This window comes from Leiobunum rupestre, chromosome 5, assembly GCF_980474605.1.
Source record: "Leiobunum rupestre chromosome 5, qqLeiRupe1.1.hap1, whole genome shotgun sequence".
NCBI classification, from domain to species: Eukaryota; Metazoa; Arthropoda; class Arachnida; order Opiliones; family Sclerosomatidae; genus Leiobunum; species Leiobunum rupestre.
In genome coordinates, this window is record NC_143388.1 from 24,049,697 (window position 1) to 24,120,867 (window position 71,171).

Genomic DNA, 71,171 nt, shown 5'->3' on the forward strand with positions numbered 1-71,171 from the left:
CGTCGTTATAAACTCCCTTCCTGATTCTGTACGTGACTGCTTTGTAGCCCTGTTGGCTGATGATCTTACTGCTGTTGTTGCGTGGGCTACATCAAAGGGCCTTACTTTCAATGCTGACAAATGTTCAGTCTTACACTTAGGAAACAAAAACCCCAACTCTGTTTATATCTGGTTGCCCTATCAAAACAACTCTCTCTGAGAGAGATTTAAGCGTCATGGTCGAGTAAAGTTGTCCAGTCACGCTAACAAAGTCACTAAGAAAATACGATCCACTGCTGGTATAATCCGTCGTAATCTCCTCTTTCGCTCTCCTAAATTAATCCAAACGCTCTATAATTCCCTTATTCTCCCCCCACATAGATTACTGTTCTCCGGTCTGGAAACCTCATTTACAAACTGACATTTTAGCCCTTCAACAGGCGCAGAATTCCTTCTCCAAACTTCCATATAAACTATCTAAACTCCCAGCCCCTACTCGTCTGCAAAAGCTTCATAATCGATCCTGGTAATATTCGTCATCGCCTCAATAACCTTTGTTTACTTCATGACTTCTTTTATAATGATTTACCTCTCAACTTTGCTGATTTTTTACTGTTAACTCCTCCCATACCAGTGGCCATTCCCTTAAATCAAAGTTAATATAACTACGTACCCTAGATTTGAAATCACGTCGTTTCTCGATAGCGCGTTTTCTCGTGAGGCTTTTACTGAATCAAGTTCGCGCCGGAAGCAGTGTTGCTATTATTTGAGGAGCGAAAATCCCAGAGTCCGGTTACCAAATTTTCAGGCAAACCCCCAAAACGTTTTTAGCCACGCCTCCTCCCAAATCTCAGCGGAAAATATACCAAATATTTTCGACTTTCCTAGGCTAGCGCGAAATAAAAGTTATATTAAAAAAAAATTATAAAATACAAAAATCTGAAGGCAATATAAAATACACAAATAGGTAAAATTGAGTTAGAAGAAACCACCTATGGACTGTGCAAAGGATGATAAAATCATAGACATAATAAAGAAATAGACACCTTACGCGGAGTTTGATTTGCCAAAAATATACGGGAGCGATAACTAGCAGACAACCGGTATTTGTTCCGTATTCCTGTGGTACCACGTTTAAGCGACGCCTGTCGATTAGGCGAGAAAATACAAAATCATCACGTGATACGTCACACATGTTCGTGTTTGTAATCTTTTAGGTACTCTGACGTGATTCGCGAATATTTTGGCTGTGAGAATTTAAAATAAGGTAAATTTTTATTATAATTTTTAAATAAGTCAATTAATTCTTTCAAAACCCAAATAAAAAGCAGCAGATGATCTTATAATTAAAAACAAAAAATTCTATTTGCGAAATGATATTTTGTCAAAGGCTTAAGTAACTATCCGGTTTGTTGTGGAACTTGTGGTTATGGCTTGTTATGGGAATATTCTGAGATTCTAAATTGTAAACAAAAGTAAATGGAATTTTGATGAAAAGGATGATTCTACCTTGGATTAAGAATGATTCTACTAAAGGTATGTAGCTATTGTTCTTGAAATAAAATTAGCTTTGACAATTTAAGTCTGATGGCTTGACCCTTCATTTCTAGATTTTTGTCCTTCTCTAATTTGTGGAGTCTGAGCTTGCAATATAAATTAATAACTTTCTTAATGATGATGTTCGATTCCAACTTCAGGATCAAACATGTTCATGGTGATCTATCTGGTAAGATGTCCATGCCAACAATATTTCATAATACAGCAAGTTCTAGTTCTTAGACTACATTTCTTTTATAGAGAGAGGAATATCTCTTCATAACAACTAAACAAAATTGGCTAAAAACCAAGGAGATCTTACTCAAATTATAATAACATAATAAAACCTACACGAAATGATCCTTGGTCAAAATTTAAAGGTGAGAAGTTAGCATCACCAGTTTTTTCTATTTCACTTTCAACTGGATGTAATTTCTTTAAATTAAATAAAAAAATTATTTTTACTATTTTTACTTGTTTTAATTCTATGGAAACCAAACCAGAGTTGGAATGGCTTTTGGTGTGACCCACCTTTTGTCATTTACAATTTGTATATCCCGTTTTAAAAAGTGATCATTACAAATTAAATCATGATTTGAATGTGTCGCGATTTACAGCAATTGTCCATTGAGAAAGTATTGTAGGTTTCGTTATAAAAAGATTTTAAATAAGAAAGAATATTCATCGAAATAATATGATAATTTAATCCTACTTATGGAATGAAACCTTTACTTGTTATTGCAATGCGTAAAAACACTAAAATTAACCTTTTTTTACCAAATAAAAACCAGATTTTTAGTAGAAAACACTTTTTCTATAACTTTTTAATATGTTAGCTAACATAAAAGTACTACCCGTTTATCAAATTCACCCCTAAAGTTTTTGCGTCTGATTTTAAACCGGATAAATATTCCTAAGCGTTAGGTACTACATGGCCTAGGCCAAGCGCTCACTACTCCTCATAACGTCTCTGTCATGGCTTCCACGAGCCTTTGCTTCGTAACGGAGACAATTCCTTGTGGAAGGCAGGACGGATACGAAACAGAGAGCCAGTGGGCGCCTAGTCCAAAGCGCCACTTAAGTTTAGGGGCGCTTTATAAGTAGGAATAAACTATCATATTATTTCAATGAATATTCATTCTTATTTAAAAATCTTTTTATAACTATAGGCAGGATCGAACATCATCATTCAGAAAATTATTAATTTATATTGCAAGCTCAGACTCCACAAATTAGCGAAGGACAAAAATCTAGAAATGAAGGGTCAAGCCATCAGACTTAAATTGTCAAAGCTAATTTTTTTTTCAAGGACAATAGCTACATACCTTTAGTAGAATCATCCTTTTCATCGAAATTCCATTTACTTTTGTTTACAATTTAGAATCTCAGAATATTCCCATAACAAGCCATAACCACAAGTTCCACAACAAACCGGATAGTTATTTAAGCCTTTGACAAAATATCATTTCGCAAATATAATTTTTTGTTTTTAATTATAAGATCATCTGCTGCTTTTTATTTGGGTTTTGAAAGAATTAATTGACTTATTTAAAAATTATAAAAAAATTTTACCATATTTTAAATTATCACAGCCAAAATATTCGCGAATCACGTCAGAGTACCTAAAAGATTACAAACACGAACATGTGTGACGTGTCACGTGATGATTTTGTATTTTCTCGCCTAATCGACAGGCGTCGCTTAAACGTGGTACCACAGGAATACGGAACAAATACCGGTTGTCTGCTCGTTATCGCTCCCGTATTTAACCCCCGTAGAATCTTGGGTCTATTTCTTTATTATGTCTATGGATAAAATACGCGAATAAGTAGATTAGTCCATAATTAAAAGGGATAAAATAGCTAAACCCTAAACAAACTTGAAGAAATTAAAATTGATATTTGTTTCGGAAATAGTGCTTTTTCTCTAAAAATTTAAAACAAAATATTTAAGGTCAAAAATCCCACAAAATCAATGATTTTCAGTTAAAAACCCCTTTATCCCACAAAGCCATTAAATCGCCAAAAATCCCACAATGTGGGATTTATCCCACACATTGGCAACACTGGCCGGAAGTCGGAAAAATCGGGCTCCATAGCAGGGTGAGAACTGAGAAATAAGGAATTTCAATAGATAATATTATATTACTCACCTTTAGTTTTCTTTCGTTTAGAAACATTTTTAGAGCTACAGGAATGGCTACAGGCATGATTCATTATTGTTTTAAAACAATATAATGCAAAAATATCTGGTATCTTGAAAACCGCAAGTCAAAAACCACGGCGCAATTTTCACTAAGACTTTGCGTTTTCCCAATAGACTTTTAAAAAACTGTTCTAACTCACTTTATCTACCGCTTAGCTACCTATTTACAGTCTCTCTTCGAACTGGTAGCCCTGCCAGCTCCATGGAGGCAGTTTTTTCCGACTTCCGCCGGGAACTCAGTAAGAGCATGGAGGAACGAGGAAGAGCAGAGACCTTCTATGGTAAGAGCCTGCGCTTCCGTGCAAGGAGCTTGATTTCGAATATAGGGTACGTAGTTAGCCGTGGCGCCGTCTATCTCTCAATGGTTCGTTCAAATAAGACGCGGTTTCCGGCAAAAATAATGGATGGCGCCACGGGTCATATGATAGCGTTTCTCGTCATTTTAGAGGAGATGGCACATTCGTAATTTTCAAAAACTTGTTTCGCGGGGAGCAGATTTATTGGATCTCTAGATTAATATTCCCAACTCGATGATATAAACAGTAACATATACGTCCTGGCTGTCGGAAACATTACTTCTCGGCAATTTCCTTGTAGTGGTTTTATTGAAGCGTCTCTTTTGCTGAGGCGCCCCCACAAATTATGATATCACTGAACCAATACTACAACTAATCAAAATTCTTATATTAAAAGGGGTGAAAAACAAGAAATCAGTTTTTGAAAGTCTTAGACCTATTTTCCCTGATGTTTATCCAAAGAAAATATAGATGGCTTGTTATGTAGGAAAGATTTATTAGATTATGTTAGAAATTAGCATAATGTACATTAATAATAGTTTTTTCAATGTATATTTAAAAAAATAATCTATTTTACTGGAAAAGATTGGACGTTATAAACTAGTTCTCACTAGAAATTCTATAGTACACACATTAATCTATTTCTTAAGTACAAACAAAAGTAAATGGACAAACTCTTTACTTTTGGTACAGATTCATCTATCTGAACCCACCAGGCCATTTGCGGCATTTACTAGAATCAAAAAACCACTCATTTAAATTATTCCAAACTTTAACCGGCCCTGGGTTATGAAGTTTTTCACAAAGCTGACAGCTATAGGGCTTTAGGTAATACTCATAATCATCCCTCCATTCAAAATAGCTATTAAAACGTTTTTCATCAGTTGACAGTTTTAGCAAAAATTCACCCAGTTCTTTCGGGGATTTGAAATCCAGAGCGCTGATGTAAGAATTTGGAGCTGCAATTTGTTTCATGTCAGCACCAGTAAATACTATGGGTATAACGTTGTATTTCAGAATGTTAAAAAACTTCTCAGTGAGGTAATCTTTGCAAACGGAATTTTCAAATGATAAATAATACTTATGGGTTTCAGCATATAATTTATAACACGAATCTGACATTTTAGGGGAGCACTCTATGGCTCCGCAGCGGCCAATAATATCGACTTTAATGGTCTTTTTCAATTCTTCCACATAGCCTTCGCGATTTGAAGGAGTTTTGCAATTGCTTACAAACCAAAATACTTCGCTGGTTTTATTACGGAGATAATTAATTTTGGGCGATTTTTGGGGTGTTTTTCGCGGGATTGCCATAGGTGTCAAGAACATATCTGAATCCAGACGATAAGTTATAGTCCAATTAATTAATCCATCTAAGTCTTTAAGAATATTTGTAGTGTGCGGAGGAGCCTCGTGATGCAGTAATACCCAATGCTGATTCAAATACCTGAGAAATTATTAAGACAATTACAACTATAAATATTAAAATGAATATGGAAACGAAAAATGTATACCTTGTTTTTGGAAGATCATGAATGTTCGTGTCACGTAAATGAAACACTACAGCATCACTTTGGCTTAGTTTTGATCTATCAGAAGTAATAACGCATTTTTTTTGGCAATCACCAATGGGTGGAAAGTAATTCTCTACTCCGAAGAATTTTGTCCACAACAGTATAGTTTTTGTTACTTGTTTAGTATACATAGACTGCGGCTGGACTAATTCTTCTGGTTTTTCAATAAATAATTTCCATATTAAAAAGATCCAAGTCATGGCAAAGAATCCAATTAACACTTTTCTTCTTGTCATATTCATTTTGAATCCTGAAATACTGTTTCAAAACGAAAAGAATCAGAAAATTTTAATTTCAGAATCAAAAATGCCAAACGCCCCCGGGTGGGCTCGAACCACCAACCTTTCGGTTAACAGCCGAACGCGCTAACCATTTGCGCCACGGAGGCTCGGTGCTTTCTCTCTTACTATCCTTCAAACGTTCAACTACTGACGCTAAGGCTTAAATAATTTGTTTTCATTATAAGTACTGGAAGTCGCGACTCGCGACGCGTCTCTTACCAGATTTTGTCGAATACTGATAATAAGAAGGGGTCTCAAAGCGTAGATTGATAAGAAGAAACATCGAGGTACTTCATCCTCGGTTCGGGGAAATAGACATGAAATCGTAAATTACGGTTCAAGAAAACCATATCGCTCAATTCCATGTCTTACCGCTATCTCTCTATGGCTAGCAGTCTCATAAGGGGCACCTACTAAGAGGCATACTTGGCATATTTGGCATACCAGTTAGCCAAGGTAAGAGCGAACTTAACCAACTTACAAAGATAGTTTTTAGATTGCTTTATATTTGTCAATTTTAAGATTAGTTAAGAATAATCTGAAATAAATTTCAATTTAATAAAATCCGAGTCAATTTTAATTATATCTGATTGTTTTAACGCCGTTCCCCGCTAATTTTAAAAAGCATACCTGCGAGATGAAAAGGTATACCAAACAAGAAGTGGCGTTAGATTAATAATCAGCTAGACTATTTTTGATCAGTGGCGTAGCGAGGGGGGCGGAGGGGCGGACTTTACAAGGATGATTTTGTCGCGTTCATCCCTTCTACTTCACCTCTCTTCCTATGCTCCTTGGAATTATGATTCTGCCCCGGGCGACACTGGCCTACGCTACGCCACTGTTTTTGATAATACCCAAGGCACCTCCTTAGGCCCAAGTCATCGATCAACTTTTAATGCCGATAAACAGGAGGCCGGGTTACAATGCGTAGGAGGGTGATGGCAAGCCCTTCAAGCTACGCGAACCAACGTGACAGTTCCCTACACTAACTATTATCATATTTAACACAATTACCCATAAGTATGCCACTAGCTCTATTTCTTCACTAACGGTTTGTTTCATAGATATTGCGTCATCCGTACCCTACGTAAAATTTGACGTCATCGAATCTCAAATGCCGATTATGCCGTCGCTCAATTAGCTCTACTCCTGATAAACCGACGGCCATTATGTTAGTAAGCAAAGTAGCAAACCCGTTTGAACAACCAAGGCTTAGGAGCTAAAATGAACTACAATAATATGCTGTCAAGTGCTGTTAATGCAATTAATTTTCAAATTAATGAAGTTCTCGTAGACTCAGGTTTTAAAATAAATATGCATTGTCAAATAAAATAAGCAGGTTTATTGGAAAAAAAATAGTTGAAATTCAGGTTGAGCTTTTCTGGGGCATCAACAAGTTTGCAGATTCTTTGGAGCCTAGGTCTAACTCTTCTAACTAACGCTGGTGGTATATCCCACTTCAACGACTTGTTCCATTTTCGGAAAGCGATAACTTATTGGTCATTTTCCCCTAACCTTTTCTTTTTCTAAGTTAGAAGAAACCACCTATGGACTGTGCAAAGGATAATAAAATACGCGAATAAGTAGATTAGTCTAATCTACTTATTCGCGTATTTTATCATTTTTCTTTTTCTAAACTACTCATTATTTCACTTCATCCGCACAAACTGAGCGAGTTTATGAATTTTAATAAAGCTACATTGGGCTGACTAAAATTCCTTCTCAATTTAGAGGTTTTCCATTGGCTTAAATACATTTGTTAGTAGCCAATAGTGTGACCATTGAGTTGGGAATATTAATCTAGAGGTCCAATCAAAACGTCGGATTTCAGTATTTCGCGAAACAAGTTTTTAAAAATAAGAATACTGTCGTCTGCTCCCATCGGCGTCCCAAATGACGAGAAAACGTTATCATTCTACCCGTGGCGCCGTCTATCTCTCAATGGTTCGTTCAAATAAGACGCGTTTTCAAGCAAAAATATTTTTTTCTTCAAAATAATGGATGGCGCCACGGGTCATATGATAACGTTTGCTCGTCATTTTAGAGCAGACGGCACATTCGTATTTTTCAAAAACTTGTTTCGCGGGGAGCAGATTTGATTGGATCTCTAGATTAATATTCCCAACTCAATGAGTGTGACTCCCAAAATTACTAGGATTAATAAAAAGGTTAAAAACTAACGTAGTCCACCTTTTTACTGGTTCGTGTTGAAACAAATCGTTAGTGAAGATTTTTGAATGGAATAAAGGTACAGTGGCATACTTATTTGTATATGTTACATATGCTATTACCGTTAACCTCTACAAGTTTTTATGGTAAGGGGAAATCGAATAACTCGGGGAAAACCCCTTTAAGTTTTAACCAGTAGGATTAGATTAGATTTAGATGGGTCCCACACAATTGTATTACTTTACATCGCTTTAATTTGATTTTTAATGGAATTTTTCAATGTTCATCCATTCTAAGATTATTTTAATAGAGTTATTTTCAATTTTAAATGATCCCAGTCAATTTAAAGTTTAATTCTAAATATTTTAACGCCGTTGGGGCAGGGCCGTAGCCAGGACATCGATATAGAGCGGGCGAACCATATTTTAGGAGGGGCGAATTGTCCCAAAAGGGGGCGTCGGAGTTGAGTTGCAGAAAAGGCGTTGGGGCTAGTCTAGGAGAGGAAAAGGCATACCTAATTTCATAGTGAACTTTACATCGTTTTAAGTTGATTTTAAGCATTTCAGAATAACTTTAATTAAATTATTTTAACTTTAAAACAATTGCAATCAATTTTAAGGGTAATTGTAAACGTTTCAACGTCGGTTGGAACTTGGAGCTATTCTGGATAAAAAAGCATACCTGAGAGATGAAAAGGCATACCAAATACGAAGTGGCGTATGGCTCCCGCCAGGAGTGAATAGGAGAATAGGCATTGGTAGCTTTGGCCAGTGCAAGCCGGCATGTGATCCTTTTCCCACCAGGGGGGGGGGGGGAATTGAACTTAGCCAATCATTGAACACTTTGGAAAAGATCGCCGGGTGCGTTTGACTGACGGAGCAACGCCACCAGTCGGTCACTGAAGTAACTATAAAACACGTCTGCGGAGACTTGGACGATCATGAGGGGAAATCGGCGCCGGATTCGACAACGTACCGAACTTCCTCTTTTAAGTGAATTAAAACCATAATTTAAGTAAAGACCTTTTTTATTCCCTAACAACTTCAGTAAGCTAAGTTATTAGTAGTTCTGAAATATATTTTCTGGCTGGTTATTGTGCGTTCATGGGTGATAAATGTTATATTTATTAAATTTGAATGATAACGGATAAATGTGTAAAACTGGTGATAATGGAGCATTTACGTACTTCATATATCCTCCAAGCATTCCGAATAGGCGCTTAAATAAATCATCCTCCAAGGAAATTGCCAAAAGTAATATTTTCTAGAGCAAGGACCTGCAAGTAACTGTTATTCGTAGCTTTCTCGTGGGTGTGGCTTGTGTTCGTTGCCATAGTAACGCGTATAGGTCGGCCATGTCATTAAGACGCCCACGGTGGTCACGTGATTATTTCGCAGAATCGTATCGTTTCGCCTCGTAATGTGTGACGTGAAATTAATGTCATGGCGGCCGTTTCAAGGCGGGTCTTAGTTATGACGTATGCTTACGAGGCTACGAGCAAGCACACAAAAGTGCTTGTAAAAATAATGGAAACTTTTCACCTATACGGTATGCAACAAGTTATCACTTTTAACCAGGTAGTTATTTTTTTGACATTATAAGGCTTAGCGAAAACACGATATCTGTTTACAGTTGAAAAGTTTCCATTATTTCAACAAGCACTAAATAAACAGTTCTTGCAGGTTCTGGCGATTTCCTTTAAGGGTGTTTTATTTAAGCGCCTATTAAACGTTTTTGCGTTACAAAAAGTGAAAATGTTGCCTAGAATAAGCCCCAGACCGAACGCCAATATATAGCGCTTAGACGCGTTTTACTGGCTCGGAGCATTGAAGTTCCCTCTCTGGCTGTATTCATCCGCGTAAAAACTACAGAAAGGAGAGAGAGAGAGAGAGAGAAGAGGCGGGAAAATTCTTGAAAAGTGCCGTCTCTCAAAAATGTCAATGATGCGCACTCCCCCTATTTACTCCTGGTTCCGCACAATGTTTTCGTGAATTGTAATCGTATTAACGCTCTTTGGAACTAGATTAGAAAAACATACCTGCGAGATGAAAAGGCAACATTTATATTACAATTATAGTACTATACATTTTCAGATAGTTTGTTTTGCATGAAAACGAATTTATGGTGCAAAGGGTAAAGGATATAATTGCTTACACTGTAAACTACTGGTTGGGGTTTTGAAGAATACCTCTATACCCAGCGGCACCATAAAAAGGAAAACATTCTAGTACAGATGGCGCCAGTGTATTATCATGAAACTCTGGTAAAAGATCGTAGTCTATGTTTTCCGCTTGTATTTATGTGTACTTTGTGCGTTATTTTAACCCCGGTATTTTCTTTAATGAAAATTTCAAATTAACTAGTCGTCAAGTTCGTCTCTACTATTCACTATGAATTTAGAATAATAATTATTAGTTTATTAAAATGTATTTATATATTAATTTTATTTTCACTTTCATTAAAGTGACTGCTAGCTAGGAGCAACAAACACAGCACCCCACACAAGGAGAACGCGGCTAGCCTTTAAACACGCTAACGCAGTGTTGGGTACAAATTTCATTCGACGAGCCTTTACGCTGTACGTTTTACGAAAAGTGGGAAGACAATTTTCCCCTTCCGACGGCAGCAGGCGCTAAAGCGTCTAGCCAATGAAAATTGTACACAAGAAAATAGACGACTTTAATTTGACAGGTTGCGTTCTTCTTAAATTATCGCCGACATTCTCGGAAATCTTTACGTTATTTGTACTCTTTATTTTTATTTTTAGGGTTTCAGGCTAATTTGTTTTGAGTTGTGGTCGAAGAAATCCCAATTATCCCATAGGTAACTAGAATGGTGCTGCGTATGGCGGGGCATGGCGCCGGTTCGCTATGGGGGGGGGGGGGGGGGCTGTTCAGCCACGGCCAACTTCGATCAGCCTCAAGTACCCGACGATTTTTGAGGTTAGATACTCGAACTCGAATAAGAAAATTTTAAATACTCGTCGATTATCGAGTATCAGAAATTTGCCTTCATCGGGTACTTGAATACTCGAATAAGCCACCTGTACAGGCTTGGAAATAAGCGGTGGTCACTGGGTCAAAGACCAGTTTATTAGTTGCTCGGACCAGTTTTTTTATTCAAAAGCTAGGGGTTCACTGGTCCAGTGTCCAGTTTATTAATTCAAAATTATCTACCGTATTATTAACCAACTGGTCTACGTGACCACTTAAATAATTCAAGAGTTAGGAGCCACTGGCCAAATAGACCAGTTTAGAACAGAGCCGTACCTAGTCCAAATGGCACCCTGGGCCAAAAACCAAAATGGCGCCCCCAGAACCTTAAGTAGAAATTTTTAAATTTTCAATATCTAATTTAAGTGAAAATCATCAATTTTGCGCCACTAACATTTTGGCGCCCTCGGCCCCTGTCCCTCTCGCCCTACCCAAGGGACGGTTCTGGTTTAGAAATAAACCTTATTTCCAAGCCTGCACCTGTAAACTCGCCGAAAGGTTTTTCCCGCCGACAATATTCAGGTACTCGAAAAACAGGGGAAATAAATCCAAACGAACATCCCTTTCAATGACCTTGAGTGATTGGCTGGCTGGATTCGTATTGAAGTTTTTTAGTTTTGATTGAGCTTGGAATTATCTCTGCCGTGAGAGCCTGAGTTCTTTAGTTTAGCATTTTGTTAATTATTTTTATCTTTTTTAACTTGTTAGTTGTTACCTAACATCCATTTAAAGGGAATATTACCCCCTTGGATTTTTGTCGCCCCCTTAGGGTTCCAATTTTCGCCACCGCCACGCTTTGGCGTTAGATTTATATGGCGCTGCAAGCACGCGAACCTCTTGGATTTTGTAAGAAATTCTAGGGGTTGTCCGTAAAGATCGCCTTGTAGGTAATATTCCCTTTAAGTATTGTAACCTGTAGGCTATTTTAAATTTTTCTCGTCGACTAATCAAGTACCCGAATGATTTTTCTAACTCCTCGAGTACTCGAGTACCTGATCGGGTTTATCTGACTACTACTTTAAGGAAAAATTTTAAATAATCGAATACTCGACAACCCGACTCGATCAAAATATTACCCGATGAAAAATTTATTAATACTCGAAACCCGACTCGATTGCATAAAACCACTACTTCCACAACCCTACTCTCCACTCCTAGATTTGATAAAAATTAAGGATAGAAGAAATCTCAAGTACCCAAGCCAGCCATTTGTTTGTCTTTTCTCAACATTTGCAATTCTGAAGGAATAACTCATAAAATCGAGGCACATATTTGGCCAAAACTTGAGCTTTGTCCCGTATTTGTTTGTTATAACCCAAATAATGCTAAATTAATTGCAGAAATAATCTGTAAGGAATTAATCCCTCCCGTTATTGATAATTTCACTCGTATAATTTCTGCTAAATATGAAAAAGTTAAAGAGCTGGTATACAAACCTGTATCTAGAAAAGTATACAAACTTCAGTAAGTTCACCTTTGTTGTAAATGTTTTCACTTCCGTAACTTTTTATTTATCTTGTTGTAAATATGTTTCCACGGGTTTTAATCCTATTGCAAAATGTTTTCATGTATTATATTAATTATCAACACATAATATCATACTATATGGTTTTGAAACATCTGTTATGATTTCAAGAATTGCGCAATAATACGTGGAACACCCCACATCTACCCGAGGGGCTAACCACTCTTAGAAAGTCTGTACACCGGATTACGCTTAGATTAGCACTGCCAAAGATTACGCGTAATCCCATTAGTACAGTCAAAGGTACGATTACGCGGAGTGATCAGCCCCTCGCATCTACCGGCTGTACACGATTTTTTGTTTTATACTTTTATAATATAAATATCCATATAAAAAATTCAAAGCTAAAAATTATTAATGTATTATTATTAAATATTTATTTACCCTTTCGTTGAAAAAAATTTCAAAAAATATGTTAAAAAAAACACTTGGTTTGTTCATAGGGCTGTGCGAATAGCGTTTTTTTAGGTATTTGGCGAATACCAAATACGTCGGTTTTTGGGACCCATCTGTCGGATCGAATTTCGAAAATGACAAAATAATTTGACCAAATAGCGCGACGTTTAAAAATTTGGACCAAATTCATTTTTTTATCAAATTAGTCTATCAAATACCAAATTTTAGTTAGAAGAAAGTTTTTAGTGTATTAAAGGATTTAAAGGGAGTAGTATTAACGTTGCGTATGATTTAGTATGTTTTACCAAGCTTATAAATAAAATAAGAAACTTCTCGATTTTTTCCCATAAGCAAACACACGCCAGTAGCAGCTTATCTATTACTCTATAATCTACCCACCCACCACCTAGTAGTAGCTGCCGTTTGACCTTTCTCCCCAAAATAGAACATTTCCGTCCATATATCCAGTAAAGAAAGAGGCTCACTCGCCTCACTGGTCTAAATTCTGTCTAATTATTTTAGAGTTCCAACTATTCTAGATATTATGGAATCACCCCTCCCAAAATGATCTATTTAACTCTATAGTGTATACATTTACTTCATAGTTATCTTGTGCCCATACAATTCATTCCTATTTACAAACGTCAAGATAACTTGCAAGGTAAAATTTTGTTTGTTTCGTCACTAGTGACCTTCGGTTTCGTTGCGCAGAAAAGAACGCTAGGTTTTTTTTATTACTAACTTAGTGCCCTCTGGCGGTAGAAATTTGATGCAAATACCAAATAATTTGATAAATTTGGATTTAAATCGACCAAATCAAATTAATTTTTTTTAAATAGAATAGTCGGTTTTTCAAAGTTCACTATTTGGTATTCTAGAATTTTAAAAACTAGAATTTGATTAGTCGGTGCGAATAGTTTAGCCTAAAAATGACCAAATAATTTGGTGAAATCATAGAGGAATAGCCCTGGAGTGGTATTGATAGTTCTGATTGGGCTAAGCACTGACATTCCTCTTCAGAAATCGCGTAAAGGGGGATGTAGAAACGGGGGGTATGTCGAGGTAGACTTTTATCTATTCATACATTCCAACAAAGGCAGCGCGATCATGGTGCGATCTACCGGTTAGGGTTTGAATTCTTTAAAAAGTCTACCTCGACTTTCCCCCCTTTTTTTTCTCCGCCTCGAACTGGCACTACGCTGTCGGATTTAGCGCCTTCTTTCCTTTCCCCTCCTCTACTATTCCTCCATGGTGAAATCGAACAATGACGAATACTTTGCACATGTTTATGGTCAGCAACAGATTTATACATTGAGTTGGGAATATTAATCTAGAGATCCAATCAAATCTGCTCCCCGCGAAACAAGTTTTTTGAAAATTACGAATGTGTCGTCTCCTCTAAAATGACGAGAAAACGTTATCATATGACCCGTGGCGCCATCCATTATTTTTGAAAAAAAATCTTTTTGCCGGAAAACGCGTCTTATTTGAACGAACCATTGAGAGATAGACGGCGCCACAGGTAGAATGATAAAGTTTTCTCGTCATTTGGGAGCAGATGGCAGTATTCTTATTTTTTTTAAACTTGTTTCACGAAATACTGAAATCCGACGTTTTGATTGGACCTCTAGATTAATATTCCCAACTCAATGGATTTATTATGAATCATAGGTAACCAAAAATAAATATTTGTCTCCAAGTGGCGCACCAAACGGTAAAATGCGAGCTCTGTAATCACCCAAAATTCAGGTGATTGTGAAGGCCGCTATAGCTCATGCGATCGAAGTTGGCCGTGGTTCAGCCAATGAGAGTCGATAGAGTGACTACGCTACCGTTCAACGGCGGATAAATATGAAAGATGCAGACGATGCTTTCGATAGCCAAGCTCTAGAAATTCCCATGGGATTATGCTGGGTTTTTCAATTTTATTAATTTTTTAATATGTATAAACAAGAATGTATTTATTTATACTCAGGGAGAATGAATATGTCGAGATTATTTTTAGCGTTTCTCCAATTCCACCCGTTGGAGACCCCGGTATGCTCCTCCGCTTTAATAAAATCAAATAATACTGCAATCTCATTGGTTCTTTAAAATTACGTTTTTCGACGCGATTAACGCTGCTGCGAGGACGCAAAAAATAAGACCGCCTCCTTTTTTCCTTCCCCCCCTTAGCGTGACAGGGTTAGGGGCTCAACGTGTCCGTCGATAGTCTCGACATATTCATTCTCCCTGAGTATAAATAAATACATTCTTGGTATAAATAAAGAACATTGGGAGCCATTTGGAAGAATATATCTCCGTTTTCCTCTGTAGCTAGATCTCAGCCTCTCACAATAGTTGATATTTAGCTGTGTTTTTTTATCTATGGGAAAAACCATGTGTGACATGATTGACATCTCGTGACACCATTAGGTGTTCTTTTGTTAGACTATTGCATAAAGGCAACTATAATCCAGAGTGTACTGTGGCAAAGATACACTCCCACAGTAACAGGGAATTATGCAACAACGTCTGCGCCTCTGTTTTAATTTCCCAGAATAGATTAGACTTATCAGCCTGAAAAAAATCTACCCTAAAATTAGTATTTGGTACCTATTGTATCCTATTTTCAATAAGTATAGGAATAGTACCAGAGACTTATAATATATTCATACTTTGATCAAGGGCAGTTAACAAAATGGTCAAATGAAGTCGGTTTTGTGAAACTTTCTTAGCAAAAAATAAGATTTTTTATTAGTGTCTGGGACAATGTGTAAGACAATTTTGGAATTTAGTTCAAATAAATATATCATTTTTTGGTTTTCGTTTTTAAGTTTTTAATAAATCCATGGAGTAGCAGTACTTTTAACTAGTGTTTTTAAATTTTACATATTTTACCATGGAACATAATTTTTAAATTTATGATCGTTTTGGAAATTTTGCCAGTGGTATCCAGAATTTGAAAATCAAGTTAGATAATTTTTTTGTGTAATAAAATATTCAATAACCACAAAAATTGAATCAATTACCTCAAAATCTGAATGTGGTATTTAACAATACCCGTAGAATTTTGTAAAATTGCAAACAATTCTAATACTGTAATCCAAAATTTTACCAATATTACTCAAATTACCAGATTTTTTAATAACAAAAGGATTGAAATAATAAGAATATTACTCAAAATATTTTAGTCATAATACTTTTAGACGCAAATACTAGTATTAGAGAAGGCAGTGCACACAGTCGGACTATAAGATAAATGAGAAAAGGGGGCTGCTTATTATAGTAACCGTGCTCTGTCCCATAGTCGCTTCGGAGGCCTGGTGACCGGAGGTCCCTTTGTCGCTTCGGAGGCCTGGTGACCGGAGGTCCCTTTGTCGCTTCGGAGGCCTGGTGACCGGAGGTCCCTTAGTCGCTTCGGAGGCCTGGTGACCGGAGGTCCCTTAGTCGCTTCGGAGGCCTGGTGACCGGAGGTCCCTTTGTCGCTTCGGAGGCCTGGTGACCGGAGGTCCCTTTGTCGCTTCGGAGGCCTGGTGACCGGAGGTCCCTTAGTCGCTTCGGAGGCCTGGTGACCGGAGGTCCCTTTGTCGCTTCGGAGGCCTGGTGACCGGAGGTCCCTTAGTCGCTTCGGAGACCTGGATACCGGAGACCAAATCTTCCAGTGGAGGATGGAGGACTGGAGATTGTAAACAAAATCTTCCAGTGGAGACTGAAGACCAAAAGTCTTGCTTGCCTACCTATGACAATATCACAAAAAAAAACAGATGAAGTAATAATTTTGCTTTTAATATAATTTCCCCTTCTATCAAACCAAACAAATTTGCCAAAAATGAATTTAGAAAGTAGAAAAGCCTGTCTAAAAGGGAAAAAACAACGCCCTAATTAAAGGACCTTAATTTCACTTTTAATATTCTTTTAATTTTGGGGCATTGGCGGTTATGTACACTAATATTGAGAAAACGTAGGGAGGGGGGTAGCTTTACAAGAATGTGTTGAGCTTTCTATGATGTATGCTGTTATAATTAGTAGAATACAACGCAACATCACAATAAATCAGGTAAGAAATAATTTGAATAATTTTTGACCTTTGCAATAAATACAATTTTTCTTATATCAAATCCAACAAATTTGCCAAAAATTAATTGAAAGTTCCGAAGAAATTTTTGATAGAATAAACACAAATCTAACCACCAATTTCTTACGGCACAATCACGATCTTTATTATAATCTGCGATATAGTCCTGGTTATGAGCAGCGGAAAATATTTCTGTGGGGGCACGGGCCATTATTTTTTCATCCAAAAATTCATATACTTAAAACTTAAGCAAGAAAATTTACAGCTGTAAATTTTTATTACTATATTTTTTTAAAGTGTTCTTTCTAATATCTCATCCATCAATGAATACATTGATAATAAAAGTTAAGTCGATATCTTTAGAAAAATACCGGTGTACGTGGCTAGAACCAAAGACTATATATACGCTTCGCTTACTAGACAGGCGTGTTCTATGGCTCAACTTGCATACCGATTGTGGCTCCATCTCGACGCTGGTCAAAATTTTCCCCTAGTTTGAGCTGTGTTACTAGTGGCGCCTCTAGCCGCGGGTCAAAATATTACCCCAGCTTTTACAGTGCTACAGAGGTGTTAACAGGTTTTTCCTAGGAACACGCCTGTCTAGAAAGCGAAGCGTATATATAGTCTTAGGCTAGAACGGATAATTAAGCCTTTCTTGGCCACATACTTTACGAAGGTATTTTAGGTAAAATCGGGTACACGACGGGGCGATTTTCTGGTTGGACGAATCTATTGAAACAATTTTATACGGTTACATCATCTTAATGCAGCATAATGCTACTCGCATCTGCAATCTCAAAAAGATTGAAAAGACTGAATTCGGACCCAAATAAAGGTAGTGAGATTATAAATTTTTCCCTGATTGCTATTTTCCCTCAATTTTATTTCTGTGGGGGCTCTGCCCTCGTTTGTTTTTCCCTGTGGGGCTCGAGCCCCAGAGCCCCCACGGGATCGCCGTCACTGGACTTATGAGACAATTTGGGGCTGCGTTGCTTATTATAGCCACACAATGTTTTAAATAGAAGGAAGTTTCTCATAATGTATTTATGGTTTCAAGAATGTATTGAAGTTACTAAGAATATTGGACTACAGGATTCTGATTCCCATCCTCGCAGCCTTTGTAGCTTAAATTCGTCTGCTTTCCCATTTCAAGTTTGCTATATGGTATGACTTTGAATGCCCCTTAAATGCAGACGAACTTTCTCCACAAAAGCTGTGAGGATGGTACCAGGGGTTAATGCTATGCTGAAATATTCTTAGTAACTTCAATACATTCTTGATGGTATAACGATTGCCATCTGCTTTCCAGAGACAGCCACAAATTTAATTACAATCAAATTCCTAAGACATTTATGGAATCCATTCCAGTTGCATTTACTGAATCTTCTCACAAATGAAACTTATCCTTTCATCAAAACCTGTATTGGGCATATGTTCTGTAAGTTCATTTTTAAAATCGTTCCGCGTCACTTAAATTGAACTCCGCTTAACCCTCGAAATAAAGTTATAAACAAACATTTCAAATCGCTCGCCGTTTCCAAACCGAAGCTTAGACAACATATTACCTGTATAAAGAAACGTAATGTATAAAGTAGTTTATTATTAATAAGAATTCAAGCTAGATGACACACCTTACTGGCGGTAGTCACTCTTTGACTAGGAGCAAGTGAGCAACAAACACAAGGAGAACGCAGCTATAGGCTTTAAACACGCTAACACAGTGCTGCGTACAAATTTCATTGGACGAGCCTTTACGCTGAACGTTTTACGGAAAGGGGGAAGACAATTTCCGATTTTTCCCCTTTCTAACAAATGAAAACTTGACGCAAGAAAATGCATGACTTTTGACGGGTTGCGTTCTCCTTGTTGATATTGGCCGATCGTCTGCCACGGCTGTTTGGCTTTTTCCTGGTAACGCGGCAGCATTCTACCCTAAGGGATTTCTATGTCTGTGACTCACCTTAAAAAGGGGCCAAAACTGCACTGAGGCATTAGATTATTTTTCTAGTTTTTTTATTACGTACTATATACTGAAAAAATCATGAATTAAACTTTCATGAGACTAACTAATAAACAAAAACGCACTTTATATTTTGTAAACTGCATTATGTAAAAAGAAAATAACGATATCAACACTTCAAAAACTGTATATAATAAATAATAATAAGCTATAGTCAGTTGCAGGCTAAGAAAGACAAAATATATAGTACAGCCGGCGTAAGGATACCTCAGACCATTTCCGGCCAGTCGACCGCGCGTAATTTAAATTTGACCACTTAACGGTCAATTTCAAATTTCGTGAGTTTCATCGTTTTTTCGCGCCATCTAGGAACCGAAATTGGAATCTTTTTTAATTTCATGTTTTCATGAGTTTAATTTCGGAATGCAGCTAAAGAAGGTTCGATAATTGAAGCTCCAAATTATTTAAATAGCCCAAGACGTTACTATAAAAAGCATGATAAAGGTTTATTGTTAACAAGTAAAGAGAAAAATATAATTTTAAACGTCTATAGCTCATAAAGACAACGTTACCCCAAGAAAGCGTGGTAACTATTTTAAAAGAAACTGCCGATTTAACAGGTAAGACGTAGAAATATATTTACAAAATTAAATAATTGTAATTGTTTTAAATTTAAGAATGATAGGAATGCCTTATCTTTTAAATTTGCTCACCACCACAATTATGAAATTAAAAAATAAAGATTCCAATTTCGGTCTCTAGATGGCGCTAAAAGACGACAAAAAGAGCTAAATTCGAATTTGACCGTAAAATGGCTAGATTCAAATTTCGCGCGGTGGAATAACCGGAAACGATCTGAGGCATCCTTGCGCCGATTGTACTATATATTTTGTCTTTCTTAGCCTGCAACTCACTATAGGCTAATACCCAAGGAACCACCTTAGGCCTAAGTCATCAAGCGACGGGTTACATTGCGTAGGAGGGTGGTGGCAAGCCCTGCATTCCACGTGAGCCAACAGCTCCCTACACTAACTATTACCGTTAAATTTAACAAGTTTTTATGGAAGGTGAAACCGAAGAGCTTGGTGGTAAACCCCTTAAACCAGTGGGGAAAGAACTTGCAAACTCAACGCGGAAGAAGTTATTCCGAGTTTTCACCCAGTGCCACAAGTTGGGATCGAACCCGGTTCCTCTTGCTGCGAGGCGAAAGTGCTAACCACTCCGCCACCCCACCATATATTTCAAAATGCAGTAAATAATTAATAAACATTTTATTTAAAAAAAACTTGTAAGACTTCTACTTATTCTTCTTATAAAATCTAAAAGGAAAAACAAAAATATTACGGATAAAATGTTAAACTAAAGTATCAAACGACAAATTATTAATAGAATAACTACTTTAACTGAAAAGCTAGCACCAAAAAAGCACTTCACAGCCAGGGTTGGACATAAGGCACTATAGTCACGGCATTTGACTACTAAAATAAATTCTCTGACTGCTAAAATTAATCGAAATTTTATTTATCAATTATTTTTAAAAAAATTACAACATTCTTGTGGAGCTTGTAGAAAATCAAGAGTCCAGAGAGTCCACTGCAGCTCTTACAAGTTCAGCAAAATGTTGGCTGTCCTTCTTGTTTGTATATCCCCATTTTTACCCCCACTAGTCAGTGACTACTAAAATAAAATAAGATAGGAGGCTTGACTACTAAAAAAAATATCCTTATGTCCAACCCTGTTCACAGCCGCGAAGAATTGCTCCATTAGGCGCTTAAATAAATCATCCTCCAAGGAAATCGCCTAGTAGTAATATTTCCGAGAGCCAGGACCCGCAATAGTAGATAACTTTATCACCTCGAGCCTTCATCTTATAACCGGTATTCTGCAGGCGAAATGAGATCACATCTAAAATATACCAGAATCGAAGTCAGCCAAAAACTAGTTATTTCAGATATAATCCGCTTCTTCTTGAAACATTGTGTGGGACGCATCTAAATCTAATCTAACGGGACTTCTTGTTTGGTATGCCTTTTCGTCTCTCAAGTATGCTTTTTCCAGAAACATAGACTAAGAAAAGTGTACGCAAGGACATCCCCCATGGCACGCTTCCTGCCTTCCGCCAAAGATAATATAACTACGTACCCTAGATTGGAAATCAAGCTCCTTGCAGGTAACGCAGGCTCTTACTGAGTTCCCGGCGGAAGTCGGAAAAAACTGTCTCCATAGAGCCGCTGCTGGCAGGGCTACCGACATCTAGTTAAAACGTTTTAGTGAAAATTGCGCCGTGGTTTTTGACTCGCGCGTTTTCAAGATACCAGATACTTTTGCGTTATATTGTTTTAAAACAATTGTAACATACTTCCTGGATACCCTTAATCAAACTGACTGGTAGCCAGCCTGGTAAAGTATGCTAGACAAAAACTTACAAATACTAATTAAGCTAAAGCGTTAACGGTAGGAGAATAAACGGGAAGGATCTCTAATGAACAAAATGTTAGGAATATTTAATTGAACACTAATTGAAAGTAATTACACAAAATGACTATGATTGTCTCATTGGTATAAGCCTACTGAATGTCCGCTAATTACTTGTTAAAAGGGGCTATAATTATACAGAAAATAATACTCCTGTGGTTACGTAACCCTAAAATAATCAGTGCACTGCCGCTATGTGGAAAATGTAAAACAACAATAATAATATTTTAGTACCAAACTCGGTTGACTAGCTTAATGAGTCTTAATCGTTCGTTGTAATATTAAATAACTTGGGTATACGAAATACCGATCGCCCACTGCACCTAACTAAAGCCACCTAGTGGAACGAATCCTTGGCTTGTGCAAGTGGGGAATTAATAGTCACAGTACTTATCTCATTGATGTGATGGCGTCGCTCATTGTCTCCTTTGTCAATTAGCAGCAACGGTGATTGACGGTGATCTTACGGCATGGCGATATGCTGGCCTTTGATATTTCTTACGTCGAACTATTCGAGAACTTGAAGTCGTTACGGCACGGAACGCGCTGCAGTCGCGAACTCACATGTTACGGCCGAACAAATATATTCCGGTTAGTATATACCGCGTGGAAATATCACCGCACCATACTGACGATTAGTTAGACAGGACTTAGCTCCACCGAGCTCCGAGCGATTATCTTTTACACAAATCCGATGGTTTCCTCGAAACCTCCACACCTTAAAATTGACTGGAATTGTTCTAAAAATAAAATAATTTCATTATAGTTATTTTAAAATGCTTAAAATCAAATTAAAACGATGTAAAGTCCATCATAAAATTGGGTGAAAACCGTATAAAATGAATCTAACGCGTCTTCTTGTTGGTATGTCTTTTTTGGGGCTGGTATGCCTTTTTACAGTAGCTCCAAACGTTAAAGTTGGTGAAGTTCGCTCTTACCTTAGCTAGCTGGTATGCCAAGTATGCCAGTATGCCTTTTAGTACGTGTCCTAATAACCTTTTATTACGTTTCAAAACATCTTACGTTTGCCCAAGTACTCAAACGGGACATTTGCCGCAGTAAAACAGATAAGATATAAGACCGAATAAATAAAGATATAAAAATCAACTGAGTACTTTAAAATTTTTTCGGTGAAAAACATTCAGTTTGTATAAAGGATTTTATCCAGTGCAAAAATTACAGATTACCTGTAATTGTTTTAGTTTTAAATTCCGCCACAGATGGCGAGCGAATCAATAATATACAGGAAGGTAAAAGCGCGAAAAATAATCGAAGACGGCAAAAATCAAATTTTAAAACCGTAAAAATTTATTTTAAGCAACGGCTCACGTGTTTTTATTAATTTCTAGGCCATCTCTTACAAAATTTACTCAAACTATTTAATATATTGTTTCATAATCGGGCCAAGTTTAAGGGAAAATGAGTCACACGTTTATTTACGCTTCATTGACTCTCTGTGGAAAATCAATTTCGTTAAAAAAAATCCAAAAATCCGGCGAATATGGCCAGACAAAAATTTAAAATTATATGCCTAACGCGAATAACACCTAACAGTTCCACGGAAGTTACAGCCAACGTAACAAACGCTATACCCGAAGTATCAGATCAATAAATTAAAATAAAATGTTTCAATAAGAAAGAAGTTGCAAACTAGACCTATATTTATCTAAACCAAACTTGTCGACGATGCTGTAAAAAAAATGGTCCGGTCATTAAAAATAGAAAAGCTACGGTACAAAAGTGGGTCAGTGTATTATGGAAAGCGGATGTCCCATAGCCACATTGAACTTAACTTCGTAAGAAGAAGTAGTATTATAGCCTAGAATAAACTCGTAGGTTCAAGGTTTCGGGTTCAAAACCTGTCTGTTCGGCTACATCCATAAAAACTAGGCTATTTAAAATTTGGGTGGCGCTGAAAATAGGGAATTTTTACAATTCCTTTACTTGGGAGTACTCGATTGGCAATGTGTCAAGACAGCTCGCGAACGAATCTTCTTATTAGGGAAGATATTTAAAATATTTATTAATTTTAACTGCCAATAAAAACCCGCTAACCAACTTTGGATTTAAAAAACTAGCTTTTAATTAGCAGGAAAAATCAAACTCGAAAAATTAAATTTTATACGTGAGTTTCGTCGTTTCGAAGAATTACGTCAACGGAGAGTCGCTCAAAAGGAATAAACATGATTTGTTTCGCGGTGCTGTGTTCGTGTTTAACTCTAATTGCCATTACCGAGGCTAAAATGTACACCAACTGCCAACTGGCCAGAGAATTGGTTGAACGATTTAAATTTCCCAAAGAAGATTTAAATACATGTAAGTGCTTTTAATTAAGTTTAAATTATTTCACTTTTCTGATTCATTCTTTCTCTTAATTTAAAAAATAAGCGTGATTATTCTCTAATGCAGTTTAAAATTAATCTCCTTAAATTAATTGAATATAAGTTTAATATATCCTAGTAATGTAAATTAAAATTAATTTCGTTAAATTATTTGAAATAATGTTTAATATATCGTACTAATTTAGTTTAAATTAATTTCCTTAAATTAATTCAAATACATTTCTAATATATATCCTACTTATGAGGTTTAAAATTAATTTCGTTAAATTAATTGAAATAAATTTCTAATATATCTTACTAAAGGAGTTTAAAATTAATTTAGTTAAACTATTTGAATATAAGTTTAATATATCGTACTAATGTAGGTCTAAATTAATTTCATTAATTTAATTAAAATACATTTATAATATATCCTACTTATGTGGTTTAAAATTAATTTCGTTTAATGAATTAGTACGATATATTACAAATTAATTTAACGAAATTAATTTTAAACCACATTAGTACGATATATTACAAATTAATTTAACAAAATTAATTTTAAACCACATTAGTACGATATATTACAAATTAATTTAACGAAATTAATTTTAAACCACATTAGTACGATATATTACAAATTAATTTAACGAAATTAATTTTAAACCCTTAAAATCCTTCAGATTCCCATGTTATTTTCAATGGAAATAATTCCAAATCATGTTGTCAAAAACGTTTTCGGTTGCCATGGCAAAACGAAAGCCCGTCGCAACTTTTCCCTCGCAGGTTTTTCAAGTTACATGGAAGTGTACATTATACCCGAGTTTGAACAAAATCGGTGATTATCACCTCGGGTCGTCAGTGCACCTCACGATCTGCCAGTTTCCTCCTCCCCTTAATTTTCAATCAAACAGCCCACGTATCTCATTGGTTCCTTAAAACTGACGTCTTCCGACGCCATCGAAACACGCGCGGGTGACGATTTCCTTCCCACCCTCTCGTGTGCCATGGTGCCCGCGGGTGGCCTCAACACAGTTACTCTCCCTAAGCATAAACAAATATATTCTTGGTCGTAAGAGGCTTAACGGTCGATTTCATCCCCTAGAAGCGAGAGAGAGGAAACGTTACACATTCAGGAAACTAAATGAACATTATAATCATAATATAAACGCGGTTTGAGGAAGTTATGCCTAATTACACGTAGAATATGAATTTAAAGTTTATAATTAGGAAACTCAAATATTTCGACGTATATTTGTTTATGGTAATAAGATCTTGTTTTTCAGGGATGTGTATCGCGTACTGGGAGGGTCAGTACAGAACGACGCCCGTCAACAAAAACCGCTACGACGGCAGTACGGACTACGGACTATTTCAGGTATTAATTACTTCTATTGTTCTATTGTATTATTGTAGCGTATTATCAGAATTATAGAATATATCTCTTGCCATACAAGTATCCATCTGGGCCATCAAAATGAAACGCGTGCCTTCGCTTGCTCGAGGCAGTTTTCTATCGCTACCAGCACATTTGGCGGAAAACGAAAGTTGGAAACGAAATTATCTGAATCTGACAACACTGCTCTCTAGTTTTGTCTGGCTGAGAATTTGTTTTTCCTGGCAGCCCTGTTTCGCTGCACTGAAAATGGACGACGTTTGCCGGAATTCTTTAAATGCTAGGCGGCTTTTATTTACCTTTATTTTTAATTATCCCCTACAAGAATCCATACCTCTACTTGGAATGCTTATCGCGGCAGATTTTCGTCTCGATGTGGCTGACGGTTTTTTTTGACGTAACAATGTTACAAACAACAACGTGAGAGGGGAGCGCACGTAGAGGCGATTTTTTATCTCGTAGGCGGGGCCAAAGCCGTCAGAGTGATCTTACCATACGTGATACGGCAAGATAAGCATTCCAAGTAGAGGTTGTTGATTCCTGCCGCCTAAGAATATGGACGCAAAATCCGCGAATGTCGGCCACCATCAGCAGGGACGGATTTCGGATTAACACTATTGGGTGCCCTGTACAAAGTAGAATTTGGGGCACATAAAAAATATTCAGAACTTACTTTTTGACTTGAAATAATAATATTAAAAAAAATGAAAAAAAAACCATTTATTTCGTAGACGGGGGCCACCTAACCTCGGGGGCCTCTGTGCCATGGCCAGTGGCGGATACATGTGGGGGGCGCCCCCCCCCCTTGCCGTGGGCGGCCCAGCACCAAGCGTGTGGCTTGGTGATTTGTTATTACACCCATAGCCCCCCCCCTTGAGTGTTTTCTGTATCCGCCACTGTCCTGTTTCCCGGGCTTTTGGGGCAACACGGGGTGTCCGGTGCCAACTGTGCCGTGTTACGTGGACCACTGTGTGGCCGTCGTTCACCTTTGGAAGATCTTTCTGAAGGGTGTGGTTCTCTACCTACGTAGGTAGGGTGTGGGCTGGAGTTGCTATAGCATCCGCTCTCTATCCCACAGCTGGTCGCCCCATTGCTGCGCCTTTTGTCGGGATGAATGGCTTGCATCGAAGGTTGAGACCATCAGTAGTAGGGTACTACTACCTATGCTGGATTTGTAACCTTTCCGGGCTTGTGGACGCTGGCGTATAGCATTATGATGAGACCACTGGTGTAGTAGGCTGTTGAAACGCTTGGAGCACCGGTATATAAATTTCTGACCACATGTATCCGCCACTGGTCATGGCACACTTGGCGCGTGCCTAAAATACGGCCCTGACCATTAGGGCTCGGAATTCGCCTCATGTATTACTACGCCTGAGAATGTAAAAATTGCACTGTTTAAGGATTTTTATTTATTTATAACTTATAAGTCATAATTTCCATTTATAATAGTTTTTCAAATCGAAACCTATTTTAAAAAATCAGCGTGAGAACGAGAGTCTACATGTTTCAATAAAATTACTTATCTCGCTAGAGATATATTATATACTTCTGGTTGTTTTGAATCGAACTTTGATTTGCATTTTCATTCTTATTTAGATCAATGATAAGTACTGGTGCATGTCTGAACGTGGGAAAAGTGCCAATATTTGCAACATGAACTGTACCCGTAAGTATTAGCTATCACTACACTCTTAGAAAAAAGGTTCCAAACCAAGTCCAAAATTGCACACAGTGTGCCAACGTAGGACGATATGTACAAATTTGTTCAATTTGGGAACCAGTAATCCAAAGTTTTCTCTCTACACGATTTTGGGTAAAATTGTGTTCAATCGTTTTCAGAAGCGTCCAATATACGCGGCTGAGAGTTAACCCCCGTCATTACCCCTACGCTCGAAATGTATTGTCTGATTTCTCAAGACAACTGTTTTTTAGAGGAGAAAGTATAGGGACCGCATGGAAGGTGTTTTACAGTTTCTCTGTGTCGTAGAAAGGTTGACAATTTAACACCTAGCGCCACGTAGTATTCGCGGCAGGAACTAAAAGAGTTGCACTTCTCTGCCATCTATCTTTGGTTTCTAGAACTTGAAATGGGTTAATATAGCTATAGCTGATATAGTCTTTGAGACCATCCTACCGGCGCGGCGTCGGGAGCGGTTTTTTTAACGAAAAACTCCTTCCGCGACTACTTGATGGCGCTGATGCTTGGGCAACCTTTTCTCCGCAGAACACGCCATTCTTTGAAGCCATAGCTACTATAGTCTTTGGTTTGCTAATATAAACGGGGTTTTGACCCAAATTGTTTAAAATTTACAAAAATAATATAGTTTCTATTTGGTTTAATTCCACGGGTTCAGTTTTATGGAATTCCTCAAAATATAATTAAAATTGAAGCTAATTAAACATACGATAACATGATTTTTAAAAGTTGTAAATATAAAGTATCGTAATTTAAATATAACTTGACAAACATTAACTGAAATTAAATTTTAGGTTTTATGCGCCATCTATTATTTTGAAAATCTCGAAATTACGATTGATAACGTTGGCTATTTTTTAAAAAATTGTCTCCATATCTTAATTAGGTTTCAATATATTTAGTATAATGTTAATTTTTAACACTCTTCAAAACATAATCGTTTAAATATTTCAAAATTAATAGGTCGAAACGTTCATTACCTTTTTCTTGATATCTTTACAGAGCGATTTCGTTATGTAGTTTTTACATTAGACTTAAAATAGAGTGAATATTGGTCCTTTAAATAGCGCCATCTATTATAGAATCGATGTGATTTTCAAACATTTTATCGTATGTTTTTTAAAATTCATTTTAAATTATTACTTTCTAAAAATATAAACTTCCGTATCTATAACTATAAGTCTTGAAGCCTAGAGTAAACCATTCACATAGAGTGGAAGCATCAGCGAAACTTGTTAACACTGTTCGTATGCAACGTCTTGATTCCGAGGCGTGAAAAAAAACAAGTTGGCCTAAAGGTAATGTAGATAAAAAAGTAAGTTTATACTCATCGCTCTTCGGACTATATTTATTCACGCCTCGAAAACAAATTGCCCTTTAGAATGGATGTTTCATGCGCTTCCATAGGGCTTTCCACTCTATGCGAATGGGTTACTCTATGTCTTGAAGCTAGTTTGTCCTTTTATGTATGCGTGTATGTGGGTGTGGGTGTATGCGTGGATATATGTAAATTCATCTTTATAATTAGGCGGTAGCGCCATCTATATTTTGTAAAGTTATATGGCTAAAAATAAACAATTATTAGCTAACTCACCGTAACTTGAGTTAAAAAGGAAAAAAATTATTTTTAAACAACTTCAAAGATTTGTTTGTTACGAGTAATCATACATTTCAATTTCACATCAGATTCGCGAAAACATTCCATTGAAATATAGTTGCCACCACAGATGCAGCCACGGTAGAACGATAAAGTTGATAAAGTCTCCTTATTGAACGAAATTGGTCCTGCGCCAGCCAGATTTAGTTGTACCTCTATTTATTCCCAACTCAATGCCTCTAAATTATCGAACTCAATGGAACACATTGTTAACCAGTTATAATTATAAATAAAATTATTACTTCACTTATTCTTTCAATTATACCTTGAAACATAATTGTAACACTAATTTAAGACCCTGTAGTGAACATTTAATTTAATAGCGTAACATTGAAATCAAAATAAGGAAATAAGGTGCTCTAACTGTTCATTGTCTAAAGTCAACACTAAGTATTGGACGGTACTACCTAAAGAAATAAATCTATTGAACCGCTAATATTAAACGTTTGTTCATTCGTTATTATTTAAATTATTGCTCAATATCGAATAGTTTCAGCTCCAAAATCATACAATTTAGAAATTGATGTTGACGTTGATGGGTTTAGTGTTCACTATCGAACAGGACCAAAAAACTTTCAAAAGTAGACAAAACAATAGGATATATTACACGAATTAAAATCCAATATCAGACAAATCACCTCCCAATTTTGAACATAAAAACTTTCAAAATTCGACAAATAAATAGTTAATATTACACGAATTAAACTCCAATATCGGACGAATCACCTCCCAATTTTCGACAATTTGAGTCCATAAATTAAAATATATTTGATGCTATATTGTACAATAATGGACAAATTAACTACCAATATATCCCGTAATAATGTGCAATATTGGATCCACATAAAGTCCAACGTTGCACATATGGTTTTTGTGCAATTTTGGACAAAAATACGTACCGTATGAGTGACAACAATTTGGATCATGTTTTATACAATAATGGACGAATTTTTCTAAGAGTGTAAAAGCATATGTTACATATGCTAAAAGATTAAAGTAAAAAAACATTAAATCGGAAACAGGTCGGTTAAGACCAACATATATATTATTTCACATGAAAGTATAGGTGCAACGCTAATTTCTAGAGGACGATTAAACGTGTCTATTGGTTTCCCTAGCGTTAGCAAAGTAGAAGGAATCTCGTGAAAAACAACCTTAACGTTAAGTAACCGGGTTCAAGAATGTCTAGGGGTATGATATAGGTAAATATACAACGAGAGTATGGGTGTCCAAACGGTTTTATATATTATAAACCAAAATAATAATAACAATACAAATAACAATAAAATACTTAAACACTTAATAATAATAACAATAAGCATGCAAAAACACGAAATACGCGGAGGGGGATACGCGGGCTCTCTCTCTTTATAACAATAGTTTGAAGCCTGTGGCTTTCGCTCACCGATTGATGAAACGGTCTGGTGCCGTTCAACGTCGCTCGTTTGGGTCTCCTTAACCCTTTGGCTCTGTCCGCTCTTTAACTCGGCCCACTCTCTGGCTCGATCCGAACTCTGGCTCGATCCGAACTCTGGCTCGATCCGAATTCTGGCTCTGTACGAACTCTGGCTCTGTCCGATCTCGGGCTCTGTCCGACCTCTGGCTCGATCCGAACTCTGGCTCTGTCCGACCTCTGGCTCTGTCCGATCTCTGGCTCTGTCCGATCTCTGGCTCTGTCCGATCTCTGGCTCTGTCCGGTCTCTGGCTCTGTCCGGTCTCTGGCTCAGTCCGGTCTCTGGCTCTTCTGTCACTCAGGACCCTGAGGACTTACTCAGGCCTCTGAGGACTCACTCCATCTCTCTGTCTGACATAAAATCTCTCTAACTCCCTGGTTTTGTTCAGCACCATTTCAGTAGGCGTGGTTTAATTACGGAAACTGACATTTGGTGGCATCTTATTGGAGAGGTTAAAAGGTTAAGGGTAGCTTGGAGTAAGCGGCTTGGCTTGAAGATTATTGGCTGTAGAAGGTTCGTGTATAAAAGTAGAAAGATGAAATCATCTGGTGTCTTTCCCAGGAAGAAGGTCGCACGACGGTACCACATGTCGCCACGTGGCTTTCGGGAAGGGTACACGTGGTTGTAGTTTTTATTTTTAAAGGTGGCCGTTTGAAATAACGCTTCTTTCAATAGTTTACTATTGACGTCCGAACGCCGTACAATAGAGAGCGCGCATCTCTAAGTCATTTACGATACTACGCCGAGTATTCAACAATAGAGAGAGAGAGAGGGGTTATAGCGCGCAATGGATGAGTCAAGATGTGCGCGCTTTCCTAGCACCGAACGCTGGTTAGGGGAGAGCCACATGTAGAGGGGAGACGATGCAATACACGGACAACAATAATACATTTTACAAGAAAATACTAATGATACCTTTTTACGACTTGGACACCCGTAAGAAATTGAAAAATATAAAAGGGACTTAAAAACTAAAAGGCTCGGGGAAAACATGATTTCCTCCTACATATGGGAACGCATATGGTAGGACGTAATTAAGGAAGTGAATGTGATAAAAGGTAAAATCTAAATAGGAAATATTTTAAATGCAATAATTTTTAAATAACACTAATCTTCAAATAACACCATTAAAAAATGAGCGTTACATAGGAACAAGTTGGTAGAGTAGTGGCTATAGTGTTCACTAACAGTAGTTTAAAATCAAAACAAAAGTGAAAACCAGGGCTTTAACTCAGTGGCCAAACTTCTGGTTACTTGATATAAAAAATACGTCGTTAGCTCAAATAAATATTAGTTTTATACTTATTTTCTACCTTAATTTGGTTGCAATTATGCTCCTGAATCCCGTTCGACCGGATTACGCCAAATTGTGCGGGTTTTGTTTAGCAAAATTATGTTGCAAATCGACGATAAAAAACTCAACCCAACCCTAGCCTAACCAAACCTAACGCCAACCTAATTAATATATTAATAAGAGCAGGCTTCTCAATGAACCGAAATCCTCCAATTGGGCTACTTACAAAACGCGCTTTAAACGTAACTAGCGCCAATGATCTAAAGCTTCCGTTAAACCTGGTGGTAGAAATGTGAAATTCGTTGGTCTACCATAAATACTCCCGCAAACGAATAAATAACAATGTCCAACCACCTCTCAAAACTTATATGAACTATCTTAAAACACCACTAATTTTAGGCCTAACCCAGTTGCTTCGGTAATTCTACGTTACAGTCTTTGTACACTTTATAAAATAAATTTCCTAGTAACAAGATGGACAATGCATTTATATCGCATTCCACTATGGGGACTCAACACCCATTTATAACAATATTGAGCGTGTCTGGAATATATGTTTACATTTACGTATATATTTAACGCTTACTGATTGAAGTACTCGATGTTTTTTTCACGTGGTCGTAGATTTAAATTGCTAGTTATAAATTTGAACCAAGAAAATGTATGCTCCATTACAGCACAATTCCTCTGTACAGTGGCAGATTAAGCTCCATCGAGGACCTAGGCGCAATTTTCTAATAAGGCCCTCTAAGTTAATTATTTTCTTTGCTGTGCAAGTTATGAGGCCCCTAGAGATGACGAGCCTGACGAGGCCTTAAGCAAGCACATAGTGCCTCTATTGGGTAATCCGCCATTGCTCCGTAGATCTAATTGTCAAAGATTTCATTACTTAGTCACTGTCTCACTACTATGACAAACATTTCGCCACTTGAACAATGATAAATAACATAATAACTCGTATGCCTCTATATTCGTAGAAAAAATGGTAATGCGACCTTGTTTTACATGGAACATACAATAAGTGGACCCAAAAATGGAATATTCTTATATTCCTTGCGCTATTCCTTCTCTTGACCCCTAGGCACTCAGTGGCGGCGCCAGGAATTTTCGCGAGGGTAGGCAAACCAAATAAATGGGACCCTGACCCGGGACCCCCCTTTTCTCAACGAAATGCTTCAATAAAATAAAGTAGTGATGTACATGACGAACAAAAAAGCTCTAACAACAGTAAAACGAGTCCAAATATAACAGAACTGGTTTTATTTACTAGGAGATACCTAAAACATTTCTAAATACATTATCGACAATTGTTTCATTGTTATTTATAAATAATTTTATCTCTTGGGACAATTTTGAGACCCTTTCTAGATCAATTTGGGGCCCCTTATAGGGTGATTTTGGGGCCCCTCAAAATTTTAAGGTAGGCAGTGGCCTACCTGACCTACCCCCTAGCGCCGCCACTGCAGGCACTAGAGCTCTAAACTTTAGATCATCCAAGCCAGAAACCCGAGAAACATTCAGGTCGTTTTAAAAATCCACTTTTCAAACTTCCATTTTTCGTCAAAACTTTGATGACGCGTTTTCGTAACGGACTTGGAAGTGACGTAATTTACGTCATATCAAGGTGACAAGGTTTCGTTAAAGAAAATAGCTTCATGGCGTACTTATGAGTGATTATATTATGTATGGTGATAAGGAAAATTCACTTATAAAATTAACAATAACAATTTTCTCACAGGTTTCATCGATGACGACATAGCGGATGACGTCCACTGCATCAAAGAGATTTTGAGACGACAGGGATTCAGAGCCTGGTACGAACTTCACTCTTAACGCATATTCACACGAACCAACAATTTTGCAAAACATTGTTGGCCACACAATCGCTTTTGTTGGAGAAGTTTTGAGAAACGGCTGGCTTTTCTGACCGAGGCTTAGCTTATTAAATTGAAATCGATTAATTGACGGATTTTGAAATGACGTTTTAGCGCGCGACACTACAGGTACATGTCTTGGGCAAACAGCCTTCTTTGCGTGCTTTTTTTTACCATAACATGTAGAGGTATTTTCACGCGCAAAATGAATTTTAAAAGCCGTCAATTTTGATACGGCTGGCTTTTCTGACCGAGGCTTAGCTTTATAAATTGAAATCCATGTACACATCTTTTTGATTATACAAAACTAAATGATAATATAAAGGTAAAATATCTCGATATCTTTTGGGCGAGTCGCGAACAAAGTTGGGCAAAAATGTTGGCTCGTGTGAAAAGGTATTAACACTGAAAACTGAATTTTAATTTCTTAAATGTCGGAATAACATTCTTTAGGGTTTCATTTCGGCACATCTGCTACGCCGACAAACGCAATTACTTGAACGGCTGCAACGACCCTTCGTTCGCCAAGAGGGCTTTGGCGCTGCCCATCCCGATCCCGGTCCCGGGCTTGTCTCTGCCGCAGATCTCGTTCCCCAAGATAGTCCTTCCCAGCGCCCTGGCCCAAAAGAGGGCCGAGTTTCACGAGTACGTCAAACCGAAACCATTGGGCGTCCACTTCGACCTCAGCCCGGCCGAGACCCAAGTTAATTTCGGAGGACCAGAGGGATTTCACGGACACGTGCGCGTTCAGCCCTTTCTGCAGTTTAGTCAATTTTTAGGAAACATGGGTTTCGATTCTTTTAGTAAATTTAACGATGACGATGACTAAATGCTAGCGTGAATGTATTCATTTCGATCGCGAATATCTGACTGCATTAGGTAGTTTGACCACTGGGTCAGATATGGGCGGTGCTTAGGCGCGGTTCTACGAGGTGGCCCAATGGGCCCATGTCCACCCTAAAATGTATAATGAATATAAACTTTCATTCGATTTCCTCCCCTACCCCCTATTATTTCCTGAAGTATGGGCCCACCTAAGAATACATTTCTAGAACCGTGCCTGGCGGTGCTACGTTGTTTTAACGATGGTAACTGACGCGTACCAAATCGATTTCGTAAGCCAACTTTTTGAAATTTAATAACTTTCATTGCCAAGGCTTAGCGTCAAATTTGTTTCTTTAAAATTTTATACGCTTTTTTCTATTGGACCAAAATAAAGGTACAATATTAAAATTGCACACCTGTGTTAATGATAATTAACAAATTTCGTACTAGTACAGATATTTTTTTATGAATTACGAGCCATTTTCTTTGCCGGTTAACGGGCGAAATCTCGGAAACCTTTGTAAGGGTTTTTCACTCTCACGCCTCATCATTGGCTTAAAACGCGTAGAAAGTTACCGCCCATCTTTGAGAGTTTACAAAAGGTTATATATTCGTGATAATGAAATGAATGCATTCCCAATTACGGTAAATCTACGCAAGATTTACATTTTATGGAGGAAGTAAAGTTGAAGTCAACGAAGGGGTAAAGTCATGCTGCGCGTGCAATCACTTTACTAATAAGCTAAAAACTGTAATAGAAACCGTTAAAGTGTTCCGGAAACACTGACCATAGGTATAGTAAGGGTTAACCATAATTTATATCATAATCAGTACTTCACGTCGTCATGGCAACTTTCTAAACATGTTAATTGTCATATTTTTGTACATTTTAAATTTTTTTTCAAATTTCATAATAAAAATACTTATTTCACCATTCTACTTTTTACTTAGGATGTTAGCCAAGCAAGTAACCACAATGGCGATCCAAAAATATAATCATCTTAATTACTGACAAGGAGAGTACCCGAGGTGTTTATTGCCGATTTTGTTCAAAGTCGGGCGTAATGTAGACCTACATGACATAGGAAATTTCCCAAAAGGAGACGTTGCACGCCATGGCAACCGAAATTTTTATTAACTAAATCCCCCTCAGGCTCGAAAAGTAAGCTATACTGCCCACTAAAATAACCAATAGGGGTTTCTATAAAATACGGGAGGTCATGTGACAATGTTTTATCTACGTCACATTGCTGTAGCTCTTGAAGGTAGAGAGCACGCCCTGCAGTCGCGAGACCCTTCGCAATCTGAAACTCGCGTGCAAGTAAAGCACTTAAATAACTGGCGCTCGTGACGCAGATAAAAACATTTTCTACTTATAATTTTTATTGTTTTATTTCATAGAAACACCTATTAAATCCGGTAGCTCATCGGCAGTGTTTCCCATGGAGGGAAAAAATCCCTTTTTGGGGGAAAACGGACAGCTAGAGATCCAAATGTTTTTAGGGAGGGAAAACGGGAAAAAAGGGGAAATCGATTCAATGGAGATTTTTTTTAGGGGAAATTATAAAATATGTAATGTAGTAAAAATTTCGTTTATCGGCAACTTAATTTATGCCTGGAGAAACTTTAAACTTTCTTCTAGCCCTCTTCAGTGCCTTTTTCGTCTGCTACTAATTCCATTCTATCGTATACATTTTCGAAAGCAAAGTGAGCCTAGTGAGGTAACTGGAATTTTGTTGTGGCAGTTTTTCGTTATGCCAAATTTTTTTCTTAAAGTGCTATTATAATTTTTATGTGATATGGTAATGTGATATTAAACACAAGTTAAAAGTGTTAACTCTGTAAGGTTTAAAAAAATAAGTTGTCTAGTCTCGAAAAATAAATTTAAGAGTTTTAGAAAAATTATAGAATTTTATTATATCGACGAGCACGTTGAGGCCCTAACCCCGTCACGCTAAGGGGGGGGGGGGAGGAAAAAAGGAGGCGGTCTTAATTTTTGCGTCCTCGCAGCAGCGTTAATCGCGTCGAAAAACGTAATTTTTAAGAACCAATGAGATTGCAGTAATATTTGATTTTATGAAAGCGGAGGAGCATACCGGGGGCCCCATCGGGTGGAATTGGAGAAACGCTAAAAATAATCTCGACATATTCATTCTCCCTGAGTATAAATAAATACATTCTTGATATTATTTATCAATTAAATTAAAAGGTAATTAATGCGTTTAAATTTAGTTTCCCGAATTACTCGTGAGTTAAATTGTGGAGAAAACGGCTTTTGGAAAGGGGGAAAATAGCGGGGAAAACGGCTTTTAAAAAAAGGGGAAATCAATTTTTTTGTTATCTAAGAGGGGGAAAATTAAGTCGCCCGAGTGGAAACACTGCTCATCCGGTACCGATCCAACGCCGCCGTCGCCAATATTTTTGATTTTTTCTAAGTAACTCAATTTTGTTCCTTCAAAATAATTTTGGAATATTTTTCTCCAAATTTTCAAAAGATGGGAGAAACTTTTGCCCCTTCTCGCCGCCGCTGCCGAAAAAATTCAACGCCGCCGATAATTTTTTAAAAATCGGAGCGCCGCGCCGAGTTATTTTACGCGAAACGCCGCCGACAACCCAAATCAAATCGTCGCTATGCTCTACGTCTTCAGAGGACCAGACGGATTTCAGGGACACGTGCGCGTTCAACCCTTTCTGCAGTTTAGTCAATTTTTAGGAAACATGGGTTTCGATTCTTTTAGTAAATTTAACGATGACGATGACTAATATCTGACTGCATTAGGTAGTTTGAAAATTAGTTCAGATATGGGCGGTGCTCAGGCGCGGTTCTAGGAGGTGGCCCAATGGGCCCATGTACACCCTAAAATGTATAATTAATATAAACTTTCATTCGATTTCCTTCCCTACCCCCTATTATTTCCTGAAGTATGGGCCCACCTAAGAATAAATTTTTAGAACCGCGCCTGGCGGTGCTTCGTTGTTGTAACGATGGTAACTGACGCGTACCAACTTTTTGAAATTTAGTAATTTTCATTGCCAAGGCTTAACGTCAAATTGTTTCTTTAAATTTTTAAAGAAGGGCACGCTTAAAACGATTTTCTTTCGCCCCGTCCCTCTCGTTGATTATATAAGCGCAGCAGACAATGTAGGGTAAATATAGTGAGAGCGCAATGAACGCATCGTTTCGACCTTGATAATTCTAGTTATTTGCAAAATTCCATTAAAATCTGTTGATATTTACTATATCTACGGTCATAACGAAGATTTCCACATTAATAGTCTGGGACAAGGAAGCTTCGCTTCAATAATTCTGAGACGCTTAGGACTAACAATTGTAAGTCTTGTCACCCGGAAGACGGGGAAGGAGAACAACCGGTTTGCAGATGATGGGTTCAGCCCAGTGGCGTCACCGGGATTTCAAAACTGGGGGCGCTTAAGCCATAAGCACTGGTCAGGGCGTCCTAGTGAGAGATATGGGGGAGGGGGGGAGCTCCTAAAAAGGTTTGTAAAGTTGAAACAATGAGGCCGCCTAGGTAAAATTAAATTTTTTATGCCCATTTTTAAGTTCGAAGAAACTTTTCGACAAGTGAATTGGAAAAATTTAGGAGGCGCTTTTCGGAAATTTTAGGTGGCGCTTCAGAAATTTTACAGGTGGCTCAAGCGCCGCCTAAAACACCCTAGCGACGCCACTGGTTCAGCCTGGTATTCAGCTAAGTGTTTTAGTGCTTTTAGCATATGTAACATGAACCTTCATAAGTATGCCTCTGTATATAATAATAATAATCAGCTAGGCTAATATCCTTAGTCACCTAGCGACTTTTAATGCCTTTAATTCAGGTGGCCGGTTACAACGCGTGAGAGGGTGGTAGCAAGCCCTTCATGCCACACGAGCCAACAGCTCCCTACTGTCCCTACACTCACTATTACCGTCTATTATATAATTTCAGCTAGGAGCAACAAACACACGGAGAACGCAGCTAGCCTTTAAACACGCTAACGCAGTGGTGTGTACAAATTTCATTGAACCAGACTTTACGCTAAACGTTTTACGGTAAGCGTCTAACCAATAAAAAATGTACGCGAGAAAATGCACGACTTTTGACGGGTTGCGTTGTCTATGTGTGGGCAGTGCTGTGTTTGTTGCTCCTAGATTTCAGTAACAAAAATTCTATGAGAACTGGTTTCACAAGTAGCTTACCAAAAGTCGAAAATTCTTATAATCCTTGTGACTTGTGTACAAGGTTACCATGGAAACAAATTATCGTGATCGCGTGGCACGTGCTTAACTATAGATTGTCAAACCCAAAAATTAACGAGGAATAGGGACTTGACAGCATGACGTCACGTCGTACCTTCAGCTATGGCCGCCATCTTGGTAATTTATTTTTCAATTGGAAAAAGAATTAGAGACGTATTATATACGTCATGCTGTCAAGTCCCTATTCTGCGCATTTTCAAAATCCACTTAACTAACTTCCGTTTTCCTTCTATAAAGTTGATGAGGCGTTTTTCGTCACGTAATTTACTTCATATAAAGTAAACAAGGTGGCATGATCTAGGAGCAACAAACACAAGGAGAACGAAGCTACCCTTTAAACACGCTAACGCCGTGTAGTGTACAAATTTCATTGGACGAACCTTTACACTGAACGTTTTACGGAAAGGGGGAAAGACAATTTCCATATTTTCCCCTTCCAAAGGTAGCAGACCCTGAAGCGTCTAACCAATGAAAACCGTACACAAGAAAATGCACGACTTTTGATGGGTTGCGTTCTCCTTGTGTGGGGTAGCAGAAGAGAGACAGAGTGAGAGCTGGTGGAAAGCGGGTTTATTTGGTGGTTGTAAGCTGTCGCGCACCAGAATATATTAGAAACGGAAGGCAGACGTAATTTTATAATGACAAACGTAATTTTATGATGGAAATTTTATAATGACAAACGTAATTTTATGATGGAAATTTTATAATGACAAACGCAATTTTATGATGGAAATTTTATAATGACAAACGTAATTTTATTATGGAAATTTTATAATGGCAAACGGAAATTTTATAATGAAAATATTAAAATATATTGTGCAATTACCATTCGCCCTCCAAATTTAGAACGACTTTTGAAAGTCAATAATAAGACCGGACTAGCTTCCAAAAAAAAAGAACTGGAGAGGCTGAAACTACTATGATATGCATGTCATAAAAATAAAAGTTATTACCTTAATTTCTTTAAATGTGTGTTCAATATTTGAATTATTTATATTGTCGCTAGCTCAGGTTTTTTTCAAAAATACCCGTTGGGGTTTTGTGATGCCCTAGTTTACAGCGAAATACGTAATGTATATTACCTTTCAGGCTCCCCCGGAAATCACAAAAATGAAACCCTGATAATTGCTACAAACGACCATTTTTTACACCATAATAATCCCACTCTTTCCTAATCTTTGGGTTGACAGCCGCGGAAGCCGCCATTCCGAAAATTATTTTTTGACGGTAGTCCGTCCTACAGCACAATAGATAGATGCCGATAGCGTCGCGCCTTAAAAAAACTAATATTAAGCTTATATGGCTCAAGGCAGAGTCGGCCTTCCATATCTTTCTTCAATGTTAAAACTAAACCTCTAGTTTAGTTTACACTGATTAACAATGCAACACTATTTATGTTTAGTATTATGTTTCCTGATATTAGACATTTTAAATCGAAAAAATTAAAAACCCTTAAAAAGTAATTTACGTTACTAATTTTATTTTTCCGATTTGCGGGAAATTTTCTGGAAATAGTTTTTTATGCTCGATAACCTCCTTCCACCTAAAAAATCTGTTTAGTTCCTTAAAAAATGACCTCATCAGTGGGGACCCGAGCTCTATAGATTCCTAATTTAAAACTGCCACAACAGAAAAGCGAAAAGATAAGTTTTTAAAATTATTCACGTATTCCACATTAAAGATTAAAGTCGACAAAACTTTAGAAGAGCGAGTTCAGATTGGTAAAATACCCCACAGCCTATTGGTTAAACATTCGTTTCAGAGCAGATTAAGCATAAATAACTTTGAGAAAACCATCAAACGCGAGAATTCAATAGTTATCCCCCTTTGATATTTTCACCCAAATAAACATTCAGAAAAATACGGTTAATGTTATGTTTATTTAAATAGAAATTCGATAATTCGCGATAACAATCTATACAAAACAAAACTTAAAAACAAAACGAGGTTTAAAATTAAATTAGTTTCGCTGGAAGAAGCGACGAAATGTTTCCGGTTGAGAAGACTTCTTTCCAGACAACAACCCGCGATCGTCTTTAGCGAAGGCCGAATCACCCACAGACTCGGTTGAGGGCCAACGATAAATACCTCCTTCCTCCTAAAAGAAAGGACTCAAATCAAGACCAGCCTAAATAAAGAACTAGTAGGACAACTTACGGTTATTTTGGATTGTTCTTTCTCGCTGGTGTAAACGCCATCCTTGCTCATTGATATCTCTTCGCCAGATTGAGTCTCTTGCGATGCTTGGTCTAAGTCCATCTCGCCTCCACGAGAAAACAACTGATTCTTGAAACTAACAGATATTCCGTCACCAATAGTGCCTCGAATACGTTGTCCGTGCCTTCTCCACAATAAGAACACTCCCACAACGACCAAAGTGACCAAGAGTAGGCCTAATACGACGCCAGCAACCCAGGTCAAATCTGACTGCTGTACGGGAGCGTTTTTCACGATATACTCGCATCGGACACCGTGGTAAGACACGAGGCAACTAGAAAGAATAAGATAAAGATCAGATCGCGAAGGTCAGACAAATTTGGCAGTTAGCTTTACCTGCAATAGGGTCCATCATCCTCAACGCTACAGAGACCTCCGTTCAGGCAGTAGTTTGTCGTGCAGACTTGGTCTGCAGTTACTTTTCCGGTTTCAGTTTTGTTGACTAATTTAGAAACGCAGGTATTAGAGTCATCCAGTGCATATCCGTAACCACATTCGCATTTATAGCCATTGGCTCGTAACAAGCATAGTTGGTCGCATTTCACCTTCGAACACGGATCGTGGGGCTTAGGTTGAAGTACTTTGTGAACCATCTTCAAACCGTAGGCTTTGATATCTTCCCACTTCATCGTAATTTGAGCTCCTCCCGTGAATTTGTTACCACGTACAATTTGTTTGCTTCCCCAGTTGGACCAGTATAAGTTGTCCTCGAATAGGGTCATGCTTTGAGGGTGTTGCAATCCAATGTTGACGATAACTTTGCGGTTGTATCCATCGAAATCTGACACTTCGATGGTACTAAGTCTCAAATCAGTCCAGTAGAGTTTGGACATGACGATGTCTACGGTTAAACCAGATGGCCACGAAACTTTGTTGGATGCAATAACGATTTTCTCTGAACCATCCATATTCGCTCTGGCTACGATGCCAGTTTCAGTCTTGGTTAGCTCGCTCCAAACGGACCAGAACATTAGTCTAAAAAGAAAAAAGGTTAGTAGTTGTAATTTGAGTATGACAGAACTAAAACACTTACCCGTCAATGGGATTTAAGGTGAAACTATGAGCTGCGTGTTCGATGTTAAGTACGTTACCGCAAACCTTTCCGTCTCGCCTGCACACATCTACGTTAGTGCCGGAAGTGAAATAAAAGTTTTTGCCGATCCAGTCGTAGGCCAAGAGAGTTGGTAGATTCAGATTTTTGCTTATTACCGCGAAGGTGGTTTTGTCCGTCAAGCTATTAATGACACCCTTAAAAAAGAAGGGTACGTTACTTAAACTCAAATTCACCAAGACATTGCCACTTACATTCGAAGTTTCCGTCCAAAATATAGCGTTGCTATCCGCATCAAAATCCATCCCTCTGATGTCCGTACCAGTTCCTTGAACCAAGTGTTGACCACCGTATAAGGTTAATTCTCTGATGCTGTCGAATGTTTGAACCATTAAGACTTCACGTTCTCCGGTAGCTTTGCATCGTTGGCCATCAGCGCTCAGGTCGTATCCTTCTACGCACGTACATTTGTAACCACCCTTTTTGTTGGTGCAACGTTGACTACAATGTCCCGGCGTCAAGCACTCATCGAGATCCTTGCACGCCTTGTCATCTTCCATTAATACGAAACCGTCATGACAGGAACAAATTACACCGACTGGAGTATCTCGGCAATTTTGGGCGCAACCACCGTTTCCGTGTAAACAGCTCGCTCCGCATCGTCTTCCTTCGTCGGATAAGTCGTAGCAATCTTCGTTGCCATCACAAACTTGCGACCATAATACGCAGTCACCGTTATCGCATTTAAATTCCGGACATTGATGGACTATGGAGGAATAATTTATTGTACAAAAGATTCGAAAGATTAGGAGAATTAATATACTAACTAGGAATGATAGGCGATTTTGTGGACATCCTCAAACACTTGTGTAACGTCTCGTCTTCGTTATCACCGCAGTCATCGACGCCGTCACAAAGAGCAGTTTTCAAAATACATTTGTCAGTTTTGCATTGAAATTCGAAGCTTTTGCAATCGAGAATGGCTAAGAAAAGAAACCGGTTAATACAGGATTTAACGTCAGTTAGATTATGGAAATATTACTTGTTTCGCAATCCTTTTCATCTTCTCCGTGTCGACAATCCTCATACCCATCGCAGCGACTTCTATTATTGATGCACAGATCTTCGGGGCATTTAAATTCCTCGGGACGACAATCTCCGACAGGCGTCGGGCAGTCGCTTTCGTCCGCTCCATCGGCGCAATCTTGACGACGGTCGCAAACCAGAACTTTATCCAAACAGAAACCGTTTCCGCAAGTAAACTCGTCACTCTTGCACGTTTTAACCACATTGCCACATCGAGATTCGTCTTCGTCACTACCATCTTTGCAATCTTTCTCACCGTCGCAGAACCAATTGGTAGGAGAGCAAGTTCCGTCGCGGCATCTGGTTTCGGTGGGACCGCAAGTTACGTCTTTACAATCTGGCCCTTCGTCCGATTCATCCGTGCAATCCGAATCTCCGTCACATACCCAAATTTTCGGAATACATTTGCCCTCTTTGACGCATAGGAATTCGTCTCCTTTGCACGTTGATGGTTTTGCTATAATCCCAAATAATTAAGGATTTAATAAAAACAAGTTTTACACGTAAACTTACGGCAATCTTTTTCATCGGAATTATCACCGCAATCGTTTTGACCGTCGCACCGCCATTTGGATATGATACACTGACTATTTGCGCATTCGAACTCATCAGCGGGACAACCAGTATGGCAAGTAGTGGTGTTCTCGTCCGATTTGTCGTGACAATCATCGCGACCATCACAGACGAATTCGTTTTGTATACACTCGCCAGATCCGCACAGGAACTCGCCAGATCGACAACCCGGAACAGTCTTATCTAGAAATTAAACAAAATCAAGTTAAATCACCACCTTGTTACTGGCGAAAATCAGAAGCGCCATTACTTTGACAAGTATGTGAATTCTTGCTCAATTCCATCCTGGAACCACAGGCGCAGACGTAACCGAGAGGGTTCGTTAAGCAAAGGTGACTACAACCGCCATTACGAACTGAACAGACGCTTCCGCGTGAATCGGGAGGAGCACTGAAATAAGCAATTTTTATGACTTCGGTTCCGTTGTGCTCGTGAGGAAGGTTGATGAATCCTTGCACGGAGTCATCATCGGTCCGGGCGTAATGGACACCGTGACTATTCGTGTCAGTCCAGAAGATGTAGCTCGCGGAGTAAGAGACCGACATGACCGGACCTTTCCGGCGGAGATTCTTGACGCGATCCATGCCTTTGAGATTGGTCGATTCGATAACTCCGTTTTTAGGATCTGCCCACATCAGACGACTGGCCCAGAGGTTAACAGACAGCGCGGTCGGCGTTCCCAAGTTAAGGTCCACCATCGTTTGGCAATTTTGCCCATCCATATGGCACATAATAATCTTGGATTCGAAACTTGATTCCGCTACGAACAGGACGCCTTTATCGGGACATACAACTACATCCAAGGGCCTTGAGAGTCCGTCTACTATCGTGGTTCTCGTATTGCCATCACGAGTGATGACTTCGATAGTGCCAGTTCCAGCGTCGGTCCAGTAGAGATTGTTGCCTATCCAGTCGTAATCCAGACCTTCAACAGTGTCCAAGCCTTTGCTGACGAAGGCGCTGATTGCGTAAATAGATGTGTTCATCTTAAATATGGCTCTTTTCTCCAAATCACTTATGTACAAAGTTTGGGTACTCCAGTCGAAAGCCATATCTCCGACGGTAATGAGCCTCCTTGTGGGCAATTGAGTGACGATACTCTCGCCAACAGCTTCGGGGTGGACGTGGAATATCAAGTTGTCTTCGGCAGCTAGCAAGAACGAAGTATTCCTCAAAGCTATTTAAAAAAAATAAGAGTTAAAACGGAAGTTTAAAAATTGAACGTTGGCAATTATCAAATACTTACGTATGCAAGTAGATCTGTCTTTGTCTAGTTGATACCCTGTAGGACAAGCGCAAGCGTATCCGTAACTCTTCCGCGAAATCAAACATAAATGACTGCACGATTCGTCCCAGCACGGATTTCGCTCTGAAATACGAGGCCTCAATTAAGCATTACGTGAATGAACAATTCACCTTAAAATAGGTTCCGTCACCATTGGCGTAATCGATAGGATGAAAGACATGAACTCCAGCCACCCTTTTATTTTGGCCTCTGAAAAGCGTTGTTTGGTTTTTGCCAGTTCTCTTGTTGCAAGATTCCAAGGAATACTTATTCCAATCGCTGAAATACAAGGTGTCTTCGAAGACAGCCACGTAGTAAGGATGCAATCTGACTGCTTCCAGAACGATTTTTCTATCCTTCCCATCCAAAGTGATGTACTCGATTCTTTCGAATTTGGCTTCGCACCAATATAAGCGGTCGGTGGGGAAGTCGATGCTCAGACCATTAGGCCAAAATACGCCATCCTTGACGAAAAGGGTGTTATTACGACCATCCATCTCCGAACGGTATATACCAGATTTCATATCACCCCAGTCAGACCAGTACATCAGCCTTGAAAAGTAAAAAAGTTAAATTAAATGGAATTTTAAACCAATCACAGTGTTTTCTAACTCATTTCGATGGTCAATGGCCAAGCCTCTCGGCTTATCTCCGGTCAACAGCGTAGCGCATACGCTCCCGTCCATTTTGCACACAAGTACTTGTTGTAATTTCTGATCGGTTATGTATAAATTCCGGGCAACGTAGTCAACTGCAATGTCTTGAGGATTTTGTAGACCCTTGGTCATGACAACTTGTTTGTTCTTTCCATCGATGTCCGCCACCATGATGGTACCTCCCTTGTTACCAGATTCAACCCAATAAACACGAGATTCTAAACTGTCGTAGGAAAGTCCAATGGCAGTGTTGCGAGTAGAAGCCACGCGAAAGTAGTCTTGAGGACGTGTCCAGACCCCCCGAATTTCGTGGCTGGTAGCGAATAACAAGAGGGGCGAAGGTCCCGATACGGAGCAGACGGTTTTGTGGATCAAATTGTAACCGGCTTTGCAAGTACATGAGAAAGAACCCTTAGTGTTGAAACAGTTTTGACTACAAGGAGATGGGGTCAAGGCGCATTCGTCTATATCTAAATAAAAGATTTGTTAACAGTTCCGAAAAACACGTAAAAAATACAGACAAGGTCAACAAACCATCGCAAGACTTTCCGTCCTTGTCTAGTTTGTAGCCGTCTCGGCAGGCACATTCGGGTCCGGCGGGTGTCAAGAAACATTCGTGAGCGCAAGTCATATTCTTGCAAGCCTTTTCGACTATATAAAAAAACAAACGTTATCGAGATATAAATCAAAATAATGTATTTAATTTACCGCAATGATTTCCTTCGTCATCGCCATTTTTACAGTCGTTCTTGAAATCGCAAGCCTTGGCGAGGGGAATACACGTTGAATCGTTACATCTGAACTCGTGTTCGGTGCAGTCTCGCTTCATTTTGTCTGCAGAATGACAAATAATTAAGAGCGAAATCCGGTTAAAAAAAGATACCGAGATGGTAAACGTACCGCAGTCCTTCTCGTCCAAGCCTTCTTCGCAATCCCACTGTCCGTCGCAACGCCAAGCAGTCGGAATGCATTTGTTCTCGGGGCAGAGGTACCCACCGCCGCAACTAACGTTGTTCTTGCAGTCACTTTCGTCCGACAGATCGGTACAATCCGCGTGTCCATCGCATTTCCAAATACCGGGGATGCAACGATTCGTGTCTTTGCATTTGAACTGGTGGCGCTCGCAAGTCGTATCCTCATGACCCGGACAATCCATCTCGTCTTGGAGATTATCGCAGTCATCGTCACCGTCGCAAACGAAGAAATGAGCCACGCAACGTCCATTACCGCAATCGAACCAACCAGACGGGCAAGAATGATCTGCAACAGACGGAGTACATTGAAAAGATATCCACGGGGAAGCGTGTCTATAATTGCCCTAATCTATTACTTACCTAGGAAGTTTCCGAGTTCCGGCGCCATCAGCAGTATCGAAATCCATATTAAATTACTCGGCCGAATCCGCATAATTAGTGAAAACAAAGGTTAATCTGAACAACTGTCTGTTGACGAGTTCAGCTAATCGAATACCATATGCAGTTGGATACGCGTGTATTTATACTGAAAAAGATGTCAAAAATCGTTTGCCGAAAAATATTTTTTACATGCCTATTGTTTTATTTTATCTTCTTTAAAATATTTTTTAAAATACGGGAATTCAATCAAACATTGTTCAAACATTGTGGGTCTCATTATCCGCTTGTGCTCGTGGGGGGTGTCAGTTCAGAGGTCAATATAATTTTTGTCAAGTATACTATTTTCATAAAAAGAGTATACTTATAGAGGCAGGATAGTTTTTCATTTTACAATTTGGATTTTTTGGATAGGTTTTAACTAGAACGTATTTAGTGTAGTGAGCTTACCTTCCAATTCTGCCAGAACAGTGGCGTAGCTAGCATGGGTGGCACCCTGTGCGGATATAATGGTGTGCTATACTTACTAGTCAAAACGTGTAAAAGTTTTTTCGAATTTCTCTAGCGGGTGTATGTTTTTTTTTTCACGGTTGGGTGTCACCCCCCAAACCTGCCCCAAACGGGTGGCACCCGGTGCGACCCACCCCCGCCGCACCCCCCCCCCCTCTAGCTACGCCACTGTGCCAGAATGATCTTCTTCCCGAGCTCCTTCGTCTAATCAAAACACTCTATTTATCGAATTGTATAGCGACATCTAGTATCTGGCATAGTAATGTGTTCATTTATCTTAACAGGTATAGTTCTTAATTAATCATGGAATTAATTTCCAATTTAGTTCTAATATAAGCAGAATTTGAAATTTTAATTTTTTAATTAATATTAAGTAACAAAACAGTTTGAAGCACAGATGGCGTTACTATTACTCTAGAGGATTTCTCTTCTGAACTATTTTAGACTGTACCAGGAACTTGTACATTGTCCTAGGAATACTTAATTGCTTATCGGGACAAATCGACTATAGTAAGATTTGATAATGACTTGATAATAAAAATCGTCATTTTTAACTCCCACTCCTGAAATTAATAAATATACCAAAATTGGCTTTATTTTGTAGGTTTTTAAATTATGTAGTATTGTCCAAACAAAATATTTGGTTCGTCGTGTGTTGTGCTTCAGCACAAAGTAGTGGGGTGGCGGACTGGTTTGCACTTTCGCCTCGCAGCAAGAGGAGCAGGTTTCGATCCCAATTTGTGGCACTGGGTGAAAACTCGGAACCACTCCATCTGCGTTCAGTTTGCAAGTTCTCTCCCCACTGGTTTAAGGGGTTTCCCCCGAGATCTTTGGTTTCCCATTCCATAAAACCTTGTTGAGGTTAACGGAAATAGTTAGTGTAGGGAGTTGTTGGCTCGCGAGTCGCGTGGTATGTGGTATTAGCCTAGCTGATTATTATTAGTATACGTCAGATTATCAGATATCGAGGCATTTACCAAATTGACGGACGGAGCTTGTAACAAATAATAATTATTATAAATACTAATCATGAAGTCCCCATTAATTTTAAATATTTTCAATTTGGTATCCATTATCAATATTCCTTTTTGTAGGCCTACCGTTTTTATTTTTAAATATTTTTACATTGCAAATGGCTGGTTTTCACCCAAGCGCTGGTTCCCGCTTAAACCTGCTCAAGTCGCTGCGCGTATAGAGATATCAAACTCTCACGAAAACGCGTCAAGAAAAATTCAAGCATACATCAGCGCCGCTGCTCGACCGGGAGAAAACCCATTTTTCGCTTATGGCATCGCAATAGTGTTCTCCCAGACGTCGAGGGGCGCCATCGTCGGCCAAAAATAGAGGGTCGCTGAGAGTATTGGGAGTTTCATATCTCTATAAGCGCAGGATTTCTACTTTGACTGCCATCTTACGTATTTTTCCGAGCAATAAGGTAGAATAAATAGAGATCCAAATCCGCCTTCCAGGACCCACCGTTTCGCGGGACAGTATTTGTTGAGTTGGAGAGTTAGGCCTAGGAAATGAACTTAATCAAATCGTGTTGTCGCCATCTATCGTGTTATTTGAAAACTAAACCTTAATATATTTTGCAAAAGTGTCTGCTTATAGAAACAGATGGCACCAACACAATTCGATAAAACTTAAGCCTAATTCTCCGACTTAAATAAAACGTGTCCCGCGAATCCCAGATTTGTTTGGTTCTCTATCTATTCTACCTCATTGGTTGTAAGTCACGTTGCCGCCTCCCCGCGACCTTGGAGCCGATAATAATGGAGCCGAGCTGTTCCGGCCGGGCTGCCGTCCACTAATCGTCCCGGAGCCGTACCTCAACGTGGACCCACACTGTCTCCATCGACACCAAGACTCGTACGATACCGTAGGACTATTTTTTAATGGTTTAATGGGGAACCAGACAATTTATCGATATCACGTAAGTTAGCTTTTATCCGTATGTTATTAGTTTTAACTCAGTTTCTTAGTTTTGTCAAGTTGATTGTATAAATGTGGTACAACTTTTAGAATTAGTGTGAAATTAAAATAAATGATTGATGATTGCCAGTCGTGTGTATTTGGCTCCTTATTAATGCTGACACTTTTATATTAACCATCCCCTAAAATTCATCCCTTAGAAAACGAATTATATTTCCCCTAATCTTTAATTAAACTTAAATCATATAAATATAAATACTTATATATCTTTAAAAAGTGTCGCAAGCTCTCGATGTAGAATCCGACTTACGTCGTTAGTCAATCACCAGAAGATATATTTATCTACCAAACGTTTTACAGTTTTAGCTTGACTAACGCATAGGTATTTCCAAAATGTTCACAAATTGAAGAGGTTAATCGCCCTTTCATTTTGAGAAAATGTTTTGGTCGATGGCTTGAAAATGAATAAATTCATGATAAAACGCGCTCGAGTTTCATAACTAGGAATCCATGTGCATAGTAATAGTTAATTTTATAAAATAAAATCGTGCCCAAATTGTTAAAATGTTGCTCTTACATTGCAAGACCCAGCTTTATTAATATTCTTCGCACGAGCTATTAACACCTTGGACGAGGGAAGTATTCTGGAGTGGAAAATCCCATAGCGGTAATAAGAACGTCCTTTCCCGCCTATTGCTGTTAGAATTACCCAGACTACCCCAGTTTTGGTCGGACGTCAGCTTTATCTGCCATCATTCTGGCTTGATAACGTCCGACCAAAAAGTGCATGATGGGAATTTTACAAAGTCGCAGGTGGCGCCCGACTTTTCCACTCCAGAATACTTCTCTCCTCCAAGTTAACACTCTTTTTAGAAACGTTTACTGGGCGCCGCCATTATCGTACAGGCAAGCGACGAGCAAGCGCTCTACCCCAGAAATTTCATCCCCCCCAAAACAGTTTTTTTTTCATCACCCTCCCCGTAGACTGTAATGTAATGGCGGTCGATTTGGGAGACGCGTTTAAGAGTGTATATTCCTCGCGACTGTAGTGCGCGCTCATAGGCTTGTAAAAGTAAGAGACTAAGCCTAAACATTAAAAATTTCAAAACGCGTTGCTTAGTTTCTCCTTTCGATTTCACAGTCGCCAGCCAGATTTCCCGCACGGTACTGATGAGTTCCAAATAGAACGAAACCGGTCTACCGTTGGAATTTCTGGCTATTTTATTTAATTTTAATTTAGTTTATTACTCGAAGATCTATTTGATCCGAGTTTCGCGTTTTTTGCTCGAAGACCTATTGGGTACGAGTTAGTAGTAAGTTTTATAATTTCTTCAAATTTGTTTAGGATTTAGCTATATTATCCCTTTTAATTATGGACTAATCTACTTTTTCGCGTATTTTATCATCCTTCTCACAGTCCATAGGTGGATTCTTCTAACTTAACTTATCGTATATTCTATTCTCCACCACACTCCCCCCTTTTCGGCTTTCCGTTGCTATATGCAACGCGTTTTGAAATTTTTAATGTTTAGGCTTAGTTTCTCCTTTCGATTTCACAGTCGCCAGCCAGATTTCCCGGACGGTACTGATGAGTTCCAAATAGAACGAAACCGGTCTACCGTTGGAATTTCTGGCTATTTTATTTAATTTTAATTTAGTTTATTACTCGAAGATCTATTTGATCCGAGTTTCGCGTTTTTTGCTCGAAGACCTATTGGGTACGAGTTAGTAGTAAGTTTTATAATTTCTTCAAATTTGTTTAGGATTTAGCTATATTATCCCTTTTAATTATGGACTAATCTACTTTTTCGCGTATTTTAAAAAAGTTAAGCATAGGGTCAAACTTCAGCTTCTTAACTGTATTAAAAGTTAAAGCCCCGTATATCAAATCCAAAAGGAACTACGAAGAAAATTCGAGTACGCTCAATAAGCCTCGGTGCGTGTTAAAAGGGTTAAGCATAGCTTCTTTATCTGTATTCTAAGTTTGGGTCCCGTATCTCAAATCCAATAGAAACTAATCTATTAATAACCCATTCTCCGGGAGAGTTTTTGGGAACTTTCGTACTCTGCGTAAGGCAAAAACGAACGTCAGCGGTAATGTGGTTTAGCGGCGCCCAAGGGCCCCTAATTTTTTCTAGGGAACCAAAACCTGGCACACCATTAGAGATAAACGTAAATACGTTTTTTTAAAAATAAATTAAATAAGTCACTCACGACGTCAGTTGGCTAATAATTAGAGTGCGTAAATTAACGCCCACAATCGGAAAAGAAGGGATGTTGCGTCCTCCTATTTATCTGACCGAGCTGAAACTTTCACAAAGTGTAGAGGTATAGCAGTAATAAAGATTAGAAAAGAATCGAAGTTTAAAAGTCAAACGGATCCAAAATTATATTGAAAAGTTTTAAGGGGCGTCGGATGAAAGGGGCTGATAAATCGCGGCTAAGTAATTTTAACCCGCGGAACTTGGTTGTGCAGATAGAGAAAACCCTATTCATTATTCCTGGAGGAAACGTCGTTGTTATGTCACTCCATTAAAATGATTTAGAAGGTGTTGTAAATGTGGACGAAAACTACGCCAACAACAACTACACTACACAACTTTCTATCGAAAATAATAGTTCCACTCGAAATATATAACATTCTAGAAGTTGGAGGGAGCAAAGAGAACCGAAAATGGATCTGGAGAATGGTTTTGAATTTTTAATGGAGTGTAGCTTCTCCGAATGCATGTGTGCTTTTAACTACTATGTAAATTGGCGGGAAAAGACTGAAATTTAACACAGTTGAGGTTCTATAAGCTTTATATGCTTTTAAAATGAGAATTTGAGTCTTTTAAAGATTTCACCTGACGTGCTATTTTCTTTTATTTAAAAACTTTCCGAGAAGGAAGTTGTATTTATAAGAAATAAACACAATGTTGCATCACAAAGATTTTAATAAGATATAATTAAGAAATAAATCAGATGAAAGAAATTATTAACAAATCAATTTTTTGTCGCACTTGGCTTCGCAAGGCCTGTCACACCTTTCGGCAGTGGTGCTCCAGTGAAGGTTCTCCGGGCACGTCTTGGAGTGAGCCCTCCAGCCCTCGCAGTGGTAAAATTTGTGGCAATTGCCGGCATCGGGGAAGAAGCCGGTCTCCGTCTTACAAATCGGACCGTCGGGTTTATGGATTTGCGTGTAGGCGCCGGGAAGACCGCATGTCCTGTTGGCGTTCTGAGGCAGATCGCAGTTCTCAATGTCTGGGTTGTAGACCAAACCTTCTCCGCAGCTCTGATGGCTCAACTGGTTGTCCTGGCACAACCAGAACTTGTTGCAATCGCACATGTCCGGAACCAGACAGCAAGGACAGTTACAGATTGTTACGTTATCCACGGGTGTTGGAGTGGGGGTAACTGGGTCGTGGCCTATAAATGCATCAAAGCAATTTTCCATTAATTCTTTGAAACGGCGTTCTTACGTCAAGGATCCTGTACGGTTGAATGATAAGAAGCGAGGGAGAATCTGTCGCTATACAAATGCCTTAAATGTATATCTGTACTAGTATTTGTCCTTATAGGTTCTCCTAATTGCGCTTTATACCCTCCATAAATACAGGTTCCATGATTGGGGCGTGTATTGCAAAAAAAAAAAAAACAGAAATTTACATCCTGCAACTTCGGGCTTGTCGCACACTTTGGTAGCTTTGTTGAAATGTAAATCACCCGGGCATCGTTTCGAGGTCGCCACTCCGTTGGAGCAGAAAATGTACTTCTCGCAGCAGTCTGGATCCGGGAAGAGTCCATTCAGGTTCGGGCAAACAGGGGGCCCTGTTGTAGCTAAGGAAGATTTTTATTTCAAATTAAATGGTATTAAAATACACTTTACTGACGCATTTAAGTTTAAACTTACAGCATGGGTACGTAGGATCGCACTTGGCGATGCACGGCCATTCACAGCGTTTTTTTTCGATACTCCAGTGCAAGGGCTTAGGACAGTCCTTGACGAAGGGACGGTTCCCGTCGCAATGGATGAATTTGGTGCAATCGGTGGGGTGAGGGTTCAGTTCTTCCTTGCAGACGGGTCCAGGGCTGGTTGAATCTGTCAATAATAAATTTGGTGTTCAATGACCAGACAATTTGAAAACGAATCACAAAGATTTGGCAAACCTGTTGTCGTCGAAGAAACCTCGCCGGATGTTGTCGAAGTAGCTAGAGGGATAATATTATTTAATTTAATCAACGGGTATTAAATGTTAAAAGGTATTAATTTTAAGTACTTACGACATGGGGGCACGCTTGGGTCACATTTGGCGATACAGGGCCATTCGCAGCGTTTAATGGCGGTACTCCAGTGCAAGGGCTTAGGACAGTCCTTGACGAAGGGACGGTTCCCGTCGCAATGGATGAATTTGGTGCAATCGGTGGGGTGAGGGTTCAGTTCTTCCTTGCAGACCTCGGATCCATTGCCAGGAGAAGCTGTGGATAATAAATTTGGTGTTCAATGACCAGACAATTTGAAAAATAATCACAAAGATTTGACAAACCTGTTGTAGTCGGAGAAACCGGGCCGGATGTTGTCGACGAAGCTAGAGGGATAATATTATTTAATTTAATCAACGGGTATTAAATATTTAAAGGTATTAATTTTAAGTACTTACGACATGGGGGCACGCTTGGGTCGCATTTGGCGATACAGGGCCATTCGCAGCGTTTAATGGCGGTACTCCAGTGCAAGGGCTTAGGACAGTCCTTGACGAAGGGACGGTTCCCGTCGCAATGGATGAATTTGGTGCAATCGGTGGGGTGAGGGTTCAGTTCTTCCTTGCAGACCTCGGATCCATTGCCAGGAGAAGCTGTGGATAATAAATTTTTTTGTTCAATGACCAGACAATTTGAAAAAGAATCACAAAGATTTGGCAAACCTGTTGTGGCCGGAGAAACCACGCCGGATGTTGTCGACGTAGCTAGAGGGATAATATTATTTAATTTAATCAACGGGTATTAAATATTTAAAGGTATTAATTTTAAGTACTTACGACATGGGGGCACGCTTGGGTCGCATTTGGCGATACAGGGCCATTCGCAGCGTTTAATGGCGGTACTCCAGTGCAAGGGCTTAGGACAGTCCTTGACGAAGGGACGGTTCCCGTCGCAATGGATGAATTTGGTGCAATCGGTGGGGTGAGGGTTCAGTTCTTCCTTGCAGACCTCGGATCCATTGCCAGGAGAAGCTGTGGATAATAAATTTGGTGTTCAATGACCAGACAATTTGAAAAATAATCACAAAGATTTGGCAAACCTGTTGTAGTCGGAGAAACCGGGCCGGATGTTGTCGACGTAGCTAGAGGGATAATATTATTTAATTTAATCAACGGGTATTAAATATTTAAAGGTATTAATTTTAAGTACTTACGACATGGGGGCACGCTTGGGTCGCATTTGGCGATACAGGGCCATTCGCAGCGTTTAATGGCGGTACTCCAGTGCAAGGGCTTAGGGCAGTCCTTGACGAAGGGACGGTCCCCGTCGCAATGGATGAATTTGGTGCAATCGGTGGGGTGAGGGTTCAGTTCTTCCTTGCAGACCTCGGATCCATTGCCGGGAGAAGCTGTGGATAATAAATTTGGTGTTCAATGACCAGACAATTTGAAAAATAATCACAAAGATTTGGCAAACCTGTTGTGGTCGGAGAAACCGGGCCGGATGTTGTCGACGTAGCTAGAGGGATAATATTATTTAATTTAGTCAACGGGTATTAAATATTTAAAGGTATTTATTTTAAGTACTTACGACATGGGGGTACGCTTGGGTCACATTTGGCGATACAGGGCCATTCGCAGCGTTTAATGGTGGTACTCCAGTGCAAGGGCTTAGGGCAGTCCTTGACGAAGGGACGGTCCCCGTCGCAATGGATGAATTTGGTGCAATCGGTGGGGTGAGGGTTCAGTTCTTCCTTGCAGGCCTCGGATCCAGTCCCGGTTGAAACTGTCGATTTAAAATTTGGTGTTCAATGACCAGACAATTTGAAAACGAATCACAAAGATTTGTCAAACCTGTTGTGGTCGAAGAAACCTCGCCGGATGTTGTCGACGTAGCTAGAGGGATAATATTATTTAATTTAATCAACGGGTATTAAATATTTAAAGGTATTTATTTTAAGTACTTACGACATGGGGGTACGCTTGGGTCACATTTTGCGATACAGGGCCATTCGCAGCGTTCAATTTTGATACTCCAGTGCAATGGTTTAGGACAGTCCTTAACGTGTGGTACACCACCAGCATCACAATGGATAAATTTGGTACAATCGGTCGGGTGAGGGTTCAACTCTTTCGTACACTTGATAATGGGAGTTGTGGAAGGCTTGGTGGTTGTGGGCGTGGCGGTTGTGGGTTTGGCGGTTGTGGGTTTGGCGGTCGTGGGTTTGGCGGTTGTGGGTTTGGCGGTCGTGGGTTTGGCGGTCGTGGGTTTGGTGGTCGTGGGTTTGGCGGTTGTGGGTTTGGCGGTTGTGGGTTTGGCGGTTGTGGGTTTGGCGGTTGTGGGCTTGGCGGTTGTGGGCTTGGCGGTTGTAGGCTTGGCCGTCGTGGGATTTGCTGTTTATAAGGAAAGTTAAAGAAACGTTAATAAATCCAACGTCAAAATTTTGGTTTCAGCGACATCTTAGCGTCTCTTACTTTCACAACCAGCCGCGGATTTGTAATCGCAAAGCCCGGTCTTGGCGTTAAAATGCAAACCGGAAGGGCACTTCCTCCAGTAGGGTCGCCCTTTGATGCATTGGTAGTAGTTATCACATTTTCCGGGAGCGGGTATGTTACAGCGACAGACGTCGTTGGGACATTTGACCTCACTGTTGTAATTCGCCTCTGTATCTTCAACCGGGCTGTACTCGGACTCGACTAAATCCGCTTCAGTTATTTCTCCTGTAACGTAACCAAAGATTGATAAAATGCCAATCTGGCCATAAACATTTGCAAACGGAAAACCCGAGATTCTTCAAATCCGTGTTACGACTCTCGAGATAAGAACGTTATCTCAAACCTTCACACTCTCTCCAACCATAATTGACTGATCTCGAAATTTAAAAACAACCAAAGAATTGTGTAACACGGGAATTAAGCAGGATTAGTAGTTATTCCAAGGACAGCTTCGGAAATTGGGTCACGGGGTAAACGAATTATACTCGTTCCGCTAAGTACCTTTAACGCAATCCGTGGACTCGGACCAGTCGCAATTTTCGATATGTCTGTTGTAGCTTAGTCCGGAGTTACAAGACTTCAGCTCGGGTTTACCATCTTCGCACAAATAGAAGGAATCGCAGTCATCCGGGTTTCTGAAGGCGGCGTACGAAAGAGGACACTTGAATTCCTCAGATGTACCATTTCGTACAAGAGCCGATTGACTTTGAACGGCTAAAAAGGAAACAAAGTTACGCGTCTCGAAACCAACTAAGATACATACTCAAACTTACCGAGTGCGGTGACTATGGACAGAAGAAAAGATAATTTACTGGAGGCCAGCATTTTGCCGAAGCTCTAGAACTCCCAAACGTTTCGGAGTCCGGCTCGAAAATGTGGCTAGAAAGTCAATAGCTCCCCAATTATATAGTCTAACTTTATCTATTCTTTTACAACTCCATTTCATACATACGTCAATAAAATGCCGGATTTGCATTTCGGCTAGTTTACAGCTCGCTTGACAGTCTGACTGTCACATAAACGGTAAAGATACCTTAAGTTACAAGACACGACACAACAATGAAAGAAAGTGGGTTTAATTAGCTGATAAGCGTCAGTTTGACGACGCAGTATCGCGATGTAGGAAGAAACCGATTTCCAATTGGGTAGACACAAAGGTGTTAAGATTATTTTGTCGGGTTTTTTTTCACGTTTGAAGTGGTTGGGTGAAATCAAATTTTACAACTCCTTCCAAGAGGTGTTAATGGCAATCAAGTTCCATAAAAATAGCCTCATTTCTTATCAATGACGTTTTTTTGTCGCTTTCATATACCTCGGCTTAGATTTTAATAGTTACGCGCATTCTTAATAGGATCCAGATTTCTTGGAGATAAAAACAGTAGAACGTGTTTTATTAATAAAATATTCATAAAATCGCAACTCGAGGCATACCAAACGTTTGCCCCAAAGAGCTCAGTACGCGGAACATTTTAACATAATTGATTAACAGATGATTTCACAGAGACATATAGGTCGTAAATTAATAAATTAACGAGTAATATATCGTAAAATTTCGACATCGACGAAACCATTATTGAAGAACTGTATTTATTCATTTATATTTACAAACACTTAAAAGAAAGACATTCGTAAAAGGTGAACTCGATTGTTGTAAAGCAGTTGGTCCAAATGGAAAATTTTTAACTTGGAAATGGTGATCTTGACCTCCAAAATATTTATCTCGAAAAAAGACTAAAATATTACAATAAAAATAAATAAAGCAATAGTCTTAGCCGATCAGGAAAATATTTTGGCAGCGTAAAAATCTGTCATTTTCTGAGTGGAGAAACAGCACGGCCAGGCAAAACAATTATAAGTTGATCAAAAAAGACTTCAGCGTTGTCACATTCAAATTACATGGTTTGAAATTTACCGTAAATATTGAGGTTTTTAATTAAAATTTTGCGGCGTAGTATCGATAAGGACTATTAGGACGATCTTGACCCTTATAATATTTATATCGACTTTCAAAACTTGATGTAAAGTGTGATCAGATACACAATATTTGTGAATGACCCTTTTCAAGCAAGAGGCCAACGAGATGACCTAACCAAAGATGGAAAAACTAGGACTCGCAATCTATTCGCGAATTACATAGAGTACAGAGAAGAAACAAGATGGCGTAATGCGTAGCATATAAAAACGACTTGGCACTAGTGAAACCATGGACAAATTATAAGAGGACTCTTCTAGGGCAGCCTTCAACAACGCTACCTCTAAAGCTTGATTCCTGTACCGAGGTAATTTTCAAACGCACGCCGGAGGAAGGGGGGAAGACATGATCTACGTAACGTTTCAGGGGCAACACGTGACCTTATACGTCACTCACAAATCGGTGCGGCGCTCTATCGCGGATAAGTAACAAAGCAAAAAATCCCGTGTTCCCGCCAGAGCGCCGATATCACCAATTATTAATGAAATTATAATTGGTACGTTAACATTTTTAACTGTAATTATACTTAAATAGACTTACCGAAATTTAATTTGTCAAATATATTTATAGGTTACAGACGTTACCGTTAAGAAACATCTATAGCAACTTAAACCTTGGTCATTTGTGTAATAAGCCAAAAATTCATAAACATAATTATTGTTTAAAAAATATTTTTTGAAATACTCACCGTTCAATAAATTGTCAAATTGACGAGAGTTAATAGTAAGATCAAGAATGTATTTATTTATACTCAGGGAGAATGAATATGTCGAGATTATTTTTGGCGTTTCTCTAATTCCACCCGTTGGGCCCCCCGGTATGCTCCACCGCTTTAATAAAATCAAATAATATTGCAATCTCATTGGTTCTTAAAAATTACGTTTTTCGACGCTATTAACGCTGCAGCGAGGACGCAAAAAATAAGACCGCCTCCTTTTTCCCGCCCCCCCCCTTAGCGTGGCGGGGTTAGGGGCTCAACGTGTCCGTCGATAGTCTCGACATATTCATTCTCCCTGAGTATAAATAAATACATTCTTGGTAAGATCCAATGGCAAATCCATTATCATAGATTTAATTTAATAAATATATAAAATAATTTAAAATAAACTAATTTCCCATAACCTTAAGACCGCTAGAATTCAACTTCGGCAAGCAGGCGCCGGAAACATGTGGGAATTCCAATATCACGTGGTGATTTATTTGCCCCTGAATTCGAAGCCAACGCGCCCTTTTGAGAAAATCACAAACTAATCCTATCTCGGGCTGCTACGGAACGTTAGCGTGAAGTATGGCGCGTAAAACCGGAAAAAACTAAACAAGATAGTTCTAGATATATTTCAGTTTTCTAGGAATATTTCAAGCGTTCTAGACACATTTCAGTTTTCTAGACCCATTTCATTTTTCTACATCCATTTCAGTTTTCTAGACACATTTCAGTTTTCCAGACCCATTTCAGTTTTCTAGACACATTTCAGTTTTCTAGACACATTTCAGTTTTCCAGACACATTTCAGTTTTCTAGACACATTTCAGTTTTCTAGACACATTTCAGTTTTCTAGACACATTTCAGTTTTCCAGACACATTTTACGAAGCTCCTAATTCTAGGTATTTTACGCGACGTTCTCTCTGGATATTTTACGAATCTCTCTAGGTATTTTACGCGACGTTTTCTATGTATTTTAGGGTTAGGATCGAATGGTACTTGTATCGTTGCGGTGGTATTTATTATCTGAAGTCTTTAACCCTTAATAGGTGTGACGTAATCCATAAGGTCATAGATAAGTCTACGAATTAGCTGAAATCTTTGAAGCAACCCGCGGCTTGATTAAGGGTACTTTAATATCGAATAAAACATGTTGTTACATTACAAACTCAATGTAATATAGCAACTGCTTAAAAATGAACCTCGGTTCGAAAGCTCGCCATTTTTAAAATGGAATTTTAACATTTTAATTCTATTAATTAAATTTTAGTCGTGAAGTATCTTGTCTCCATTATTATACATTTTGAAATTGTAACTTTTAAGTTATATATAGCCATGATTTTTATGAACTTTAAAATTAATGATGAAAACGTTACTCTAAAGGCACCATTAAAGGTTCTTAATTTCACCCTTAAAAAAGCTTTTTTTCTGGAGGGTGAATTAAATGTACCTACTCAAAGAAAGGTAACAAACAGTGCTATTCGCCATTTTGATTGAGATTAGCCCTGATGATAGGCCTGCGCCTAGTGAAAACGAAGAAGGCAAAACCATCTTTATTCAATTGTTAAATTCGCGAGTTAAATACACGAGTAAAACACGTTTAGATATTTCTATTTTAGTATGTTTTACGAAAACCAATATGTGGCCATAAAACAACCCAATGAGTAAAGTTTAAATTGAGATAAACCCGTCAGTCTATCGAGATCGAAACGGAACGAAAATTCAAGGTCGTAAGGTAGAGAGGATAGAAAGTAGATTGGTCTACTTTTATTACAAGGGGTGATAATATATTCAACGGAATGAGACGCGTTTCCGTTGTTGTATTTAGCGATTTTCAGAGTTATTTCAGGATTTTGAAAGCGATTTCTGGATTTTCAACGTGGTTTCGAGTTTTTGTGTTGATTTTCAAAATCATTCTAAACGATTTGATGATTTTGAGATTTTGACGTTGATTTCAAGATTTCTAAAATCAACTTTTTGCGATGGGTACGGGATTTTGGCAAATGTCGGAGGCTAGAAACTAAGTGATTAATTCAAGCTAGAAATTGGTAAAATGGGTATATGCCAACCAAAAAAATTGCTAATTTTAAGTTTAAACAACACGAAAAACCAACATTATTTATTCGATATTAAAGTACCTTAATCAAGCCGCGGGTGGCTTCAAAGATTTCAGTTAATTTGCAGACTTATCTACGTCACACCTATTAAAGGTTAAAGACTTCAGATAATAAATACCACCGCAACGGTACAAGTACCATTCGATCCTCCAAAATGTAAGCCCGTGTCTGCCATCTATAGTCTTTATCTGAGATAAATTCATCAGTCACCGCGACGACGCGTTCTGTTGGTAAGCGCGATCGTTCAGTTGAATACGCGGTTGAAGCCGTTGAATGCAGTTTTCCCTCTCTCTCACTAGCGAAGGCGAAAATTTTCGAAGTCCCTAAGCCTAAAATACATAGAAAACGTCGCGTAAAATACCTAGAGAGATTCGTAAAATATCCAGAGAGAACGTCGCGTAAAATACCCAGAAGGAGCTTCGTAAAATGTGTCTAGAAAACTGAACGTGTCTAGAAAACTGAAATGTGTCTAGAAAACTGAAACGTGTCTAGAAAACTGAAACGTGTCTAGAAAACTGAAATGGGTCTAGAAAACTGAAATGGGTCTAGAAAACTGAAATGGGTCTAGAAAACTGAAACGTGTCTAGAAAACTGAAACGTGTCTAGAAAACTGAAATGTGTCTAGAAAACTGAAATGGGTCTAGAAAACTGAAATGGGTCTAGAAAACTGAAATGGGTCTAGAAAACTGAAATGTGTCTAGAAAACTGAAATGGGTCTAGAAAACTGAAATGGGTCTAGAAAACTGAAATGGGTCTAGAAAACTGAAATGTGTCTAGAAAACTGAAATGGGTCTAGAAAACTGAAATGGGTCTAGAAAACTGAAACGTGTCTAGAAAACTGAAATGTGTCTAGAAAACTGAAATGGGTCTAGAAAACTGAAATGGGTCTAGAAAACTGAAATGGGTCTAGAAAACTGAAATGTGTCTAGAAAACTGAAATGGGTCTAGAAAACTGAAATGGGTCTAGAAAACTGAAATGTGTCTAGAAAACTGAAATGGGTCTAGAAAACTGAAATGGGTCTAGAAAACTGAAATGGGTCTAGAAAACTGAAATGTGTCTAGAAAACTGAAATGGGTCTAGAAAACTGAAATGGGTCTAGAAAACTGAAATGTGTCTAGAACGCTTGAAATATTCCTAGAAAACTGAAATATATCTAGAACTATCTTGTTTAGTTTTTTCCGGTTTGGCACCCCATAGTGAAGTGAAAAGCGGCCTGAGAAGAGTCCTCTTATAATTCGTCCATGGTGAAACAGAGCATATATCTCCCTCGCTATCTAAACATCCGAATCTATTATTATTACGTGCATTATAGAACAATTTAAATTCTCCAACGACTTACATAAGAAAACGAATCGGGAATTCTAAAATCCCTTGGACGAATTCTATTTTGAATCGGTAAGTCGTCTTCTAAAACCCGCATATCAAATGTAACATAATTACTCGTAAGTGTGCCCCTGTGTAAAATTCCAAAGACAAAATTTCAATTAGACCTTGTTTCATATTAAATATACAATAAGTGGACCACGATGTTAGATTTTTAATTACGCGGGAAACCCTTTCGAAACTAAAACATAATGAAACAGAAAGATCCCGTTTATTGTCATCATAGGATCATTAGGATGCACCTAATTAAACGTTGAAATAACTGTTGCGCTTTATCGGGGTATCGGGGTCAGGCACTCGTAACCCACAAGGTTGGTTGCGCACTGCGAGATGTTACACTAGGCCATTTGATCCTACCCTCACCTCGAACTTCGGTCATGTACGGGCTGGAAACTGGGTAACTCAAGGTCTAACCAAAATAAATATTTAATAAATCTTAAATTTAATGTATCTACAAAGCAAAAATAACTAAAATAATTGACATGGGCAAAAAACCAAAAGCCCCCGATCTCCAAAACTATCAGTGGGTTAGTGAGAAGACCGGCGAACTGGGTAGATTTCTGGGTACGTTTGCTTTCTAAAAAAATCGAGAACAGTACAAGGTCATTTAATTTTTTTTAAATGGCTCGCGCTAATATGACCGGCCTCAAAGTTTCGGAAATAAAACGAAGAAAAAACGAAGTACATAGGCCTTAGTGATCACGATTATATAGAAAGGTTTGTATTCATAACGTTTTGTTTTAATGAGAATGTTAGAGCATTATTTTTGCTAATAAACCTTTCAAATAATATTTAACACCATATATTGTTAAGCCTAGTAATCACCCTATCTTTTTTTAGGCATAAACAATACCCAAATTGGCAATTTTGTAGGATTATTATCAACTATAATAAATTCCAATCCAGGTAGATTAAATGTTGAACAGTATGATATTTGGAATCTTTTCTCACAGGATTTCGACTAATAACAATGTAATAAGAGATTCAAATTACTACAGGATAATGAGCCAACTGGATAGCGCTACAGAGTCGAATATAAATGTAGTTGAATATGCAGATAACATTATCTGTTGTTATAGTTCCTTTGTAACATCTATCTGTGACATAAGCGAAAGTTGTGATAAAAAATCAATTTTGAAAGAGGCTGAAATTTCAACTACCAGAGCAACCATAGCACCTGAGCACCTAGCAAATTATTTTTCCACTATAATAACATACGCATAATTAATTTTATAGAGTACACAACTGCAGAATTCATAGAAGAAATCAATGAACGTTTTAAAAAGTTTTAAATGGTTGGGACATTCAGAGAAAGCAGACCCAAATAAATTAATGATCTTAGACGAATTAATCAAAATTGGAAAAAGTAAAACAGCACCTATTTGGGAAAAATGGTTTTATGAAATATTTCTAAAGTTTTTCCCTTTGAAAACATAACAAGATGTCACGGACATTTAAGTACACACAATCCCCCCCCCCTCGATGTATTAACTATATTTCAAATATTAATTTAAATTTGAACTTATTTGTACATTAACTTAATAACTTGGAAATAAGGCAGAGAAACGCGAAAGAGTTAGATGGCGTCTGTATCAATTGGCACGAAATTCAATTATTACAATAGTGCGTACGTGGGTTCTGGGGTCCCGCGAATTGGCCAGAAATCTCACTTAAAATTAAAATTCCTTAATGCAACAGAAAACTTTGTTCAGAAATGATCCGTACTACTTAAAAATATAATACTGAACCAAGTCGCTCTTAATTTAATTTTAAGGTGAAACTCGCCAAAAAAACCCACAAAAATGAGCAAATTGTGAGTTTATAATTGAGGTAAAAGATCGGGGTGTTTATTTGTTGGCCCATGACCGTAAAAAAATGTCCCTTACACACATAATGTGTATATTGTAAAATTTTTGATGTACTTAAATCATCTCGTCCGCAAGCTAAAATCCAACGATTGCATTGTTCTATAATTATTTCGGCCGAGAAAAAGAAAATAATTTTCTTTTGTTTTGACAAGTCTTAACGCTTTTTTCCGTGTTTGCAACTAAAAGAGTACTTGCACTGCTTTCTGAAATCATCCTGCACATTAACGAGGTAAACGCGCTACAGCAAACAAATATTATTTTAACCATAAACCAACTCTTGTTCAATCACCCTGTCCATGAAGAATCATATATCAATAACCCTTTACTTTACATAATTAGCGCACTAAATCTTAATAAACTATGTGTTCCTTTATTTCACAGTAAACAGATAACCAACCACAACATTTCAATGAAACCAATGTACAATGGAGTTTATAAAAGGTATTACAAACCAACTAAGACCCAGGTAAAATAAGACCGTTTTTTACAGGTGTACTATTTTCACCTGGTACGTAGCCGAAGCCGCCTCCGCATAACTCTCGAACCGCTTAAAATAAAATGGTAAATGATAGATCAACCGCCATAAAATATCAAACCTTCGCTGCCATTAAATCGGAGCCCCAGTCGTTGGTTACTTCCCTATTTTAGTGATCTTTGACTTTTTATCTTCATACTTTTTTGTATTAAGACCGGCTTGGTTGAAAATTATATTTTTAGTTAGTGCTGATCATGTCCGAACTACGTTTACGCTTACATTAGGAAATTTTGCGGGACGCCACTATTCGATACAACTTTTTCGCATGCGACGATCGAGTAGTGGTTAAAAAAAAACAGAACAGGAGAAATGGACGTGCATAGAGAAAATTTAGTTAAGTTCAATATAAAAGTATTTTGTTCAAACTTAAACATAAATTGTAAAAGTAAATGGCGTAAGAAGGAATATATTGAGGCGATCGAATCAAAATTCGGGGAAAAAATTAAAAAACAAAACGTAGAGGAGGTGAATCGAAGATTTCCATGCTGATTTACAACTTCAAAAACGTTTGGATAGCTGAGAGATTTGGATCTGAAAATGTTCAAAATATCGCACCATTAACTTCAACGCCGGTTGTTAATCAAAATAGGAAGAAAAGAGGAAATTTGTACTGAATAGTAGCTGTCAAAAATATTTAAGAGGTTAGTGAATTCTTTCTGTATATTTCTTAAAAAATTACAAATCCTTGCATTTCAGATTTATGTGGTAAAGATGGCTGTGAACCAGAAATCATCGACAATTGGACCATAAATTCACATCCTTCAGTTATTCCAAAAATAACTTCAGTTGAAGTATATAATTATCTAGTGCAACAGAAATCGGACATTGATAATGCCAGCAACAGGCATTATAAATGATTCATTAGAGCACATGGTAGTGCCAATGATGTAATTAATGGTATTGAAACTAGTGTGATAAGTAGGTTGAATGACTTATTTATGGTGAGGTTATTAAAACTTATTATGTTGTATTTTTGCCTTAGATATACGACCAGTTTTTGTACATTAAGTCGCGGTGTTATCCTTCTATGAGGTCAGATGTGCTGTTGGGTGAGTAGTTTTGTTACAAACGGAAATGTTTTAAGTTTCTTAACGAACCAACCAATTTCAGATAATCTAGAAAGTGCAGCCATGTTCGTGCTTTGCTTCTGTTTTTGGAAAGGTACTCTGACATGACGCCAGGAGATATTGAAATAGCCTGCACCTCAACAATGTGTAGATGGAAAGCTCCTAAATTAAGAAACATCGAATCAAAACCACTGAGGGAAACACGGTGTACACTGCCGTACCTTTGACAGTGCTAAATGGAACTCGCGAACTATTGAAAATATGTACCTTCAACAGTGCTAAATGCACGAACTTGGTGTACAGATTATCTGAGACTGTCTTACCCCTCGGGGAAATACCACTGAATCGTCCAAAACTGTATCCCAAGAATAAAGAAGCACCCAACGTTCAGACTGAAAAGAAAGGATGGGAAAATTGACACCCAAGACACCATAGGACTCACGATCCTGAAAGGGTTCAACGCTTCGTGAAGGCGTTAGTTGAAATATTTCCAAAAACTGGAGTGAAACATTTCTGGGACCTTGTCGGTGATACGGAAATTGTGAAAGTATCTTTGCCTAATCATAGCAAGGAGGTAGAGATATCGACTTCTCAGTTAATGAGGTTCCTAATGTTTTCTCAACCAACAAACCTCATATTTCATCCTGGTAAGTAATGAAACTTTTACAGAGATATATCAGATAATAATTTTAACAATCCTGCTTATTATAGCTTTGACGATGCAACTGGTAAAGGAATCTACATTGACGGAGTTCGTAGGAAAACAGCGAGCGGAAAACAGTACATTTCACAAGAATTAGTGGCAAAAGATGGATTGTTTAGGGAAAGAATTCGTTTTGATAATGATTTTGGAGCGCAAAACGTTTGCCAAACTGAAACATTTTTTCTGTAAATATATAGTTCCATTTTTAGTGAAAAGTGAAATAAATTGGCGGAACATGGAAAATTAATTTCCTCTGGCCAATATTTTGTGTGAACTGAAATGTTCCTTTACATGATTTCAAACCAGGTGCTTTCGAGAAGCCTGTGATATTTTTAAACTAGTTCCACTCTAGGTTAGAGTAGGATAAAATGCTTGTTCTTTTATTATCAGCTGTTTACGAGTCATGGTGAAATTATTAGAGCCACATTATTAAATAGAGAGACACGATACTACATGACTAAAAGCAATTTTTTTTATAAATAAAAAGTTATTTTTCTTAATAATATTTACATTATTCTTAAGAAAAATAATTTATTATTAATAATAAAAAAATTACTGTTGGCATCTCTACTTAAATATTGTTACTCTAAAAATGCTTGTTCCTTTAAATGGTTTTAAACAAGGTATTTTACCAAAAACTGTGATTTTTTTAATTAACAAATTGATTAATTTTTTTTATAAAAGTGGTTCATATTTATGTAGCTGCAAATAGTCTAAGTCGATATAACCAGAACGCCAGACACATTTTTCGAAAATATTTTCCCACGTTGATGTATATCTAAGAGCAACAAACACAACACCCCACACAAGGAGAACGCAACCCGTCAAAAGTCGTGGAATTTCTTGTGTACATTTTTCATTGGCTAGACGCTTCAGCGCCTGCTGCCGTCGGAAGGGGAAAATTCGGAAATTGTCTTTCCCACCCGCCCGTAAAACGTTCAGCGTAAAGGCTCGTGACGCTCGTCCAATGAAATTCGTACACAACCCTTCGTTAGCGTGTTTAAAGGCTAGCTGCGTTCTCCTTGTGTTTGTTGCTCCTAGATGTATATATGGGAGTTCCACTCTGAAAATATGGCCGACGATCACGAGAGCCGAGATTTCCCGCGAAAAACGCCGCAAATTTGCGAGACTTGTGCGGCGTACATATCGACTAAGACTATTGCGAAAATACTACTAGTCATTTTAATGATTCGCCATAATTCCATCAAAAATGTGAAATTTCTTCTCCGTATGAGGGCACGGCGGTCCTGTTTCCCGGCCTTTTGGAGTCACACCGGGATCTCCGGTGCCAGCTGTGCCGGGTTACTAGGACTGCTGTGTGCTCGTCGTTCCCCTTTAGGAGCTCTCTCCAAAGGGTTTGACTCTTTACCTACGTAGGTGGGGTAACGGCTGGAGTTGCTACAGCATCCACTCTTAATCCCACTGCTGTGTGCGAAGTGGGAAATGGTCCACCCATTGCTGCACCTTCTGCTGGGTTGAGTGGCTCGCGTCAAAGGTGCGACCATCAGTAGTAGGGTTCTACTACCCATGCTGGATTTGTCACCTGTCCGGGCTAGGTGGACGCTGGCGTAGGGCACTATGATGATAGACCTCCGGTGGTATGGTCTTTGTTACTAGGTACACCGGGCTATAATTTCTGGCACACACTCTTTCAATAGCTCGCTCTACATGTATCTGTAACTCGGCAATTCTACGCGTTTCAATAATTTCCTTTTCTGAAAATTGTGCTTTACCTTTTAAAAAAAGGTGGCCAATTTAATGTACATTTTTTATTTAAGTAAGTCTTCGATCAAAAAGCCCTTTTCAGCAACCCCATTATCATGCTCATCGAGTAACAAAATTAAATTTGATTAACTGGTTATGGCCTTATCGGAAACTCTTCCTCCCCATGCTTCCGATACAAAAGATATAACTCCCCCAGGCGTAATGCCCACTAAGAATTTTAAGGTGTTATGTTGCTTGAAGTTAGAGAACGCAAGGTTCTGTGTAGTGAATGACGCTGAGCATTATATAAAAATTTCTGAACAATCTATGGTTATACTCGTTTTAGGGTACTTTAAATAGCCTTGTCCTTGGGGCATATACTTGTCCACTAAAGCTTTAAAAGGAAACAGAAAGCAGTTCTTTAACTCAAGTTCCATTTATCTGATCCACGTTTGGAACATATCAGAGAAGGTGGATGTTGAAATGTTCAAACGATTGGAGATATCTTGAGCGAATAAGCCTAGTTTGAGTCTCATCATGACAGCCAAGAATTGATCCAGTAATGGAAGTTTGAATGACCTCTTCCTTGTTCCAGGAGCTTGCTTCTTTTTTCCTCTTTTGAATGTCATCTTTTCAGCTTTATCCTTTAAAAAACTAATAATTCGCAATATCTCTTGACGTACATTCATATTTTCCATTTCTAGGTCATAATACTCTGTCTGAAACCCTTGACTAGTTTCTTTAGCGCTAACACTTGTACCAACATTTGTTGATTTGAGAAATGTTTATATTCTTCTTCCGAAATGTAAAAGTCGAAAGGCTTATGGAATTGTTAATGCTTACCTTAATTTTGCTTCTTTTATCATTCATTATCTTCCTACGATGTGCTAATTGCAATTTTTCTTCTGAAAGCTTGATACCTTTGGGCAATTTTAACGTAGGAATCCAATCGAGATCACTGGGATCCCAGGCTGGAAATCCTGACACAAAATGATACCTACACACTCGCGAATTTACAGTTGGAGTTAAGTTTTTCCTATTATAACTTTCCCCCAAATTTTTATTCTAGCGGCTGTAAATCGATGGAATTTTATACTTGAACTACCAAACCCGCTTTTGCAGCCAACAACGCTACACGAAACAATTTTTTTAAATTCAGTATTTACAATTAAATTTGGTTATCTAACATCTGCCCTAAGAAACGCCTTACGTAAAATCTATCAATCTGGCTGTAAGAACCGGTACTACTTTCTGCGCATGCGCGATTCATTCCCCCATCTTGCATCGAAATGATCTCTTCGTGAGCCGCTCTGTTACAAAAGGGTGCCTTTCAGAAGGTAAATTAAAAAACCTTAATATTTGATCTTCGACGAACTGTGTCTATTCTCTTCTATAGGGCAGAGATCCTATATAGCTACGCTACGGGAGATATGAAGGTATTTGCTTCAGCAAGGGTAAAACTCCCTACAGTCGGCATGGAGTAAAACTAATGACAAAATAAATTTTATCATTTTGTAAAAAATAAATAAACCACGTGGCATAACCATTTGGTTTTCTAAAATGCCACCAAGTAGGTGTGCTGCGATAAACTGTTATAATGTTTATAATCAGGCATCTGGCTCTTTTTTAAATTTCCCAGAGATGAAAAAAGGTACTTATAATGTTTATTCGTTTAAATAGTTAAAACTATTCAATTAAGCTGTTATATACAATATTAAACAATTTACAGATGCAAAGAATGGCTTGCAAAATGCAAATGTAAAGAGAAAAGATCTCTTTGGAAAGACTGCTCTACAACTTTATAACAATTATAAAGTTTGTTTAAAACATTTTTCTGATAATCAATTTATCAATTGTAAATAGAAAAATAAGTTAATCAAAAATGCAATACCATCAATTTTTGGTGACCAGAAATATGGCCTAATTGATGCTGGTGTAGACAAATTTCTGACTCCAAAAACGGATAATATTAAAAAAGATTATGGATATAAAAATGGTTAGTACTCTGGTAATGTTGTTGTCATTCATTTCAATAGTGATGACCATTATTTTAGGTAGACCAACCACTAATGAATTGAGAAAGGCTTTCTCTCCAATATCAAATACACATACTTCAAGTAAGAAAATACTTTGGCAAAGTAGCGTTTACCTTTATTTTTCTTAGTAACCTAAAACAATTTTGAAAATTTATAATTTTAGGAAAAAGTGGACAAATTGAAAGTTCCTGTTTTGATGCTCATTAAATGTAAATTGTTCCTAATTTTGATATCGTTCTAATAAGAAAACGTATTAAGTATTAACTACAAACGAATTGTCGTTCAATAAAACGTTTTAAAGTAATATTTGCATTTTATTTATAAAATATTCCTTTAATTAGAATCAGGATAGTTATTTACATTATTTTTATGAAAGTCTTATTATATTTAAATTATGCATATTATAGTAACGTATTACCTTAGATTTATAAATTAGAGTTTATTTTTATATAATATATGTAATTATCGTGTATTACGGTCAAAAATTACGTTTTTATGTTAAAAACTGCAATATTAATGATATAAAATTTCAAATTACTGAAGTTTCCTTTTTATTCCTATTGAAATTCGCGCCAGTTTTCGGGCACAGGCTAAGCAAACGACTGAGCAAATCGCTAGGATATTCTCTAATATGGCGTTACTATAATTGAGGACACGTTTTCTGGGTTAAAAAAAGAACTTAACTCGACTAATTTATTTAACATAACCCTCTTTTCGGGGTAAATACTACAGAGCTTCTCTAAACGGAAACGAACTTTTTAATTCCTTTTTTTGAACTGAATAACGGTTACAATTTTTTTTTCATTTATTACGGGCGCGCGTTAAATCTAAGTATTATTCCTCACGCGTAACATCAAATCTCTTTTATATTTAAAATCTACAACGTTATATACATTTATTTATACATTTATACACGTTTTATTAATAGGTGATTCCGAAAAAGATCGGTGGTCACATGCATAGAGATAGAAAAGAAATAGAGGGAAGATTACCGCGTTAAGGCGCCCCTGTTTTTGACCGGCAAAAATCATTCCCCCCCCCCCTCCACGCATGTATGAAAACGGAGATGGGCAGAATTTGCAGCGCCATCTATCCTTCCTTTGTTTACATCAAATGACAATTGATTTTCCAAAAGGCATAATGTATTTCATTTCACCGCAGCGCCGAGTGCACCACGTAATCTGCCCATCTCATGGCTTCCTACATTGGCGAAAAGGGGGTCGGCACTCGCGGTCAACTTCGCCAGATACAATAGTGCCTCTATTTCTTTTCTATCTCTATGGTCACATGATATGGTTACTTTATATTGTATGGTTAAAGTATTTGAGCGCGCGCTTTATTTTTCATTTTCAACGCGCGTGCACAATCGCGCGAGCCACAATCTACTAATATATTAAGAGCGCGCGCCCATAAAATTAACTCTTTTGTACATGTATTTGTCGATATTATATTTCCGAATCACCTATTAGAACCAAAATATCATGCTCGACTGTAAGATAACGAAAAAATGTGGGATACTTT

The 71,171-nt window shown here is 38.3% G+C and overlaps 4 protein-coding genes, 1 long non-coding RNA gene and 1 other non-coding gene across 12 annotated transcripts; 1 reads left to right on the plus strand and 5 right to left on the minus strand.

Moving 5' to 3' along the window:
* Positions 1–4,498: 4,498 nt before the first annotated feature.
* On the minus strand, positions 4,499–8,839 carry LOC149943880 (lewis-type alpha-(1,3)-fucosyltransferase-like). Of its 4 annotated transcripts, XM_090174649.1 has the most exons (4): positions 6,091–6,537; positions 5,933–6,030; positions 5,531–5,848; positions 4,499–5,463 (listed from the first exon to the last, which is right to left on the minus strand). In XM_090174649.1, the coding sequence occupies exons 3-4, from the start codon at positions 5,830–5,832 to the stop codon at positions 4,716–4,718; spliced, it is 1,050 nt and encodes a 349-aa protein (XP_090030775.1). In that variant the 5' UTR covers positions 5,833–5,848; positions 5,933–6,030; positions 6,091–6,537; the 3' UTR covers positions 4,499–4,715. The 4 variants fall into 4 exon arrangements, with proteins under 4 accessions (XP_090030775.1, XP_090030772.1, XP_090030774.1 ...); XM_090174646.1 differs by lacking the exons at positions 5,933–6,030; positions 6,091–6,537 and adding an exon at positions 8,722–8,839 and having other exon boundaries at positions 5,531–5,840; XM_090174648.1 differs by having other exon boundaries at positions 5,933–6,537.
* TRNAN-GUU (transfer RNA asparagine (anticodon GUU)) lies at positions 5,905–5,978 on the minus strand. Its single transcript has one exon. It is a non-coding gene; the product is annotated as a tRNA-Asn (tRNA).
* Positions 8,840–16,064: 7,225 nt separating the features above from the next.
* LOC149943882 (uncharacterized) lies at positions 16,065–27,943 on the minus strand. Of its 3 annotated transcripts, none has more exons than XR_016480919.1 (3): positions 27,843–27,943; positions 21,114–22,186; positions 16,065–16,673 (listed from the first exon to the last, which is right to left on the minus strand). It is a non-coding gene; the product is annotated as an uncharacterized LOC149943882 (long non-coding RNA). The 3 variants fall into 3 exon arrangements; XR_016480917.1 differs by lacking the exon at positions 27,843–27,943 and adding an exon at positions 22,385–22,555; XR_016480918.1 differs by lacking the exons at positions 21,114–22,186; positions 27,843–27,943 and adding an exon at positions 17,139–18,312.
* LOC149943883 (lysozyme C, milk isozyme-like) lies at positions 17,300–34,811 on the plus strand. Of its 2 annotated transcripts, none has more exons than XM_090175355.1 (5): positions 17,300–17,846; positions 25,054–25,145; positions 26,763–26,832; positions 33,006–33,081; positions 33,595–34,811. In XM_090175355.1, exons 1-5 carry the CDS (start codon positions 17,786–17,788, stop codon positions 33,968–33,970), a joined length of 675 nt encoding a protein of 224 aa, XP_090031481.1. In that variant the 5' UTR covers positions 17,300–17,785; the 3' UTR covers positions 33,971–34,811. The 2 variants fall into 2 exon arrangements, with proteins under 2 accessions (XP_090031481.1, XP_090031480.1); XM_090175354.1 differs by lacking the exon at positions 17,300–17,846 and adding an exon at positions 23,223–23,762.
* Positions 34,812–40,082: 5,271 nt separating this feature from the next.
* On the minus strand, positions 40,083–46,560 carry yl (Putative vitellogenin receptor yl). Its single transcript, XM_090175541.1, has 16 exons — positions 46,424–46,560; positions 45,990–46,349; positions 45,798–45,923; positions 45,624–45,740; positions 45,046–45,559; positions 44,585–44,985; positions 44,395–44,517; positions 43,399–44,325; positions 43,089–43,331; positions 42,532–43,032; positions 42,317–42,472; positions 41,744–42,255; positions 41,472–41,686; positions 40,775–41,413; positions 40,379–40,712; positions 40,083–40,319 (listed from the first exon to the last, which is right to left on the minus strand). Exons 1-16 carry the CDS (start codon positions 46,494–46,496, stop codon positions 40,182–40,184), a joined length of 5,379 nt encoding a protein of 1,792 aa, XP_090031667.1. The 5' UTR covers positions 46,497–46,560; the 3' UTR covers positions 40,083–40,181.
* A 5,241-nt stretch (positions 46,561–51,801) lies between these two features.
* LOC149943885 (uncharacterized) lies at positions 51,802–56,439 on the minus strand. The gene is made up of 18 exons (XM_090176020.1): positions 56,334–56,439; positions 56,062–56,274; positions 55,540–55,785; positions 55,033–55,458; positions 54,919–54,960; positions 54,656–54,850; positions 54,542–54,583; positions 54,279–54,473; positions 54,165–54,206; positions 53,902–54,096; positions 53,788–53,829; positions 53,524–53,718; positions 53,410–53,451; positions 53,147–53,341; positions 53,033–53,074; positions 52,776–52,964; positions 52,532–52,702; positions 51,802–52,291 (listed from the first exon to the last, which is right to left on the minus strand). The coding sequence occupies exons 1-18, from the start codon at positions 56,383–56,385 to the stop codon at positions 51,861–51,863; spliced, it is 2,955 nt and encodes a 984-aa protein (XP_090032146.1). The 5' UTR covers positions 56,386–56,439; the 3' UTR covers positions 51,802–51,860.
* Between the last annotated feature and the right edge of the window lie 14,732 nt (positions 56,440–71,171).

Coding starts and splice junctions, on each gene's coding strand:
- LOC149943880 (XM_090174646.1), bottom strand. CDS start 8,824: ATGCCGGCTTGCACTGGCCAAAGCTACCAATGCCTATTCTCCTATTCA. Junction 5,841..8,721: donor TATGCCTTTTCATCTCTCAG/GTATGCTTTTTT, acceptor ACAGTATTTCAG/GATTCAAAATGAATATGACA. Junction 5,464..5,530: donor CATGATCTTCCAAAAACAAG/GTATACATTTTT, acceptor ATAATTTCTCAG/GTATTTGAATCAGCATTGGG.
- LOC149943883 (XM_090175354.1), top strand. CDS start 23,630: ATGATTTGTTTCGCGGTGCTGTGTTCGTGTTTAACTCTAATTGCCATT. Junction 23,763..25,053: donor CAAAGAAGATTTAAATACAT/GTAAGTGCTTTT, acceptor CTTGTTTTTCAG/GGATGTGTATCGCGTACTGG. Junction 25,146..26,762: donor CGGACTACGGACTATTTCAG/GTATTAATTACT, acceptor ATTCTTATTTAG/ATCAATGATAAGTACTGGTG.
- yl (XM_090175541.1), bottom strand. CDS start 46,496: ATGCGGATTCGGCCGAGTAATTTAATATGGATTTCGATACTGCTGATG. Junction 46,350..46,423: donor GGAACTCGGAAACTTCCTAG/GTAAGTAATAGA, acceptor CGTCTGTTGCAG/ATCATTCTTGCCCGTCTGGT. Junction 44,326..44,394: donor AGACAGATCTACTTGCATAC/GTAAGTATTTGA, acceptor TTTTTTAAATAG/CTTTGAGGAATACTTCGTTC.
- LOC149943885 (XM_090176020.1), bottom strand. CDS start 56,385: ATGCTGGCCTCCAGTAAATTATCTTTTCTTCTGTCCATAGTCACCGCA. Junction 56,275..56,333: donor GTCCATAGTCACCGCACTCG/GTAAGTTTGAGT, acceptor TTTCCTTTTTAG/CCGTTCAAAGTCAATCGGCT. Junction 54,207..54,278: donor CCCAAGCGTGCCCCCATGTC/GTAAGTACTTAA, acceptor TTATCCCTCTAG/CTACGTCGACAACATCCGGC.